Genomic DNA, 72089 nt, shown 5'->3' with positions numbered 1-72089 from the left:
ACAGCTCAAGAAGACAGGCTTATGGACAAGTAGAAGATGTATTAGTAAAGGTTGAGGGCCTTTACATACCTACTGATTTCATAGTCCTGGATACTGGAAAGGAAGAGGATGAATCCATCATCCTAGGAAGACCTTTCCTGGCCACAGCAAGAGCTGTGATTGATGTTGACAGAGGTGAAATAGTCCTTCAATGGAATGAGAACTCCCTTGTATTCAAAACTCAAGGATCTCCCTCTGCAACCATGGAGAGGAAGCAGGAAAAGCTTCTCTCCAAGCAGAGTCAACCAGAGCCCCCACAGTCAAACTCTAAGTTTAGTGTTGGGAGGCCACAACCAAACTCTAAGTTTGGTGTTGAACTCCCATATCCAAACTCTAAGTTTGGTGTTGGAGAGTCTCAACAAAGCTCTGCACATCTGTGAGGCTCCATGAGAGCCCACTGTCAAGCTATTGACATTAAAGAAGCGCTTGTTGGGAGGCAACCCAATGTTTATCTAATTCTTATTTTTATTGTTTTTCATGTTTTCTTAGGTTCATGATCATGTGGAGTCACAAAATAAATATAAAAATTGAAAACGGAATCAAAAACAGCAGAAGAAAAATCACACCCTGGAGGAGCATCTGTCTGGCGTTCAAACGCCAGAACAGAGCATAGTTCTGGCGCTGAACGCCCAGAATAGGAGCATCCTGGCGCTGAACGCCCAGAACAAGCATGGTTCTGGCGTTCAACGCCAGAAATGGCAGCAAATGGGCGTTGAACGCCCAAAATAGGCACCAACCTGGCGCTGAACGCCCAGAGTTGTGTGCAAGAGCATTTTGCATGCCTAAATTGGTGTAGGGATGTAAATGCCTTGACACCTCAGGATCTGTGGACACCACAGGATCATCTCAGGATCTGTGGATCTCACAGGATCCCCACTTTACCTCCTCATAATCCTAGTTTTTATTTCCACATCTTCTTCTTCATCTATTCCTTCTTCTTTTGCTCGAGGGTGAGCAACATTCTAAGTTTGGTGTGGTAAAACAATTATGTAAAGGATTTATAGCTCAGTGGTAGAACATTTGACTGCAAATCAAGAGATCCCTGAGATACCTCAGGGGATACATTTTCTTCCACACAATTATTGGAAGCAACTAAGGGTGGAACATCAAGAGCACTCCATCATCCTTCATGAAATCAGAGAAGATCTAAAAGCAATGAAGGAGGAGCAGCAAAGACAAGGAAAAGACATAGAAGAGCTCAAGGACATCACTAAGGTGGATTCATTCCTTGTTCTTATTTCCTCTGTTTTTCGTTTTATATGTTATGTGCTTATCTGTGTTTGTGTCTTCATTACATGATCATTAGTAGTTAGTAACTATGTCTTAAAGTTATAAATGTCCTATGAATCCATCACCTCTCTTAAATGAAAAATGTTTTAAATCAAAAGAACAAGAAGTACATGAGTTTCGAATTTATCCTTGAACTTAGTTTAATTATATTGATGTGGTGACAATGCTTCTTATTTTCTGAATGTATGCTTGAACAGTGCATATGTCTTTTGAAGTTGTTGTTTAAGAATGTTAAATATGTTGGCTCTTGAAAGAATGATGACTAGGAGACATGTTATTCGATAAATCTGAAAAATCATAAAAATGATTCTTGAAGCAAGAAAAAGCAGCAAAGAACAAAGCTTGCAGAAAAAAAAAAGGGGGCGAAAAAAAGAATAGAAAAAAATAGACAGAAAAAGAAAAAGCCAATAACCCTTAAAACCAAAAGGCAAGGGCAAATAAAAAGGATCCCAAGGCTTTGAGCATCAGTGGATAGGAGGGCCTAAAGGAATAAAATCCTAGTCTAAGCGGCTAAACCAAGCTGTCCCTAACCATGTGCTTGTGGCGTGAAGGTGTCAAGTGAAAACTTGAGACTGAGCGGTTAAAGTCAAGGTCCAAAGCAAAAAAAAAAAGAGTGTGCTTAAGAACCCTGGACACCTCTAATTGGGGACTTTAGCAAAGCTGAGTCACAATCTGAAAAGGTTCACCCAATTATGTGTCTGTGGCATTTATGTATCCGGTGGTAATACTGGAAAACAAAGTGCTTAGGGCCACGACCAAGACTCATAAAATAGCTGTGTTCAAGAATCATCATACTGAACTAGGAGAATCAATAACACTATCTGAACTCTGAGTTCCTATAGATGCCAATCATTCTGAACCTCAATGGATAAAGTGAGATGCCAAAACTATTCAAAAGGCAAAAAGCTATAAGTCCCGCTCATATGATTGAAACTATGTTTCATTGATAGTTTGGAATTTATAGTATATTCTCTTCTTTTTATCCTATTTGATTTTCAGTTGCTTGGGGACAAGCAACAATTTAAGTTTGGTGTTGTGATGAGCGGATAATTTATACGCTTTTTGGCATTGTTTTTAGTATGTTTTTAGTAGGATCTAGTTACTTTTAGGGATGTTTTCATTAGTTTTTATGTTAAATTCACATTTCTGGACTTTACTATGAGTTTGTGTGTTTTTCTGTGATTTCAGGTATTTTCTGGCTGAAATTGAGGGACTTGAGCAGAAATCAGATTCAGAGGTTAAAAAAGGACTGCTGATGCTGTTGGATTCTGACCTCCCTGCACAAAAAGTGGATTTTCTGGAGCTATAGAACTCGAAATGGCGCGATTCCAATTGCGTTGGAAAGTAGACATCTAGGGCTTTCCAGAAATATATAATAGTCCATACTTTGACCAAGAATTGACGACGTAAACTGGCGTTCAACGCCAGCCTTCTGCCCAAATCTGGCGTCCAGCGCCAGAAAAGGATCCAAAACCAGAGTTGAACGCCCAAACTGGCACAGAACTTGGCGTTCAACTCCACAAATGGCCTCTGCACGTGCTACACTCAGGCTCAGCCCAAACACACACCAAGTGGGCCCAGGAAGTGGATTTATGCATCAATTACTTACTCATGTAAACCCTAGTGACTAGTTTATTATAAATAGGACCTCTTACTATTGTATTAGGCATCCTGGATTGTATTTTGATCCTGTGATCACGTTTTAGGGGGCTGGCCATCTCGGCCATGCCTGGACCTTCACTTATGTATTTTCATACGGTAGAGTTTCTACACTCCATAGATTAAGGTGTGGAGCTCTGCTGTTCCTCAAAGATTAATGCAAAGTACTACTGTTTTCTATTCAACTCTTCTTATTTCTCTTCTAAGATATCCATTCGCACCCAAGAACGTGATGAAGGTGATGATTATGTGTGACGCTCATCATCCTTCTCCCTTATGAACGCGTGCCTGACAAACACTTCTGTTCTACATGAATTAAGCTAGAATGAGTATCTCTTAGATCTCCTAATCAGAATCTTCGTGGCGTAAGCTAGAATGATGGCGGCATTCAAGAGAATCCGGAAAGTCTAAACCTTGTCCGTGGTATTCCGAGTAGGATTCAATGATTGAATGACTGTGACGAGCTCCTAACTCGCGATTGCAGGGCGTTAGTGACAGACGCAAAAGGATAGTAAATCCTATTCCAGCATGATCGAGAACAGACAGATGAATAGCCGTGCCGTGACAGGGTGCGTGAGCATATTATTCACTGAGAGGATAAGATGAAGCCATTGGCAAGGGTGATGCCTCCAGACGATTAGCCGTGCCGTGACAGGGCATTGGATCATTTTCCCGAGAGATGACTGAAAGTAGCCGTTGACAGTGGTGATGTATCACATAAAGCCAGCCATGGAAAGGAGTGAGACTGATTGGATGAAGATAGCAGGAAAGCAGAGGTTCAGAGGAACGAAAAGCATCTCCATTCGCTTATCTGAAATTCCTGCCAATGAATCTACATAAGTATCTCTATCCCTTTTATTGTTTATTTTAATCTAATAAAATATCATGTTTAAATCAGCCTGACTGAGATTTGCAAGGTGACCATAGCTTGCTTCATACCAACAATCTCCGTGGGATTCGACCCTTACTCACGTAAGGTATTACTTGGACGACCCAGTGCACTTGCTGGTTAGTTGTATCGAAGTTGTGACAATCATGAATTAAGATCAGAGCACCAAGCTTTGGAGCCATTACCAGGATTTGTTCGAGCCTGGAGATCACAATTTCGTGCACCAATGGCGCATGTGTATTGACTACAGAAGGCTCAATACAGCCACCAGAAAGGATCATTTTCCTTTACCATTCATAGACCAGATGCTAGAAAGACTGGCAGGTCATGATTATTACTGCTTTTTGGATGGCTACTCAGGTTATAACCAGATTGCAGTAGATCCCCAGGATCAAGAGAAAACAGCATTCACATGTCCATCTGGAGTGTTTGCTTATAGAAGGATGCCATTTGGGCTGTGTAATGCACCTGCAACCTTCCAGAGATGCATGCTCTCTATTTTCTCTGATATGTTGGAAAAATTTCTGGAAGTCTTCATGGATGACTTCTCAGTATATGGAGACTCATTCAGCTCCTGTCTTGATCACCTGAAACTGGTCCTGAAGAGATGCCAAGAGACCAACCTAGTCTTAAACTGGGAAAAATGTCACTTCATAGTGACTGAAGGGATTGTCCTTGGGCATAAAATCTCAAATAAGGGAATAGAGGTGGATCAAGCAAAAATAGAGGTAATTGAAAAATTACCACCACCTGCCAATGTTAAGGCAATCAAAAGTTTTCTGGGGCATGCAGGATTCTATAGGAGGTTTATAAAGGATTTTTCAAAAATCGCAAAGCCTCTAAGCAATCTGCTAGCTGCTGACACGCCATTTGTATTTGACACAGAGTGTCTGCAGGCATTTTAAACACTGAAAGCTAAGCTGGTCACAGCACCAGTTATTTCTGCACCAGACTGGACATTACCATTTGAGCTAATGTGTGATGCCAGTGATCACGCCATTGGTGCAGTATTGGGACAGAGGCATGACAAGCTTCTGCATGTCATTTATTATGCTAGTCGCATTTTAAATGATGCCCAGAAAAATTACACAACCACAGAAAAAGAATTACTTACAGTGGTTTATGCCATTGACAAGTTTAGATCATACTTAGTAGGATCAAAAGTGATTGTGTATACTGACCATGCTGCTCTTAAATATCTACTCACAAAGCAGGATTCAAAACCCAGGCTCATTAGATGGGTGTTGCTTCTGCAAGAGTTTGATATAGAAATAAGAGACAGAAAAGGGACAGAGAACCAAGTGGCTGATCATCTGTCCTGGATAGAGCCAGTAGAAGGGACGTCCCTCCCCTCTCTTGAGATCTCTGAGACTTTTCCGGATGAGCATTTATTTTCCATTCAGGAAACACCATGGTTTACCGATATTGCAAACTATAAAGCTGCAAGATTCATACCCAAAGAGTGCAACAGGCAACAAAAGAAAAAATTAATCACTGATGCAAAGTACTACTTGTGGGATGAACCCTATCTCTTTAAGAGATGTACAGATGGAATAATCCATAGGTGTGTTCCTAGAGAAGAAGCGCAGAGGATCCTATGGCATTGCCATGGATCTCAATATGGAGGCCATTTCGGGTGTGAGCGAACAGCCACCAAGGTCCTCCAATGTGGCTTCTATTGGCCCACACTCTATAGAGATTCCCGAGAGTTTGTACGTAACTGTGACAGTTGCCAAAGAGCTGGTAATCTGTCCCATGGTTACGCCATGCCTCAACAAGGAATCTTAGAGATTGAGTTGTTTGACGTATGGGGAATTGACTTCATGGGACCTTTCCCACCATCATTCTCAAACACTTATATTCTGGTGGCAGTCAACTATGTATCAAAATGGGTTGAAGCCATTGCCACACCCACCAATGATACTAAAACAGTGCTGAAGTTCCTCCAGAAACATATCTTTAGCAGGTTTGGTGTCCCTAGAGTACTGATCAGTGATGGGGGCACTCACTTCTGCAACAAACAGCTTTACTCTGCCATGGTTCGGTATGGGATTCGCCACAAGGTGGCTACTCCATATCATCCACAAACTAATGGGCAAGCTGAAGTCTCTAACAGAGAATTAAAGAGAATCCTAGAACGGACAGTAAGTACCCGTAGAAAGGATTGGGCACGGAGCTTGGATGATGCTCTGTGGGCTTACAGAACAGCATTCAAGACCCCTATAGGGACCTCTCCATACCAACTTGTGTATGGTAAGGCATGTCACCTGCCCGTGGAACTGGAACATAAAGCCTACTGGGCAACCAGATTCCTAAACTTTGATACCAAATTAGTAGGAGAAAAAAGATTGCTCCAGCTAAATGAGCTAGAGGAATTCAGATTCACTGCTTTCGAAAATGCCAAGCTTTATAAAGAGAAATAAAAAAAGTGGCATGATAGAAAGCTGTCATCTAGAATCTTTGAACCAGGACAGAAGGTTCTGCTGTTTAACTCTAGACTCAAGCTATTCCCCGGGAAGCTGAAATCCCGGTGGAGGGGACTATATGTGATTACAAGTGTATCACCATATGGTTATGTGGAGCTTCAAGATATTGATTCTGATAAGAAGTTCATTGTCAATGGACAGAGAATCAAGCACTATCTTGAAGGTAACGTTGAGCAAGAGTTCTCAAGGCTGAAGCTAGATTAAAAACTCAGCAAGGTCTAGCTAAAGACAATAAAGAAGCGCTTGCTGGGAGGCAACCCAGCCATGGGGCATCAATCCTCTAAGCATTTTGCCCTATTTTTATTTTTATTTGTTTATATAAAGTTCATTAATAACAAGGTAAAGAATCAATTGCATAAGTTCACAGGGTTACAGAAGGAATCTGCACACAAAACAGAGAAAAAGAGCTCACTGGCAAGAAAACGCTAGTAAGAGCCTGTTTTGGGCGTTCAGCGCCCAAAAGAGGCATCCAGTGGGCGCTGAACACCAGTAAGGATAGCTATCTAGCGTTCAACGCCAGAAAAGGGCAACAACTGGGCGTTGAACGCCCAGGAGAGCAGCATTTGGGCGTTCAAACGCCAGGATGATGGGGAGGAGGTAAATTCGTTTCTTCTTCATATTTTTTATTCTAATTTTAATTTCCATGTTTTAAATCATGATTTCTTGCATACACATGTTAAGAACCTTGATTTCTAAAATCCTTAATTTCTAAAAATCCTACTTTAAAAATATCAAATGTATCTTAATCCATAAGCACAAATCCTCTTTTTCAATCCAATTCAACTCTTTTCCAAAAATCTTTTCAACTCATCAATATCTTTTTCAAATCTCCACATTATCTTTTTCAAAATCTAGATTTATCTTTTTCAAAAATTTTTCATATTTTTTCAATTTTAAACTATATCCTCTCATATCATATCTTCTATCTTATCTTTTCCAAATCAATCTTTTTTATCATATCTTTTCTAAATTTTCGAACCCATCTCCCCCCCTCCATCAACAATTGCACCTAGCTCTCCCTCTATCCCTTTCCTTTCTTTTCTTTTGCTTGAGGACAAGAAAACCTCTAAGTTTGGTGTGTTTATCCGTGATCACTAAGATCATGGCTCCTAAGGGAAAACAACCCACTTCAAGAGGCAAGAAAGAGAGCGTTCCAAAACCACTTTAGAATCAAGGAAAGTTCTTATCTAAAGAACATTCAGACCATTATTACAAAATAATGGGTCTAAGATCAGTGATCCCGAAAGTTAGATTCGAGCTGAAAGAAGACGAATATCCGGAGATCCAGGAGCAAATTCGAATCAGGAGCTGGGAGGTCCTAGCTAATCCTGAGACGAAAGTGGGAAGGAATATGGTCCAGGAGTTCTATGCTAACATGTGGCAGACAGACAAGCAAAAACTATCTGGAACTGCTTTCTATAAATATCGGACCGTGGTCAGAGGAAAGATTGTTCATACCAACCCTGACAAGATCAGGGAGATCTTAAAGCTACCTCAGCTGAAAGATGATCCAGACTCTTTCAACAGGAGAATGATGAGAACAGAAGGAACAAAGTCAAATTCTTTGCTATTTGATTAAAGAACAGGAAGAGCAAGGGCGTGACTTGAGGGAATTGAAGCGCCAGAAGTTATCTCTTGAAGGACCAAGCACCCCACAGATCCGAGGAATAGCCACTTCCCAGAACAAAGGTTGTTAAATTCCAATTTCTGCTTTAACTCTGTGATAGTTGTCGTTATAGGAGTTTACCTTAGGAGTCATATAGTAGTAATTAGTGTCTATTTTGATTTTACCTCCAATTAAGTTATAGTCTATTTTTCTCATCATCAGCAAACATGAATAAAATAGTAGATCTTTTGAAAAAGAGGCAATAAAATTCGAGTTTTTAATAAGAAAAATTCTAATTAGTAACATGTGGTGGCAATGCTTTCTGTCTTCTGAATGAATGCTTGAACAGTGCATATCTCTTTTGAATTTGTTGTTTAAGACTGTTAAATATGTTGGCTCTTGAAAGAATGATGAACATGAGACATGTTATTGATAATCTGAAAAATCATAAAAATGATTCTTGAAGCAAGAAAAAGCAGCAAAGAACAAAGCTTGCAGAAAAAAAAAAGAGAGAGAGAGAAAGAAAAAACAAGCAGAAAAAGCCAAAGCTCTTAAAACCAAAAGGCAAGGGTAATAGAAAGGACCCCAAGGCTTTGAGCATCAGTGGATAGGAGGGCCTAAAGGAATAAAATTCTGGCCTAAGCGGCTAAACCAAGCTGTCCCTAGCCATGTGCTTGTGGCGTGAAGGTGTCAAGTGAAAACTTGAGACTGAGCGGTTAAAGTCAAGGTCCAAAGCAAAAAGAAGAGTGTGCTTAAGAACCCTGGACACCTCTAATTGGGGACTTTAGCAAAGCTGAGTCACAATCTAAAAGGGTTCACCCAATTATGTGTCTGTGGCATTTATGTATCCGGTGGTAATACTGGAAAACAAAGTGCTTAGGGCCACGGCCAAGACTCATAAAGTAGCTGTGTTCAAGAATCATCATACTGAAATAGGAGAATCAATAACACTATCTGAACTCTGAGTTCCTATAGATGCCAATCACTCTGAGCTTCAATGGATAAAGTGAGATGCCAAAACTGTTCGGAAGCAAAAATCTACTAGTCCCGCTCATCTAATTAGAATCTGAGCTTCACTCAAAAACTCTAAGATATTATTGCTTCTTGACTTATTAGTCTTCTATTTTATTTGTCTAGTTGCTTGAGGACAAGCAACAGTTCAAGTTTGGTGTTGTGATGAGCGGATATTTTATACGCTTTTTGGGGTTAATTTCATATAGATTTTAGTATGTTTTAGTTGGTTTTTAGTTTATTTTCATTAGTTTCTAGGCAAAATCCACATTTCTGGACTTTACTATGAGTTTGTGTGTTTTTCTGTAATTTCAGGTATTTTCTGGCTGAAATTGAGGGAGCTGAGCAAAAATCTGATTCAGGCTGAAAAAGGACTGCGATGCTAATGGATTCTGATATCCCTGCACTCAAAATGGATTTTCTGGAGCTACAGGACTTTAATTGGCGTGCTTCCAATTGCATTGGAAAGTAGACATCCAGGGCTTTCCATCAATATATAATAGTCTATACTTTGCTCAAGGATAGACAATGTAAACTGGCGTTCAACGCCAGCTCTCTGCCCAATTCTGGCGTCCAGCGCCAGAATCAAGTTGCAAGTTGGAGTTCAACACCAGAAAAGGATCCAAAGCTGGTGTTGAACGCCCAAAACAGCCCCAGGCATGTGAGAAGCTTTAGTCTCAGCCCCAGCACACACCAAGTGGGCCCCAGAAGTAGATTTCTGCACTATCTGTTATAGTTTACTCATTTTATGTAAACCTAGGTTACTAGTTTAGTATTTAAACAACTTTTAGAGATTTATTTTGTATCTCATGACATTTTAGATCTGAACTTCGTACTCTTTGACGGCATGAGTCTCTAAACTCCATTGTTGGGGGTGAGGAGCTCTGCTGTGTCTCGATGAATTAATGCAAGTATTTCTGTTTTCCATTCAAACATGCGTGTTCCTATCTAAGATATCCATTTGCGCCTAACTATGGAGAAGGTGATGATCAGTGACACTCATCACCTTCCTCAATCCATGAACGTGTGTCTGACAATCACCTCCGTTCTACATCAGATTGAATGAATATCTCTTAGATTCCTTAATCAGAATCTCGGTGGTATAAGCTAGATTGATGGCGGTATTCATGAGAATCCGGAAAGTCTAAACCTTGTCTGTGGTATTCTGACTAGGATTCTGGGATTGGATGGCTGTGACGAACTTCAAACTCGCGAGTGCTGGGCGTAGTGACAGACACAAAAAGATAGTAAATCCTATTCTGGTACGACTGAGAACCTGCAGATGATTAGCCGTGCAGTGACAGCGCACCCGGACCCTTTTCACTGGAAGGATGGATGGTAGCCATTGACAACAGTGATCCACCAACACACAGCTTGCCATAGAAGGACGTGCGTGCGTGAATCAGAAGATAGAGGAAAGCAGAGATTCAGAAGATAAAGCATCTCCAAAACTCCAACATATTCTCCATTACTGCATAACAAGTAACCTTTAACCCATGCTCTCTTGTTTATTCGAAATTCAACTGATAAATATAATTGACTTCCTGACTAAGAATTGGAAGATAACCATAGATTGCTTCAAACCAACAATCTCCGTGGGATTCGACCCTTACTCACGTAAGGTATTACTTGGACGACCCAGTGCACTTGCTGGTTAGTGGTACGAGTTGTGATAAGTGTGATTCACAATTCGTGCACAACTGGTGGATCACCATTGTCAATGGCTACCATCCGTCCTCTCAGTGAAAAGGGTCCAGGTGCGCTGTCACCGCACGGCTAATCATCTGTAGGTTCTCAATCATACCGGAATAGGATTTACTATCCTTTTGTGTTGTCACTACGCCCAACACTCGCGAGTTTGAAGCGCGTTACACTCATCCCATCCCTGAATCCTACTCGGAATACCACAGACAAGGTTTAGACTTTCCGGATTGTCAAGGATGCTGCCAATGGATTCTAGCTTATACCACGAAGATTCTGATTAAGGGATCTAAGAGATATTCATTCAATCTAATGTAGAACGGAGGTGGTTGTCAGGCACGCGTTCATAGTTTGAGAATGGTGATGAGTGTCACAGATCATCACATCCATCATATTGAAGTGCGAATGAACATCTTAGATAGAAACAAGCGTGTTTGAATAGAAAACAGAAATACTTGCATTAATTCATCGAGATACAGCAGAGCTCCTCACCCCCAACAATGGAGTTTAGAGACTCATGCCGTCAAAGAGTACAAAGTTCAGATCTAAAATGTCATGAGATGCAAAATAAATCTCTAAAAGTTGTTTAAATACTAAACTGGTAACCTAGGTTTACAGAAAATGAGTAAACTATGATAGATAGTGCAAAAATCCACTTCTAGGGCCCACTTGGTATGTGCTGGGGCTGAGACTAAAGCTTCTCACGTGCCTGGGCTGTTTTGGGCATTCAACGCCAGGCCGTAACCTGTTTCTGGCGTTGAACTCCAACTTGTAACGTGTTTCTGGCGCTGGACGCCAGACTGCAACATGGAACTTGAACGCCAGTTTACGTCGTCTATCCTTGAGCAAAGTATGGACTATTATATATTGCTGGAAAGATCTGGATGTCTACTTTCCAACGCAATTGGAAGTGCGTCAATTGGACTTCTGTAGCTCCAGAAATTCCAATCCGAGTGCAGAGAGGTCAGGATCCAACAGCATCAGCAGTCTTTTTTCAGCCTGAATCAGATTTTTGCTCAGCTCCCTCAATTTCAGCCAGAAAATACCTGAAATTACAGAAAAACACACAAACTCATAGTAAAGTCCAGAAATATGAATTTTGCCTAGAAACTAATAAAAATAAACTAAAAACTAACTAAAACATACTAAAAACTATATGAAATTAAACCCAAAAAGCGTATAAAATATCCGCTCATCACAACACCAAACTTAAACTGTTGCTTGTCCTCAAGCAACTAGACAAATAAAATAGAATACAAATAAGTTATGAAGCAATAATATTTCAAAGTTTTTGAGTGAAGCTCAGATTCTAATTAGATGAGCGGGACTAGTAGCTTTTTGCTTCTGAACAGTTTTGGCATCTCACTTTATCCATTGAAGCTCAGAATAATTGGCATCTATAGGAACTTAGAATTCAGATAGTGTTATTGATTCTCATAGTTCAGTATGTTGATTCTTGAACACAGCTACTTTATGAGTCTTGGTCGTGGCCCTAAGCACTTTGTTTTCCAGTATTACCACCGGATACATAAATGCCACAGACACATAATTGGGTGAACCTTTCCAAATTGTGACTCAGCTTTGCTAAAGTCCCCAATTAGAGGTGTCCAGGGTTCTTAAGCACACTCTTCTTTTTGCTTTGGACCTTGACTTTAACCGCTCAGTCTCAAGTTTTCACTTGACACCTTCACGCCACAAGCACATGGTTAGGAACAGCTTGGTTTAGCCGCTTAGACCAGGATTTGGTTCCCTCAGGCCCTCCTACCCACTGATGCTCAAAGCCTTGGATCCTTTTTATTACCCTTGCCTTTTGGTTTTAAGGGCTATTGGCTTTTTCTGCTTGCTTTTTTTTTGCAAGCTTTGTATTCACTGCTTTTTCTTGCTTCAAGAATCATTTTTATGATTTTTCAGATTACCAATAACATGTCTCATGTTCATCATTCTTTCAAGAGCCAACATATTTAACATTCAAGAACATCAAATTCCAAAGACATATGCACTGTTCAAGCATTCATTCAGAAGGCAGAAAGCATTGCCACCACATGTAAACAATTAGAATTTGTTTTATTAAAAACTCGAAAAATATTGCCTCCTTATTCTAAAGAAAATCTTCTATTTTATTCATGTTTAATGATGATGAGAATAATAAATTATAGCTTAATTGGAAATAAAATCAAAATATAAATACTAATTACTACTATTTATATAACTTCTAAGGTAAAACTTAAATAAGAACAATTATCACAGGGTTAAGGTTAAGATTAGAGCTCAACAACCTTGAAGTTGGGAAGTGGATGCCTTTTTAGTCTGTGGGGTGCTTGGTCCTTCGAGAGATAACTTTTGACGCTTCAGTTCCTTAAAGTCACGCCCTTGCTCTTCTTGTTCCCTGAGCAGTTTGCAGAGCATGCTGTTTTGATTTTGCTGTTCTTCTCTTATTTGGTCCATAGCTACTTACAACTTAGTAACAGATGCTTCAAGATGTTCCCAGTATTCAAATTGAGGGAGTTCTGGTAGGAATTCTTGTGCCCTCCTCTTGATGGGATCATCCTGCACTTGTTGTTTTTCCATTGTGATTTTAGTGATTGGTTGCTCCACTGAGATATACTCTGTTATTCCCATCTTTACTCCAGCATCTTTGCAGAGCATAGAGATTAAGCTTGGATAAGCCAACCTGGCATCCTTGGAGTTCTTGTTAGCAAGTATGTAAAATTCAGATGGGATCAGTTGATGAACTTCTACTTCTTTTCCCAACATAATGCAATGGATCATCACTGCTCTTTTAACAGTGACTTCAGAACGGTTGCTTGTGGGCAATATAGAACGCCCAATGAAGTCCATCCATCCTCTGGCGACTGGTTTGAGATCTTCTCTCTTGAGTTGATTTGGGAAACCCTTGCTGCTGGTGGTCCACCTGGCTCCAGGGATGCATATATCCTCTAGAATCTTATTCAGGCCCTTGTTTGTTCTCATCATTCTCCTATTGAAGGAGTCTGGGTCATCTTTCAGCTGAGGTAGCTTAAAGATCTCCCTGATTTTGTCAGGGTGGATGTGAATAATCTTTCCTCTGACCAAAGTTCGATAGTCATAGAGGGCAGTTCCAGATATTCTCTGCCTGTCTGTTTGCCACAGATTAGCGTAGAATTTTTGAACCATATTCCTTCCCACTTTCGTTTCAGGATTAGCTAGGACTTCCCAGTTCCTGTTTCGAATCTGCTCTTGGATCTCCGGATATTCATCTTCTTTCAGATCGAACTTGACATCCGGGATCACTGATCTTAGACCCATTATTTTGTAGTAATGGTCTGAATGTTCTTTGGTTAAGAACCTCCCTTGATTCCAAAGTGGTTTTGGAATACTCTATTTCTTGCCTTTTGGAGTGGGTTGTTTTCCTTTAGGAGCCATGATCTTAGTGGGTATGATTTAGTGATCACGGATAAACACACCAAACTTAGAGGTTTGCTTGTCCTCAAGCAAAAGAAAAGAAAGGAGAGGGATAGAAGGAGAGCTAGTGTTGAATGGTGGATGAGAGGAGGGAGGCCGAATGTGTTTTTAAAAGGGAAGGGGGGTGGGTTTTCGAAAATAAGGAGAAAGATAAGATAGAAGATATGATTTAAAAAGAAATAAGTATGATAAGAAAAGATATAATTTAAAATTGAAAAGATATGAAAGATATTTGAAAAAGATAAATGGAGATTTGAAAAAGATATTGATTAGTTGAAAAGATTTTAGAATGAAAAGAGATAGATTTGTTTTGAAAATTTGAAAAAGAGTTGAATTGGATTGATAAAAAGGATTTGTGCTTATGGATTAAGATACATTTGATATTTTTAAAGTAGGGTTTTTAGAAATCAGGGTTTGTAACATGTTTATGCAAGAAATCATGAATTGAAACATGAAAATTAAAATTAAAATGAAAAATATGAAGTAAAAACGAAATTACCTCCTCCCCACCATCCTGGCGTTAAACGCCCAAACGCTGCATGTTTTGGGTGTTTAACGCCCAATTGCTGCTTCTCCTAGGCGTTCAACGCCAGCTGTTGCTTCTTTCTGGCGTTGAACGCCAGGAACTCCTTTGTCACTGGGCATTTTTCTGAACGCCCAGGACGCTGTAAATCTAGCGTTAAACGCCCAGAAGGAGCTTCTTTCTGGCGTTCAATGCCCAGAAGATGCTTCTTTCTGGCGTTTAACGCCCAGATAGCTATCCTTACTAGCGTTCAACGCCCAGTGGATGCTTCTTTTGGGCGTTGAACGCCCAAAACAGACTTTTACTGGTGTTTTCTTGCCAGTGAGCTCTCTTTCTCTGTTTTGTGTGCTGAATCCTTCTGTAACCCTGTAAACTTATGCAATTGACTCTTTACCTTAGTATCAATGAACTTTATATAAACAAATAAAATCAAGAATAGGGCAAAATGCTAGAGGAAGTGATGCCAATGGCTGGGTTGCCTCCCAGCAAGCGCTTCTTTATTGTCTTTAGCTGGACCTTGCTGAGCTTTTTAATCTAGCCTCAGCCTTGAGCATTTTTGCTCAACATTACCTTCAAGATAGTGCTTGATTCTCTGTCCTTAACAATGAACTTCCTATCAGAGTCAATGTCTTGAAGCTCCACATAACCATATGGTGATACACTTGTAATCACATATGGTCCCCTCCATCGGGACTTCAGTTTCCCGGGGAATAGCCTGAGCCTAGAGTTAAACAACAGAACCTTTTGTCCTGGTTCAAAGATTCTAGATGATAGTTTTCTGTCATGCCACTTTTTTTATTTCTCTTTATAAAGCTTGGCATTTTCGAAAGCAGTGAATCTGAATTCCTCTAGCTCATTCAGCTGGAGCAATCTTTTTTCTCCAGCTAATTTGGCATCAAAGTTTAGGAATCTGGTTGCCCAGTAGGCCTTGTGCTCCAGTTCCACGGGCAGGTGACAAGTCTTACCATACACTAGTTGGTACGGAGAGGTCCCTATAGGAGTCTTGAATGTTGTTCTGTAAGCCCACAGAGCATCATCCAAGCTCCGTGCCCAATCCTTTCTACGGGTACTTACAGTCCGTTCCAAGATCCTTTTTAGTTCTCTGTTAGAAACTTCAGCTTGCCCATTTGTCTGTGGATGATATGGAGTCGCCACCTTGTGGCGAATCCCATACCGAACCATGGCAGAGTAAAGCTGTTTGTTGCAGAAGTGAGTGCCCCCATCACTGATTAGTACCCTAGGGACACCAAACCTGCTGAAGATATGTTTCTGGAGGAACTTCAGCACTATTTTAGTATCATTGGTGGGTGTGGCAATGGCCTCTACCCATTTTGATACATAGTCAACTGCCACCAGAATATAAGTGTTTGAGTATGATGGTGGGAAAGGCCCCATGAAATCAATATCCCATACATCAAACAACTCAATCTCCAAGATTCCTTGTTGAGGTATGGCGTAACTATGAGGCAAATTACCAGCTCTCTGGCAGCTGTCACAGTTACGTACAAACTCTCGGGAATCTCTGTATAGTGTAGGCCAATAGAAACCACATTGGAAGACCTTGGTGGCTATTCGCTCACCTCCAAAATGACCTCCATATTGTGACCTATGGCAATGCCATAAGATACTTTGTGCTTCTTCTTTAGGCACACATCTACGGATTATTCCATCTGCACATCTTTTAAAGAGATAGGGTTCATCCCACAAGTAGTACTTTGCATCAGAAATTAATTTTTTCTTTTGTTGCCTGCTGTACGCCTTGGGTATGAACCTTGCAGATTTATAGTTTGCAATGTCTGCAAACCATAGTGTTTCCTGAATGGCGAACAAATGCTCATCCGGAAAGGTTTCAGAGATCTCAATAGAGGGAGAGGGTGCCCCTTCTACTGGCTCTATTTGGGACAGATGATCAGCCACTTGGTTTTCTGTCCCTTTTCTGTCTCTTATTTCTATATCAAACTCTTGCAGAAGCAATACCCATCTTATAAGCCTGGATTTTGAATCCTGCTTTGTAAGTAGATATTTAAGAGCAACATGGTCAGTGTACGCAATCACTTTTGATCCTACTAAGTATGATCTAAACTTGTCAATGGCATAGACCACTGCAAGCAATTCCTTTTCTGTGGTTGTGTTATTTTTCTGGGCATCATTTAAAACACGGCTAGCATAATAAATGACATGCAGAAGTTTGTCATGCCTCTGCCCCAGTACTGCACCAATGGCGTGATCACTGGTATCACACATTAATTCAAATGGCAATGTCCAGTCTGGTGCAGAAATAACTGGTGCTGTGACTAGCTTAGCTTTCAGAGTTTCAAACGCCTGTAGGCACTCTGTGTCAAACAGAAATGGCGTGTCAGCAGCTAGCAGATTGCTTAGAGGTTTTGCAATTTTTGAAAAATCCTTTATAAACCAACTATAGAATCCTGCATGTCCCAGAAAGCTTCTAATTGCCTTAACATTGGCAGGTGGTGGTAATTTTTCAATTACCTCTATTTTAGCTTGATCCACTAGTATGCGGAATCGTGATTACACTTTAATTATGTAAAGTTCATTGCTCTTTCTTTCCCTGGAAATGGCGCCAAAAACACGATGCCAAAACCACGGTTCACAACCCCGTGTAACTGACCAGCAAGTGCACTGGGTCGTCCAAGTAATACCTTACGTGAGTAAGGGTCGAATCCCACAGAGATTCTTGGTATGAAGCAAGCTATGGTCACCTTGCAAATCTCAGTTAGGCAGATATAAATTGATAATGGTGTTTTCGAATAATAATTAATAGAATAGGGATAGAAATACTTATGTAATTCGTTGGTGAGAATTTCAGATAAGCGAATGGAGATGCTTTCGTTCCTCTGAACCTCTGCTTTCCTGCTATCTTCATCCAATCAGTCTTACTCTTTTCCATGGCTGGCTTTATGTGATACATCACCACTGTCAATGGCTACTTTCGGTCATCTCTCGGGAAAATGATCCAATGCCCTGTCACGGCACGGCTAATCGTCTGGAGGCATCACCCTTGTCAATGGCTTCATCTTATCCTCTCAGTGAAAATGGTCAACGCACCCTGTCACGGCACGGCTATTCATCTGTCGGTTCTCGATCATGCTGGAATAGGATTTACTATCCTTTTGTGTCTGTCACTAACGCCCTGCAATTTGCGAGTTTGGAGCTCATCACAGTCATTCATTCATTGAATCCTACTCGGAATACCACAGACAAGGTTTAGACTTTCCGGATTCTCTTGAATGCCGCCATCATTCTAGCTTACGCCACGAAGATTCTGATTAAGAGATCTAAGAGATACTCATTCAGTCGAAGGTAGAACGGAAGTGGTTGTCAGGCACGCGTTCATAGGGAATGATGATGATTGTCACGTTCATCACATTCAGATTGAAGTACGAATGAATATCTTAGAAGCGAACAAGATGAATTGAATAGAAAACAGTAGTACTTTGCATTAATCTTTGAGGAACAGCAGAGCTCCACACCTTAATCTATGGAGTGTAGAAACTCTACCGTGAAAATACATAAGTGAAAGGTCCAGGCATGGCCGAGATGGCCATCCCCCAAAACGTGATCAATAGATCAAAAGATAATCCAAAGATGTCTAATACAATAGTAAAAGGTCCTATTTATAATAAACTAGCTACTAGGGTTTACAGAAGTAAGTAATTGATGCATAAATCCACTTCCGGGGCCCACTTGGTGTGTGCTTGGGCTGAGCTTTGAGTGTTGCACGTGTAGAGGTCCTTCTTGGAGTTGAACGCCAGCTTTTGTTCCAGTTTGGGCGTTCAACTCTGGTTTTGGATCCTTTTCTGGCGCTGGACGCCAGAATTGGGCAGAAAGCTGGCGTTGAACGCCAGTTTGCATCATCTAAACTTGGCCAAAGTATGGAATATTATATATTTCTGGAAAGCCCTGAATGTCTACTTTCCAATGCAATTGGAAGCGCGCCATTTCGAGTTCTGTAGCTCCAGAAAATCCACTTTGAGTGCAGGGAGGTCAGAATCCAACAGCATCAGCAGTCTTTCTTCAACCTCTGAATCTGATTTCTGCTCAAGTCCCTCAATTTCAGCCAGAAAATACCTGAAATCATAGAAAAACACACAAACTCATAGTAAAGTCCAGAAATGTGAATTTAACATAAAAACTAATGAAAACATCCCTAAAAGTAACTAGATCCTACTAAAAACATACTAAAAACAATGCCAAAAAGCGTATAAATTATCCGCTCATCACAACACCAAACTTAAATTGTTGCTTGTCCCCAAGCAACTGAAAATCAAATAGGATAAAAAGAAGAGAATATACTACAAATTCCAAACTATCAATGAAACATAGCTTCAATCATATGAGCGGGACTTATAGCTTTTTGCCTCTTGAATAGTTTTGGCATCTCACTTTATCCATTGAAGTTTAGAATGATTGGCATCTATAGGAACTCAGAGTTCAGATAGTGTTATTGACTCTCCTAGTTCAGTATGATGATTCTTGAACACAGCTATTTTATGAGTCTTGGCCGTGGCCCTAAGCACTTTGTTTTCCAGTATTACCACCAGATACATAAATGCCACGGACATATAATTGGGTGAACCTTTTCAGATTATGACTCAGCTTTGCTAAAGTCCCCAATTAGAGGTGTCCAGGGTTCTTAAGCACACTCTTTTTTTTTTTGCTTTGGACCTTGACTTTAACCGCTCAGTCTCAAGTTTTCACTTGACACCTACACGCCACAAGCACATGGTTAGGGATAGCTTGGTTTAGCCGCTTAGACCAGGATTTTATTCCTTTAGGCCCTCCTATCCACTGATGCTCAAAGCCTTGGGATCCTTTTTATTTGCCCTTGCCTTTTGGTTTTAAGAGCTTTTGGATTTTTCTGCTTGCTTTTTCTTTTTCTTTCTATTTTTTTTTGCCCTTTTTTTTTCTGCAAGCTTTGTTCTTTGCTGCTTTTTCTTGCTTCAAGAATCATTTTTATGATTTTTCAGATTATCAAATAACATGTCTCCTTGTCATCATTCTTTCAAGAGCCAACATATTTAACATTCTTAAACAACAACTTCAAAAGACATATGCACTGTTCAAGCATACATTCAGAAAACAAGAAGCATTGTCACCACATCAATATAATTAGGCTAAGTTCAAGGATAAATTCGAAACTCATGTACTTCTTGTTCTTTTGAATTAAAACATTTTTTTTATTTAAGAGAGGTGATGGATTCATAGGACATTTATAACTTTAAGACAAAGTTATTAACTACTAATGATCATGTAGTGAAGACACAAACATAGATAAGCACATAACATAGAAAATGAAAAACAGAAGAAACAAGAACAAGGAATGAATCCACCTTAGTGATGGTGGCGTTTCCTTCTTGAGGAACCAATGATGTCCTTGAGCTCTTCTATGTCTTTTCCTTGTCTTTGTTGCTCCTCCCTCATTGCTTTTTGATCTTCTCTTATTTCATGAAGCATGATGGAGTGCTCTTGATGTTCCACCCTTAGTTGTCCCATATTGGAACTCAATTCTCCTAGGGAGGTGTTGATTTGCTCCCAATAGTTTTGTGGAGGAAAGTGCATTTGAGGCATCTCCGGGATCTCATGGTGATGAGCTTCATACGCCTCTTGAGCTCCATGAATGGGCTCTCTTGCTTGCTCCATCTTCTTCTTAGTGATGGGCTTGTCCTCTTTAATGAGGATATCTCCCTCTATGTCAATCCCAGCCGAATTGCATAGGTGGCAGATGAGGTGAGGAAAGGCTAACCTTGCCATAGTGGAGGACTTGTCAGCCACCTTGTAGAGTTCTTGAGGTATAATCTCATGAACTTCCACCTCTTCTCCAATCATGATGCTATGGATCATGATGGCCCGGTCTATAGTAACTTCAGACCAGTTGCTAGTGGGAATGATTGAGCATTGAATGAACTCCAACCATCCTCTAGCTACAGGCTTGAGGTCCACTCTTCTTAGTTGAACCGGCTTGCCTTTGGAGTCAATCTTCCATTGAGCTCCTTCTACACATATGTCCATAAGGACTTGGTCCAACCTTTAATTAAAGTTGACCCTTCTAGTGTAGGGGGCATTCATCTCCTTGCATCATGGGCAAGTTAAATGCCAACCTCACTTTTTCCGGACTAACATCCAAGTATTTCCCCCGAACCATTGTAACATAGTTCTTTGGATCCGGGTTCTTACTTTGATCATGGTTCTTGGTGATCCATGCATTGGCATAGAACTCTTGAACCATTAGGATGCCGACTTGTTGGATGGGATGTGTTAGAACTTCCCAACCTCTTCTTTGAATTTCATGTCGGATCTCCGGATACTCATTTCTTTTGAGTTTGAAAGGGACCTCGGGGATCACCTTCTTCTTGGCCACAACATCATAGAAGTGGTCTTGATGGGCTTTGGAGATGAACCTTTCCATCTCCCATGACTCGGAGGTGGAAGCTTTTGTCTTCCCCTTCCCCTTTCTAGAGGATTCTCCGGTCTTAGGTGCCATCAATGGTAATGGAAAAACAAAAAGCTTATGCTTTTACCACACCAAACTTAGAAGATTGCTCGTCCTAGAGCAAGAAAAGAAGAATAGAAGAAGAAGAAAAAGAAATGGAGGAGAGGGAGAGTGGGAAGTGTTTCGGCCAAGAGGGGTGTAGAGGGGTGTGTTATGTGAATTTGATGAAGAATGGAGGGCTTTATATAGGGAAGGGAGGGGGGTTAAGGTTCGGCCATATGGGTGGGTTTGGGTGGGAAATTGGTTTTGAATTTTGAAGGTAGGTGGAGTTTATGAGGTAGGTTTATGGGGAAGAGTGGATGGATGTGAGTGGTGAAGAGGTGATGGAGAAGAGAGTTTGAGGTGATTGGTGAAGGGTTTTTTTTTTTTTTTGGGGAAGAGTGTTTATGGGGTTGTGTGAAAGAGAGTGGTGAGAAGAAGTGAGTGGAGGTAGGTGGGGATCCTGTGGGGTCCACAGATCCTGAGTGGATCCTGTGGGGTCCACAGATCCTGAGGTGTTCAAGGATTTACATCCCTGCACCCATTAGGCATGTAAAAATGCCTTTGCACACAACTCTGGGCGTTCAGCGCCAGGTTGGTGGCCATTTTGGGCGTTCAACACCCATTTGTGTGCCAATTCTGGCGTTGAATGCCAGAACCATGCCTGTTCTGGCGTTCAGCGCCCAGAAGCTGCCCATTTTGGGCGTTTAGCGCCAGAACCATGCTCTGTTTTGGCACTGAACGCCAGACAGATGCTTCTCCAGGGTGTGATTTTTCTTCTGCTGTTTTTGATTCTGTTTTCAATTTTTCTATTTATTTTGTGACTCCACATGATCATGAACCTATAAAGACATGAAAAATAATGAAAATAAAAATTAGATAAATAAACATTGGGTTGCCTCCCAACAAGCGCTTCTTTAATGTCAATAGCTTGACAGTGGGCTCTCATGGAGCCTTACAGATGTTCAGAGCATTGTTGAAACTCTCCAACACCAAATTTAGAGTTTGGATATGGGAGTTCAACACCAAACTTAGAGTTTGGTTGTGGCCTCCCAACACCAAACTTAGAGTTTGACTGTGGGGGCTTGGGTTGACTGTGCTTTGAGAAAAGCTTTTCATGCTTCCTCTCCATGGTTGCAGAGGGAGATCCTTGAGTTTTAAACACAAGAGAGTCCTCATTCCATTGAAGGACTATTTCACCTCTGTCAACATCAATCACAGCTCTTGCTGTGGCCAGGAAAGGTCTTCCTAGGATGATGGATTCATCCTCTTCCTTTCCAGTATCCAGGACTATGAAATCAGCAGGGATGTAAAGGCCTTCAACCTTTACTAACACGTCCTCTACTTGTCCATATGCCTGTTTTCTTGAATTGTCTGCCATCTCTAATGAGATTTTAGCAGCTTACACCCCATAGATTCCCAGTTTCTCTATTACAGAGAGGGGCATGAGATTTATTCCTGAACCAAGGTCACACAGAGCCTTAAAGATCATGGTGCCTATGGTACAAGGTATTATGAACTTCCCAGGATCCTGTCTCTTCTGAGGCAATGTCAGTTGATCCAGATCACTTAGTTCATTGATGAACAAGGGAGGTTCAACTTCCCAAGTATCAATGCCAAATAATTTGGCATTTAGCTTCATGATTGCACCAAGAAACTTGGCAGTTTGCTCTTCAGTAACATCCTCATTCTCTTCAGAAGAGGAATACTCATCAGAGCTCATGAAGGGCATAAGGAGGTTCAATGGAATCTCTATGGTCTCTAGATGAGTCTCAGATTCCTTTGGTTCCTCAGAGGGAAGCTCCTTATTGATCACTGGACGTCCCAGGAGGTCTTCCTCCTTGGGATTTGCGTCTTCCTCTCCCTCTTTGGGTTCGGCCATGGTGCTTATGTCAATGGCCTTGCACTCTCCTTTTGGATTCTCTTCTGTATTGCTTGGGAGAGTACTTGGAGGGATTTCAGTGATCCTTTTACTCAGCTGGCCCACTTGTGCTTCCAAATTTCTAATGGAAGACCTGGTTTCATTCATGAAACTCACAGTGGCCTTAGATAGATCAGAGACTAGATTTGCTAAATTAGAAGCATTTTGTTCAGAGTTCTCTGTCTGTTGTTGAGTGGATGATGGAAAAGTTTTATTATTGTTAAACCTGTTTCTTCCACCATTATTAAAGCCTTGTTGAGACTTTTGATCCTTCCATGAGAAATTGGGGTAATTTCTCCATGATGAGTTATAGGTGTTTCCATAAGGTTCACCTAAGTAATTTACCTCTGCTATTGCAGGGTTCCCAGGATCATAAGCTTCTTTTGCATAAGAAGCCTCTTGAGTACTGTTGGATGCAGCTTGCATTCCATGCAGACTCTGAGAGATCATATTGACATGCTGAGTCAATATTTTATTCTGAGCCAATATGGCATTCAGAGTATCAACTTCAAGAACTCCCTTCTTCATAGGCGTCCCATTACTCACAGGATTCCTTTCAAAAGTGTACATGAACTGGTTATGAGCAACCATGTCAATGAGTTCTTGAGCTTCTGCAGGCATTTTCTTTAGGTGAATGGATCCACCTGCAGAAGTGTCCAGTGACATTTTTGATAGCTCAGATAAACCATCATAGAATATATCCAGGATGGTCCATTCTGAAAGCATGTTAGAAGGATACTTTTTGGTCAACTGTTTGTATCTTTCCCAAGCTTCATAGAGGGATTCACCTTCTTTCTGTCTGAAGGTTTGAACATCAGCTCTAAGCTTGCTCAGCTTTTGAGGAGGAAAGTACTTGGCTAAGAAAGCCGTGACCAGCTTATCCCAAGAGTTCAGGCTGTCTTTGGGTTGAGAATCCAACCATAATCTAGCTCTGTCTCTTACAGCAAAAGGGAAAAGCATGAGCCTGTAGACTTCAGGATCTACTCCATTAGTCTTAACAGTATCACATATCTGCAAGAATTCAGTTAAGAACTGAAAAGGATCTTCAGATGGAAGTCCATGAAACTTGCAGTTCTGCTGCATCAGAGAAACTAATTGAGGTTTCAGCTCAAAGTTGTTTGCTCCAATGGCAGGAATGGAGATGCTTCTTCCATGTAAATTGGAATTAGGTGCAGTAAAGTCACCAAGTATCTTCCTTACATTATTATTATTTTTGGCTGCCATCTCCTCTTCCTGTTCGAAAATTTCTGAAAGGTTATCTCTGGATTGTTGTATTTTAGCTTCTCTTAGTTTCCTTTTCAGAGTCCTTTCAGGTTCTGGATCTGCTTCCACAAGAATGTTCTTATCCTTGCTCCTGCTCATATGACAGAGAAGAGGGAACAGAAAAATAATAATAATAATAATAGAGATCCTTTATACCACAGTATAGGGATCCCTGTGTGAGTGGAAGAAAAGAGGGAGATAAAGAATGTAATGTAATGGAAGAAACACAACTGTGAGGAGGGTAAAGATGTGAGATGAGATGTTAGTAGATGAATAAATAAATAGAATAAGATGGGAGAGGGAGAATTTTCGAAAATAATTTTTGAAAAAGGGTTAGTGATTTTCGAAAATGGTTTTTTGAAAAATGTTAGTATTTTTCGAAAATTTTTAAAATCAAAAATAAAAATAAGAATAATTAGTTAATTAAAAAGAAATTTTTGAAAAAGAGGGAAGATATTTTCGAAAATTAGAGAGAGAGAGTTAGTTAGGTAGTTTTGAAAAAGTTAAGAAACAAACAAAAAGTTAGTTAGTTAGTTGAAACAAATTTTGAAAAGATAAGAAGTTAGGAGGTTAGAAAAGATATTTTGAAACCAACTTTTTGAAAAAGGTAAGATAAGAAGATATTTTAGAAATTAGTTTTGAAAAAGATTTGATTTTTAAAATCTCAATTAATGACTTGATTCATAAGAAATCACAAGATATGATTCTAGAACTTAAAGTTTGAATCTTTCTTAACAAGCAAGTAACAAACTTCAAATTTTTGAATCAAAACATTAATTGATTATGTTATTTTCGAAAATTTGATATAAAAATAAGAAAAAGATTTTTGAAAAATATTTTTGGAATTTTCAAAAATAACTAAGAATTTTGAAAAAGATTTGATTTTTGAAAAAGATTTTGAAAAAGATAAGATTTTCAAATTAAAAATTTGATTTGACTCATAAGAAACAACTTGATTTTAAAAATTTTGAAAAAGTCAACTCAAATTTTCGAATTTGATGAGAGAAAAAGGGAAAGATATTTTTTTGTTTTTTTGAATTTTTATGATGAGAGAGGAAAACAGGAAAAATGATGCAATGCATGAAAGTTATGGATCAAAATAATGAATGCATGCAAGAATGCTATGAATGTCAAGATGAACACCAAGAACACTTTGAATGTCAAGATGAACATCATAGACACAATTTTGAAAAATTTTTAATGCAAAGAAAACATGCAAGACACCAAACTTAGAATTCTTTAATGCTTACGCACTAAGAATTCAAGAATGCATATGAAAAACACCATACAACACAAAACAAAAAATCATCAAGATCAAACAAGAAGACTTACCAAGAACAACTTGAAGATCATGAAGAACACTATGAATGTATGAAATTTTCGAAAAATGCAAGATGCACATGCAAATGACACCAAACTTATGACATGACTCATGACTCAAACAAGAAACACAAAAAATGTTTTTGATTTTTATGATTTTCTAATTTTTTTGGATTTTTTCGAAAATTATATGAAAAAGAAAAAATAAGGATTCCAAAATTTTTAACATGAATTCTAGGAATCTTGCATTCTTAGTCTAAAGCTTCAGTCCAGGAATTAGACATGGCTCACTAGCCAGCTAAGCTTTCAATGAAAGCTCCGGTCCAAAACACTAGACATGGCCAATGGCCAGCCAAGCTTCAGCAGGTGAATCAGGAACAGCAGCAGGTGGATTAGCAACAACTAGCTTGCTCTTGATAACAAATTGCTGCCTCAGTCCAAATAAATTTAGACATGGCTTTACAGCCAGCCAGGCTTCACATGCTTCATGAAACACTAGAATTCATTCTTAAAAATTTTGAATAAAATTTTTGAAAACATTTTTATATTATTTTTTTTTCAAAAACAAAGGAGAAAATTTTGAAATATTTTTGAAAAATTTTTTTGAAAAGAAAACAAAAAGAAAATTACCTAATCTGAGCAACAAGATGAATCGTCAGTTGTCCAAACTCGAACAATCCCCGGCAACGACGCCAAAAACTTGGTACGCGGAATCGTGATTACACTTTAATTATGTAAAGTTCATTGCTCTTTCTTTCCCTGGAAATGGCGCCAAAAACATGATGCCAAAACCACGGTTCACAACCCCGTGTAACTGACCAGCAAGTGCACTGGGTCGTCCAAGTAATACCTTACGTGAGTAAGGGTCGAATCCCACGGAGATTGTTGGTATGAAGCAAGCTATGGTCACCTTGCAAATCTTAGTTAGGCAGATATAAATTGATAATGGTGTTTTCGAATAATAATTAATAGAATAGGGATAGAAATACTTATGTAATTCGTTTGTGAGAATTTTAGATAAGCGAATGGAGATGCTTTCGTTCCTCTGAACCTCTGCTTTCCTGCTATCTTCATCCAATCAGTCTTACTCCTTTCCATGGCTGGCTTTATGTTATACATCACCACTGTCAATGGCTACTTTCGGTCATCTCTCGAGAAAATGATCCAATGCCCTGTCACGGCACGACTAATCGTCTGGAGGCATCACCCTTGTCAATGGCTTCATCTTATCCTCTCAGTGAAAATGGTCAACGCACCCTGTCACGGCACGACTATTCATCTGTCAGTTCTCGATCATGCTGGAATAGGATTTACTATCCTTTTGCGTCTGTCACTAACGCCCCGCAATCGCGAGTTTAGAGCTCGTCACAGTCATTCATTCATTGAATCCTACTCGGAATACCACAGACAAGGTTTAGACTTTCCGGATTCTCTTGAATGCCGCCATCATTCTAGCTTACGCCACGAAGATTCTGATTAAGAGATCTAAGAGATACTCATTCAGTCGAAGATAGAACGGAAGTGGTTGTCAGGCACGCGTTCATAGGGAATGATGATGATTGTCACGTTCATCACATTCAGATTTAAGTACGAATGAATATCTTAGAAGCGAACAAGATGAATTGAATAGAAAACAGTAGTACTTTGCATTAATCTTTGAGGAACAGCAGAGCTCCACACCTTAATCTATGGAGTGTAGAAACTCTACCGTGAAAATATATAAGTGAAAGGTCCAGGCATGGCCGAGATGGCCAGCCCCCAAAACGTGATCAATAGATCAAAAGATAATCCAAAGATGTCTAATACAATAGTAAAAGGTCCTATTTATAATAAACTAGCTACTAGGGTTTACAGAAGTAAGTAATTGATGCATAAATCCACTTCCGGGGCCCACTTGGTGTGTGCTTGGGCTGAGCTTTGAGTGTTGCACGTGTAGAGGTCCTTCTTGGAGTTGAACGCCAGCTTTTGTGCCAGTTTGGGCGTTCAACTCTGGTTTTGGATCCTTTTCTGGCGCTGGACGCCAGAATTGGGCAGAAAGCTGGCATTGAACGCCAGTTTGTATCGTCTAAACTTGGCCAAAGTATGGACTATTATATATTGCTGGAAATCCCCGGTTGTCTACTTTCCAATGCAATTGGAAGCTCGCCATTTCGAGTTATGTAGCTCCAGAAAATCCACTTTGAGTGCAGGGAGGTCAGAATCCAACAGCATCAGCAGTCTTTCTTCAACCTCTGAATCTGATTTCTGCTCAAGTCCTTCAATTTCAGCCAGAAAATACCTGAAATCACAGAAAAACACACAAACTCATAGTAAAGTCTAGAAATGTGAATTTAACATAAAAACTAATGAAAACATCCCTAAAAGTAACTAGATCCTACTAAAAACATACTAAAAATAATGCCAAAAAGCGTATAAATTATCCGCTCATCATCCACCTCTATTCCCTTATTTGAAATTTTATGCCCAAGGACAATCCCTTCAGTCACCATAAAGTGACATTTTTCCCAGTTTAAAACCAAGTTGGTCTCTTGGCATCTTTTCAGAACCAGTGTCAGGTGATCAAGACAGGAGCTGAATGAGTCTCCATATACTGAGAAGTCATCCATGAAGACTTCCAGAAATTTTTCCACCATATCAGAGAAAATAGAGAGCATGCATCTCTGAAAGGTTGCAGGCGCATTACACAGCCCAAATGGCATCCTTCTGTAAGCAAACACTCCAGATGGGCATGTGAATGCTGTTTTCTCTTGATCCTGGGGATCTACTGCAATTTGGTTGTAGCCTGAGTAGCCATCCAAAAAGCAGTAATAATTATGACCTGCTAGTCTTTCTAGCATCTGGTCTATGAATAGTAAAGGAAAATGATCATTTCTGGTGGCTGTATTGAGCCTTCTGTAATCAATACACATGCGCCACCCTGTAACTGTTCTTGTAGGAACCAGTTCATTTTTTTCATTATGAACCACTGTCATGCCTCCCTTTTTAGGGACAACTTGAACAGGACTCACCCAGGGGCTATCAGAAATAGGATAAATAATCCCAGCCTCCAGTAATTTAGTGACCTCTTTCTGCACCACTTCCTTCATGGCTGGATTTAGCCGCCTCTGTGGTTGAACCACTGGCTTAGCATCATCCTCCAATAGGATTTTGTGCATGCATCTCGCTGGGCTTATGTCCTTAAGGTCACTTATGGACCACCCAAAAGCTGTCTTGTGTGTCCTTAGCACTTAAATTAGTGCTTCCTCTTCCTGTGGATTTCAAGCAGAGCTTATGATCACTGGAAAAGTATCACCTTCTCCTAGAAATACATATTTCAGGGATGGTGGTAATGGTTTGAGCTCGGGTTTAGGAGGTTTTTCCTCTCCCTGAGGAAATTTCAGAGGCTCTTTTAATTCCTCTGAATCCTCCAGATCAGGCGGAACATCTTTAAAAATGTTTTCCAGCTCTGATTCGAGACTCTCAGCCATGTTGATCTCCTCCACCAGAGAGTCAATGATATCAACTTTCATGCAGTCTTTTGGTGTGTCTGGATGCTGCATGGCATTGACAGCATTCAACTTAAACTCATCCTCATTGACTCTCAGGGTTATTTTCCCCTGTTGGACGTCAATGAGAGTTCGTCCAATTGCTAGGAAAGGTCTTCCTAGAATGAGAGTAGCACTCTTGTGCTCCTCCATTTCCAGCACAACAAATTCAGTGGGAAAGGCGAATGGCCCAACCCTGACAATCATGTCCTCAATCACGCCTAATGGATATTTAATTGAGCCATCAGCAAGTTGGAGACATATCCGGGTTGGTTTAACTTCTTCAGTTAAACCAAGCTTTCTGATGGTGGATGTAGGTATTAAGTTGATGCTTGCCCCAAGATCACATAGGGCTGTCTTGGTGCAGTTACCGTCTAATATGCATGGTATCAAAAAGCTTCCGGGATCTTTAAGCTTTTTAGGAAAGCTTTTCAGAATGACTGCACTGCATTCTTCAGTGAGGAGAACTCTTTCAGTTTCTCTCCAATCCTTCTTATGACTTAAGATCTCTTTCATGAACTTGGCATAAGAAGGTATTTGCTCAAGTGCCTCTGCAAACGGAATCTTTATTTCAAGAGTCCTGAGATAATCTGCAAAGCGAGCAAATTGCTTATCCTGCTCCTCTTGGAAGAGTTTTTGAGGATAAGGTATCTTGGCTTTATATTCCTCAACCTTGGTTGCTGCAGGTTTATTTCCTACAGAAGTGGTTGAATAAGCCTTTTCAGAGGGGTTGTCATCAGCACTTGTGTGTGTCTGATCCCTCACTGGCATTTGAGTGCCAGGGTTGGAAGCTGGAGTGACGTTAGACGCCAACTCCTCATCTGCTCCTGGCGTCTGAATGCCAGAACTGTGCTTCCTTCGGGCGTTCAACGCCAGTTCCTTGCTTGTTTCTGGCGTTGAACGCCAGTCCTGAGCATGGTTTGGGCGTTCAACGCCAGCCTTCCACCCAATCTCTGGCGTTTTAGCGCCAGAATTATTTCTCTCCAGGCTCTTACTGTCCTCAGATGGATTTTGGGTAGTTTGCTCATTTCTTGGCTTCCTGCTACCTTGAGGTGGGGTATTTAATCTCTTCTCACTTTTTAATTGAACTGCTTGGCATTCTTCTGTTATTTGTTTTGACAGCTACTGCTTTGTTTGCTTTAATTGTACTTCCATATTTATATTAGCCATCTTTGTCTCTTGTAGTCTATCCTTGAATTCAGCTAACTGCTTTGTTAGAAAATCCAATTGCTGATTGAATTCAGCAGCTTGTTCTACAAGGCTGAGTTCAGCAGTTACTGTTTTAGCCTCTTCTTTCATAGAAGGGTCACTGCTTAGGTACAGATGCTGATTTCTGGCAACTGTATCAATGAGCTCTTGAGCTTCTTCAATTGTCTTTCTCATGTGGATAGATCCACCAGCTGAGTAATCTAGAGAAGCTGAGCGCTTTCTGTAAGCCCATAATAGAAGATATCTAGCTGAACCCACTCTGAAAACATTTCAGAGGGGCATTTTCTTAGCATCTCTCTGTATCTCTCCCAGGCATCATAAAGAGATTCATTATCTCCTTGTTTAAAACCTTGGATGTCCAGCCTTAGCTGTGTCATCCGTTTTGGAGGAAAGTATGGATTCAGGAATTTTTCTGTCAGCTGTTTCCATGTCTTTATGCTAGCCTTAGGTTGGTTATTTAACCACCTCTTAGCTTGGTCTTTTATAGCAAATGGGAACAGCAATAATCTGTAGACATCCTGATCTACTTCCTTATCATGTACTGTGTCAGCAATTTGTAAAAACTGTGCCAGAAACTCTGTAGGTTCTTCTTGTGGAAGACCGGAATACTGGCAACTTTGCTGCACCATGATAATGAGCTGAGGATTCAACTCAAAGCTACTGACTCCAATGGAGGGTATACTGATACTACTCCCATATGAAGCAGTAGTGGGGTTAGCATATGACCCCAGAGTCCTTCTGGACTATTCATTTCCACTTAGATCCATGATGGAGAAAGGGAGATGATAAAAAATATTTTTATTTATTTATTTATTTATTTTGAAAATAAAATAAATTAAAATAAAATAAATAAAAAATGGATGAAGATTTTCGAAAAAATGAAAAGAGTGGTTTAGGAAGTTTTGAAAAAGATATGATTTTTGAAAAAGGTTTTAAATTTTGAAATAAAAATCTGAATTTTAAGAGCAATTTTCGAAAATTTGCTTTAAAATGGAGAGAAAATATATTTTTTTGAATTTGATAAGGAGAGAGAAAAATAATAAAATAGCACAAGATTTAAAATTTTTAGATCTAATGCTCCTTGTTTTCGAAAATTTTGGAGGGAAAACACCAAGGAACACCAAACTTAAAAATTTTAAGATCAAGACACAAGGAAAAGTCAAGAACACCTTTAAGACTCACAAGAACAACAAGAACATGAAGATAGAACACCAAACTTAAAATTTTTAGAAAACCAAACTAAAATTTTCGAAAACCAAAGAGAAATCAACAAGAAAACACTAAACTTAAAGTTTGGCACAAGATTTAATAGAGAAATTATTTTTGAAAAAGAAGATTTTGAAAAGAATATACCCAATTATCAAGAACATAGACCAACGCTCTAGCCAATTGGGCAGTAAATATAACACTTGTTTTGAAGAAGTATTTTTAATAACTAAGAAAAAAAAATTTTTTTGAAAACTAATGTTTTGAAAAGGCACACGAAAAACAAGAAAAGAAATAGAACAAGAAAAACTAAAAACTAATAAAGAAAAATAATATTTTTGAAAAATTTTTGAAAAGAATATAAAAGACTCTGACCCAAAAGACAAAATTTTCCTAATCTAAGCAACAGGATTCACCGTCAGTTGTTCAAACTCAAACAATCCCCGGCAACGGCGCCAAAAACTTGGTGCACGAATTTGTTACATGTCAATGTCAATATTACTCTTACAAATTCGCACAACTAACCAGCAAGTGCACTGGGTCGTCCAAGTAATACCTTACGTGAGTAAGGGTCGAATCCCACGGAGATTGTTGGTTTGAAGCAATCTATGGTTATCTTGTAAATCTTAGTTAGGAAGGCAATTATTTTTATCAGTTTAAATTGTGAAAAATAAAAGAGCATGAATTAAATACTTGTTATGCAGTAATGGAGAATGTGTTGGAGTTTTGGAGATACTTTGTCTTCTGAATCTCTGCTTTCCTCTGTCTTCTTGTTCACACACGCACGTTCCTCCTATGGCAAGCTTTATGCTGGTGGATCACCGTTGTCAATGGCTACCATCCGTCCTCTCAGTGAAAAGGGTCCAGATGCGCTGTCACCGCACGACTAATCATCTGTAGGTTCTCAATCATACCGGAATAGGATTTACTATCCTTTTGCGTTGTCACTACGCCCAGCACTCGTGAGTTTGAAGTGCGTTACAGTTATCCCATCCCTGAATCCTACTCGGAATACCACAGACAAGGTTTAGACTTTCTGGATTCTCAAGGATGTTGCCAATGGATTCTAGCTTATACCACGAAGATTCTGATTAAGGGATCCAAGAGATATTCATTCAATCTAATGTAGAACGGAGGTGGTTGTCAGGCACGCGTTCATAGTTTGAGAATGGTGATGAGTGTCACGGATCATCACATCCATCATATTGAAGTGCGAATGAACATCTTAGATAGAAACAAGCGTGTTTGAATAGAAAACAGAAATACTTGCATTAATTCATCGAGATACAGCAGAGCTCCTCACCCCCAACAATGGAGTTTAGAGACTCATGCCGTCAAAGAGTAAAAAGTTCAGATCTAAAATGTCATGAGATACAAAATAAATCTCTAAAAGTTGTTTAAATACTAAACTAGTAACCTAGGTTTACAGAAAATGAGTAAACTATGATAGATAGTGCAGAAATCCACTTCTGGGGCCCACTTAGTGTGTGCTGGGGCTGAGACTAAAGCTTCTCACGTGCCTGGGCTGTTTTGGGCATTCAACGTCAGGCTGTAACCTGTTTCTGGCGTTGAACTCCAACTTGTAACGTGTTTCTGGCGCTGGACGCCAGACTGCAACATGAAACTGGCGTTGAATGCCAGTTTACGTCATCTATCCTTGAGCAAAGTATGGACTATTATATATTTCTGGAAAGCTCTGGATGTCTACTTTCCAATGCAATTAGAAGCGCGTCAATTGGACTCCTTTAGCTCCAGAAATTTCATTCCGAGTGCAGAGAGGTCAGGATCCAACAGCATCAGCAGTCCTTTTTCAGCCTGAATCAGATTTTTGCTCAGCTCCCTCAATTTCAGCCAGAAAATACCTGAAATTACAGAAAAACACACAAACTCATAGTAAAGTCCAGAAATATGAATTTTGCCTAGAAACTAATGAAAATAAACTAAAAACTAACTAAAACATACTAAAAACTATATGAAATTAAACCCAAAAAGCGTATAAAATATCCGCTCATCAAATAACAATAGAAAATAAATAGATATAATTAAATAACATTGGGTTGCCTCCCAACAAGCGCTTCTTTAATGTCAATAGCTTGACAGTGAGCTCTCATGGAGCCTCACAGATAATCAGAGCAAGGTTGGGGCCTCCCAACACCAAACTTAGAGTTTGAATGTGGGGGTTCTGTTTGACTCTGTATTGAAAGAAGCTTTTCATGCTTCCTCTTCATGGTTACAGAAGGAGAACCTTGAGTCTTAAATACAAGGTAGTCTTCATTCAACTGAAGGACCAACTCTGCTCTGTCAACATCAATCACTACTTTTGCTGTGGCTAGGAAGGGTCTGCCAAGGATGATGGATTCATCCTCATCCTTCCCAGTATCTAGAATTATGAAATTAGCAGGGATGTAAAGGCCTTCAACCTTCACTAGCACGTCCTCTACTAGTCCATAAGCCTGTTTCATTGATTTGTCTACCATCTCTAGTGAGATTCTTGCAGCTTGTACCTCAAGGATTCTCAATTTCTCCATTACAAAGAGTGGCATGAGGTTTATCCCTGACCCCAGGTCACACAGAGCCTTCTCAAATGTCATGGTGCCTATGGTACAAGGTATGAAGAATTTTCCGGGATCCGGTTTCTTCTGAGGTAGTGTCTTCCTCATTAATGCATTCAGTTCATTGGTGAACAACGGGGGTTCATCCTCCCAAGTTTCATTACCAAACAACTTGGCATTCAGCTTCATGATTACTCCTAGATACTTAGCAACTTGCTCTTCAGTGATGTCTTCATCCTCTTCAGAGGAAGAATATTCATCAGAGCTCATGAATGGCAGAAGGAAGTTCAGTGGAATCTCTATGGTCTTAGTAAGAGCCTCAGATTCTTTTGGTTTCTCAAAGGGAAATTCCTTTCTGTCCAGAGGACATCCCATGAGGCTTTTCTCATTGGGATTCACGTCCTCCTCACTCTCTCCAGGTTCGACCATGTTAGTCATGGTTATGGCCTTACACTCTCTCTTGGGATTTTCTTCTGTATTGCTTGGAAGAGTACTGGGAGGTGTTTCACTAATCTTCTTACTCAGCTGACCCACCTGTGCCTCCAAATTTTTAATGGAGGACCTTGTTTCATTCATAAAATTTAGTGTGGTCTTGGATAGATCAGAGACTATGGTTGCCATGCCAGAATAGCTCTGTTTAGAATTCTTTGTCTGTTGCTAAGAAGATGATGGAAAAGGCTTGCTATTGCTAAACCTGTTTCTTCCACCATTATTATTGAAGCTTTGTTGAGGCTTCTGTTGGTCTTTCCATGAGAAATTTGGATGATTTCTCCATGAAGGATTATAGGTGTTTCTTTAGGGTTCTCCCATGTAATTCACCTCTGTTATTGCAGCGTTCTCAGGATCATAAGCTTCTTCTTCAGAAGATGCTTCTTTAGTACTGTTGGATGCAGCTTGCAATCCATTCAGACTTTGAGAAATTATATTGACTTGCTGAGTCAATATTTTGTTCTGAGCCAATATGGCATTCAGAGTATCAATTTCAAGGACTCCTTTCTTATGAGGCATCCCATTGTTCACAGGATTCCTCTCAGAGGTGTACATGAACTGGTTATTTGCAACCATTTCAATGAGTTCCTGAGCTTCTGCAGGGGTTTTCAGATGAAGAGATTGATAACCCACTATTTTATGGTTTATATTGTGTTTAATTGTGTGATTTTGTCATGATCCTTGCCCACTTATTCATCAATTTAGCATGCAATTAGATTTCTTTCCTAAATTCAGTACATGTTTAAAAATTACTTCCTAGAGACTTTAATTATTTATTTTTAATTCTCCTTTATTCCATTCGATGCCGTGATCTGTGTGTCAAGTGTTTCAGGCTTTATAGGGCATGAACGAGATGTAGATTGGAGAGGAAGCTAGAAAAAATGGAAGGAACACAAGAATTTGAGGAGATAACCAGCGAGAAGTGACGCGGTCGCATAGCTCACGCGACCGCGTGAAGGAGCACAAATCACAGTGACGCGGCCGCATGGCTTGCGCGGCCGCGCGGGTTGGAAAGCGCAAGCGACGCGGTGGCGTGGACGACGCAAACGCGTGGAGAGGAAAAAGCGCAAGCGACGCGTCCGCATGGACGACGTGATCACGTGACATGTGCGATCTGCATAATCTGCAGAATCCACTGGGGGCGATTTTGGACCTTATTTCGGCCCAGTTTTCGGCCCGAAACAGCAGACTAGAGTCAGAGAATATGCAGAAACAACACACACATTCATTCAGTAGTTTTAGATCTAGTTTTTCACTCTCTTAGATTTTTTTCTCTCTAGTTTTTAGAATTTTAATTTTCAATTGGTATTAGCATTGGAACAGTGAGAAGAGTTATTTCCTCATCAAGACTTCATCATTCTAGTTTGTTCTCTTAACTTGGTTCTATTCTTCCATGTTCTTTGTTATGTTCAATTTTGTCATTCAGATACTTTTATGATTATTTAATGCAAGGATTATTTCTTTTTAATTCAATTTCAATTCCAACAATCATGTCTTCTTTTAATTCCCTTTCATGCGCTATGGATTCTTTATTTACAATGTGTGAGTAGTTTCCTTACTTGATGGGGAGTTGATTAAAAGGAACTCTTGAGTTGGAAGGATTGAAAGAAAATTTGTAATTGGGTTAAATGTTGGATTGCTATCCTGTCACCGACGCCAATCCCTTTGAACCAAGTGGGTTGCAACTTGTGAACAGATCTAGCATTCCCACTTGTTTGACTTTCCCTTACCTAGTAAAGGATAACCAAACAGAACAACCATTAATTATAAATTAATCTTACAATCACACCATCAATGATAGAGATTCTAACCAATCAATTCCCAGTCAAGGCTTTTATTTATATTATTTAAAAATCCTCAATTTAAATTCCAATTTACTTAGCTCAACTTCTTGGAACATCTGATTAATAAAACAGCACACCTTTCTGGAACTCGTTGGGAGACGACCTGGGACTTAAAACTCCCAGTAATTTTAATTTAAACTCTCTGTAACATATTTCTAAATTGATAAGCAGATTCTCGGTGAGTTAAGAACTATACTTGCAATGTAACCATTTTAATAAATTTTTAATTCACCAGCTTCTGCTTCCCATCAGAGATCCTCCTGCAGAATGGTCCAATGACATTTTTGACAACTCAGACAGACCATCATAGAATATACTTATGATGCTCCATTCTGGAAGCATGTCAGTAGGACACCTTTTGATCAGTTGCTTGTATCTTTCCCAAGCTTCATAGAGGGATTCTCCTTCCTTCTGTCTGAAGGTTTGGATTTCCACTCTAAGCTTGTTCATCTTTTGAGGTGGAAAGAATTTGGCCAGAAAAGCACTGACCAGCTTATCCCAAGAGTTCAGGCTATCCTTTGGTTGTGAATCCAACCATGTTCTAGCTCTGTCTCTTACAAAAAAGGGAAAAGCATAAGCCTGTAGACCTCAGGATCAACTCCATTGGTCTTAACAATGTCACAGATTTGCAAGAATTCAGCTAAAAACTGATGAGGATCTTCCATTGGGAGTCCAAGAAACTTGCAGTTCTGCTGCATTAGAGAAACCAATTGAGGCTTAAGCTCAAAATTGTTTACTCCAATTGCAAGAAGTGAGATGCTTCTTCCACAGAAGTTAGAAGAGGGTGCAATAAAGTCACCAAGCATCTTCTTTGCATCTCCACCATTGTTATTGGGTTCGGCCATGTCTCCTCTTTTTCGAAAATCTCTGTTAGGTTCTCTCCAGAGAGTTGTGCTTTAGCTTCCCTTAGCTTCCTCTTCAGAGTCCTTTCAGGTTCAGGATCAGCTTCAATAAGAATATTCTTATCCTTGTTCCTGCTCATATGAAAAAGAAGAGAACAGAAAAGAAAATATGGAATCTTCTATGTCACAGTATAGAGATTCCTTATGTGAGTATAAGAAGAGAAGAATAGAAGAAGGATAAGAGAAAAACTCGAACACAGAGAAGAAGATGGGGTTCGAATTATGAGAGAAGTGTTAGTAGATAAATAAATAAATAGAAGGAGATGAGAGAGGGGGAGAGAATTCGAATTTAATTTAAAACAAAAGGAAAATTATTTTTGTTTTTATTTTAATTTTAAAATGTAGTTAGTATTCGAAAATTAAGAAGGAAAATAAAATTAAATTGAAATTTAAAACAATTAGTTAATGAAAAGAAATTTTTGAAAAAGATGTTAGTAATTTTTGAAAATAAGAGAGAGAAAATTAGTTAGGTGGTTTTGAAAAAGATAAGGATTTTAAAAATCAAACAAAAAGTTAAGTGGTTAATTGAAAAAGATTTTGAAAATCAATTTTGAAAAGATGAGAAGTTAGAAAAGATTTTAAAATTAAGTTTTGAAAAAGATATGATTGAAATTTATGATTGAAAATCATTTTGAAAAAGATTTGAAAAAGAAATTTAAGAAGATTTGATTTTGAAAATTGAAGTTGATTACTTGACTAACAAGAAACTAAAAGATATGATTCTAAATTTAAAGATTGATCCTTTCTTAATAGGCAAGTAACAAACTTTAAAATTTTTAAATCAATCACATTAATTGTTAGTAAAGTTTGAAATTATGAAACAAAATAAGAAAAATATTTTTGAAAATAAATTTGAAATTTTCGAAAATATGAAAGAAAAAAATGAAAAAGATTTAATTTTTGAAAAAGATTTGAAAAAGATAGAATTTTTAAATTAAAAATTTGATTTGACTCATAAGAAACAACTAAGTTTTGAAATTTTTTTGAAAAAGTCAACTCAAATATTCGAAATTTATGAGAAGAAAAAGGAAAAGATATTTTTTTTTATTTTTGAATTTTTAATGAAGAAAGAGAAAAACAATAAAAGGACTCAAAACATGAAAATTATGAATCAAAACACACAATGCATGCAAGAACACTTTGAATGTCAAGATGAACACCAAGAACACTTTGAAGATCAGAATGAACACAAGACTTATTTTTGAAAATTTTTTTAAGAAAAGAAAAACATGCAAGACACCAAACTTAGAAATTGTGAAACTTTAGACACTAACAAATTGAAAATGCATATGAAAAACAAGAAAAGATACAAAACATAAAAAGCAAAGACCAAACAAAGAAAATCATCAAGAACAACTTAAAGATTATGAAGGACACATGCATGAGTTTTCGAAAATTAAAGGAAAATTAAAAAGCATGCAGTTGACACCAAACTTAAAAGTTGACACAAGACTCAAACAAGAAACACAAAATATTTTTGGTTATTATGATTTTATTAAATTTTTTGGATTTTTCAAAAATTAATTTGAAAAAGAAAAATATGGATTTCAAAATTTTTAATAAGAATTCCAGGAATCATGCAATGTTAGTCTAAAGCTTCGGTCCAGGAATTAGACATGGCTTACTAGCTAGGCAAGCTTTCAGTGAAGGCTTCGGTCCAAAACACTAGACATAGCCAATGGTCAGCCAAGCTTTAGCAGATCATTACATACAACGGCTAAATTGCTGAGAAAGACAAAGAAGCTCTTTTAAGGATAGTTAAAACCTCGGTCCAAAAGATTAGACATGGCTTAACAGCCAGCCAGGATTCAACATATCTCATGAAACTCTAGAATTCATTCTTAAAAATCCTGAAGAACATAGAATAATTTATTTTTTTTGAAAAATTTTTTTTTTCTCAAAAATAAAAATAAATTAAAAACAAAAAGCTTAAAATTAAAATAAAATTACCTAATCTGAGCAACAAGATGAACCGTCAGTTGTCCAAACTCGAACAATCCCCGACAACGGCGCCAAAAACTTGGTGCACAAAATTGTGATCTCTAGCAACGACGCCAAAAACCTGGTACGCACGTTCTTAATCTCAAATTCTTTTTCACAACTCCGATACAACTAACCAGCAAGTGCACTGGGTTGTCCAAGTAATAAACTTTACGTGAGTAAGGGTCGATCCCACAGAGATTGTCGGCTTGAAGCAAGCTATGGTCATCCTTGTAAATCTCAGTCAGGCAGATTCAAATGGTTATGAGATTTTGATAATTAAAATATAAAATATAAAATAGGATAGAGATACTTATGCAATTCATTGGTGAGAATTTCGGATAAGCGTATGGAGATGCTTTTGTTCCTTCTGAACCTCTGCTTTCCTACTGCTGTCATCCAATCATTCATACTCCTTTCCATGGCAAGCTGTATGTTGGGCATCACCATTGTCAATGGCTACTTCCCGTCCTCTCAGTGAAAATGGTCCAAATGCGTTGTCACCGTACGGCTAATCATCTGTCGGTTCTCGATCATGTTGGAATAGGATCCAGTGATCCTTTTGCGTCTGTCACTACGCCCAACACTCGCAAGTTTGAAGCTCGTCACAGTCATCCCTTCCCAGATCCTACTCGGAATACCACAGACAAGGTTTAGACTTTTCAGATCTCAAGAATAGCCGCCAATAATTCTAGCTTATACCACGAAGACTCCGATCTTTCGGAATGGAGGCTAAGAGATAAACGCTCAATCCAAGGTAGAACGGAAGTGGTTGTCAGGCACGCGTTCATAGGTTGAGAATAGTAATGAGTGTCACGGATCATCATATTCATCATGTTGAAGTGCAAGCGAATATCTTAGAATAGGAATAAGCTTGAATTGAATAAGAAAACAATAGTACTTTGCATTAATTCATGAGGAACAGCAGAGCTCCACACCTTAATTTATGGTGTGTAGAAACTCTACCATTGAAAATACATAAGTGATGAAGGTCCAGGCATGGCCGAATGGCCAGCCTCCATTGTCTAAGGACTAAACGTTCCAAAGATGTAAATACAATAGTAAAAAGTCCTATTTATACTAAACTAGTTACTAGGGTTTACAAAGATAAGTAAATGATGCAGAAATCCACTTCCGGGCCCACTTGGTGTGTGCTTGGGCTGAGCATTGAGCTTTCATGTGTAGAGACTCTTTTTGGAGTTAAACGCCAGATTGTAGCCTGATTCTGGCGTTTAACTCTGATTTGCAACCTATTTCTGGCGTTTAACTCCAGAATAGGGCAGGAAGTTGGCGTTTGAACGCCAGTTTGTGTCATCTAAACTCGGGCAAATTATGGACTATTATATATTTCTGGAAAGCCCTGGATGTTTACTTTCCAACGCAATTAAGAGCGTGCCAATTGGGTTTCTGTAGCTCCAGAAAATCTATTTCGAGTGCAGGGAGGTCAGAATCCAACAACATCTGCAGTCCTTCTTCTGCCTCTGAATCAGATTTTTGCTCAAGCCCCTCAATTTTAGCCAGGAATTACCTGAAATCACAGAAAAACATACAAACTCATAGTAAAGTCCAGAAATGTGATTTTTATTTAAAACTAATAAAAATATACTAAAAACTATGTAAAAATAATGCCAAAAAGCGTATAAATTATCCGCTCATCAGCTTATAACGAAGAAATTCTATTTCTATTGAGGAATTTCTAGACCAACGATCATTCTCACTATCACATTCCTTTAGTGACTTTGGCCAAATAAATTAATGGAATAAAAATAATAATAATAATAATAATAATAATAATAATAATAATAATAATAATAATAATAATAATAATAATAATAATAATAATAATAATAATAATAATATTTTTAAATATCTTATTATAATAAAAATTATTTAAAATTTTTAATAAATTTTAAATTTAAAATATCATAAAATTTAATTTTATTATTTTTAAAAAAATAAATTTCATTAAATAAGATAATAAATCATAATTAACTCATTATTTAATTTTTAAAAATCTGGGGTGTTATACTAGTCATTAATCATAACATAATAATTGCCCAGAGTTAAGCCTTTTACGTTATCCTCATATTGAGAGAAAGTCAAATAGGCCTAGTTAATCCCAATCCATAAGTAGCATCAATGAAAACAAGATTAACTAACAACTCTAGATCACCAATCTAAATAGGGTATTAATGGCTCAAGATTACCAAGCTTAGCTTCTCTCTCAAAGTTAAGAATACTCAAAATCTATTCTAAAACTAAGCCAAGCATTTTATCAAATACTTTATGTTTATAAAAAGAAAAGCATGTTAAATTGCAATAATAATAAAATCTAAAGCTACCAAATGCATGATAACAAAAATTACAACTCAATTAAATACCAATAAACATAAAACATCAAATTGCATTAAATGAAATTAAAAGTAACAAAGGTTTATGAAACTAAAAGTGACACAAATGAGAATTTAACAAGAAGAACTAAGAAAATTAGAGCAATGGAACAAGAAAAAGTAAAGAAAACTAAATCAAAACAAATATTTAAACCCAAACCTAAGAGAAAATTAAACTAAAAACCCTAAATTCTAGAGAGAAGAGGAAGCTTCTCTCTCTAAAAAATGACCTAAAGCATGGTTTCTAAGCTACCCTAATTACTCCCTCCTTGTTCCTTCTTGAATTTGGCGTCAGATACTTCAGAAATGAGTTAGATTTGGGCTTGAGTGAGCTCAGAAATTGCCAGCCACAATTTCTTAAAATGAGTCACATGCCGAGTGTCACGCGTACGCATCACTTAACTCCATGTCCACTATAGAGAATTGCATATCATTTTGAAGCCCTAGATGTTAGCTTTTCAATGCCACTAGAACCACCTCATTTGGACCTCTATAGCTCAAGTTATGATCAATTTAGTATGAAGATGTCAGGATTGACAGCTTAGCAATTCCTTCATTTCTTCATGAATTTCCCACTTTTACATGCTTTTTTTCTTCATTTCTTCAATCCAATCTTTGTCTTCTAAGCCTAAAATCACTAAGCAAACACATCAAGGCATCGAATGGAATTAAAGAAAATTAAATTTAGAAATTTATTTCACTCTAATAGATATATGATGCCAGGGCATCTTGGCCAGTTTCACTGACCTTTTCTTTACTATTTTTAGGTTAGTTTCATGCATTTCCTTAGGAAATAAGCTAGTTTTGGGTAGATATTCACTTACACCTTGATTCAAGCATACATTGTGCATTTTACATTATTTCATGAGGATTTGGCATAAGTTTAGTGACAAATTGTATGTTCCATTGCCCATGACTTGGACTAGAACTTTGATGCACTTTATTGCTTGACTTCAGGACCAAAGGAAGCAAGGAAAGGGAGGAAACTTGCAAGGTTAATGAGAAAAGTGATTGCCAATGACATTCTTACTTTCACTAAATGTTAACACCCCTAACGCCCTGAGCTGAAATCTCTGCCAACTTAGCACTTTCTCTCTGCAAGTAAAGCCAAGCCCAAATGAAGAAAAGAACTGCTTCAAACTCAAGATCCAAAGGCCCAAGACTTGAAGAGCAAACTAGAAGCTGAGAAGAGTAGTATATATAGGAGTAGCTTTGAATTGTAAAAGGAGTTCTGGAGGCTGGGAAAGGAGAACTACTCTCTATATTTTATCTTCTCTGGGTTTTCTAGTTTTAAGATGTATTCTCCATCTTTGTTTTCATTTTCAAGAGCTATGAACAACTAAACCCCTTTCATTGGGTTAGGGAGCTCTGTTGTAATTTGATGGATCAATACTAATTTTCATTATTCTTCTTCTATCTTTTCTCTTGATTTTACTTGAAAGCTTTCGATCTTCATCCAATTGAGTAGTTATCTTGGAAGAGAAGCTATTCAAACTTGGATCTCTTTTGAACCTTGAAAAAGGAATGAAGAGATCAAGCTAGAAATGCTTTCTCATGCTGGACCAAATTGGGTTTGGATGGGTATGTGACTATAACCCTCTCAATACTTGATTTGGGAAATGCATGTGGTATAATCAGTGACCATACTTCATCTCTTCTCATGAGCAATTGACCAAAGAATTGGCTATTGATCAAGATTTGAGAGATTGAATTGCAAGAAATTGTAATTCAATCACTTAAGATTGCCAAGGAGATCAATGAGTGCATTGATTGAGGAAGAGATGAAAATGAACTTGATCCGGAGAATTGCAACATCTCCTAAGCCCAATGAACTCCCCATCTGATCTTACCCATTCTCTTTAATTTCTGCCATTTACTTTTATGAGCAAATCCCCCATTCCCATTTACAATTCTGCAATTTATTTTCAGTCATTTACTTCCAATCCTTTAATTCTAGCATTTACTTTTCTGTTATTTACATTCTCGCCATTTTATTTTCTGCAATTCTCAACCCAAATTCTGGATTCGCTCAACTAGAACATTCTTCTAATTAAAGTTGCTTGATCAATCAATCCCTGTGGGATTCGACCTCACTCTATTGTGAGTTTTTACTTGACGACAAATTCGGTACACTTGCCGAAGGGAGATTTATTGCGAGACAAGTTTTCCCCACATCAAGTTTATGGCGCCGTTGCCGGGGATTGATTGTGCATCAACAATGATTAAATTGGAAGATCACTAGATTGAGCATTTTTATTTTGTGAATTTCATTTTCTGTTTGAGTGATTTACTTTTTGTTTTAGTTAAACTTCTTCCCTTCCCCGTCTACTCTTTGTTTCTTCTTTGTTATTTTCAATTCTATTTGCTAACCCACTAACTATTTGATATATTGCATCACCCACAACTAACAGTAATTCTGACACAAATACTTTCTGCACCTATCTTTTCTTGCTTGCACTTGATGGTTGTATGACAGGGAGAAGAAGCGGGGCTTTAACTTCCTTCGATTCTGAACCTGAGAGGACCTTCCTTAGATTAAGGAGGGAGGCAAGAGGAAAGAAAGTGGTTGGTGCTGAGGAAGAAGAGGAATTCTTTGAAACAAACATGGAAAACCATCCTGATGCCTATAGACTGCTCTTATTTCCATTCTCACTCAGGGACAAGGCAGCCAAATGGCTGGAATCTTTCCCAAGGGAAAGCTTGACAACTTGGGAAGACGTGGTGAACAAATTCTTAGCAAGATTTTACCCTCCTCAACGAATCAATAGGCTGAGAGCTGAGGTCCAAACTTTCAGGCAACAAGATGGTGAGACTCTATATGAAGCATGGGAGAGGTTCAAGGACTTAACAAGGAGGTGTCCACCTGACATGTTCAACGAATGGGTGCAGCTGCACATTTTCTATGAAGGGCTCTCTTATGAGTCAAAGAAGGCCATAGACCATTCATCTGGAGGATCTTTGAACAAGAAGAAGACCATTGAGAAAGCCATAGATGTTATCGAAACAGTAGCAGAGAACGACTACTTCTATGCTTCCGAAAGAGGGAACACAAGAGGAGTAATGGAGCTAAACAATGTAGATGCTCTGTTGGCCCAAAACAAGCTCATTACCCAGCAGCTGGCTGACCTCACCAAGAAGATGGAGATGAACCAAGTAGCAGTAATCTCCACTTCATCTACAATCCAAGAAGGAGTGAATGAAGAAGCAGAGGGGAGTCAAGAGCAAGCCAACTACATTGGGAATTCACCAAGGAAAAACTATGATCCATACTCCAAGACCTACAACCCTGGATGGAGAAACCACCCAAACTTTGGGTGGGGAAGTGAGCAAGATCAAAACCAAGACCAGAGACGTTACAACTCCAACAACAATGCAGCTCACCAGCAATTCACACAGAGGACGTCTCAACACCCCCACAACAACACTTCTTCATATGCTTATCAAAACTAAAATAGCACATTTACTCCGAATCACCCATCAATTGATGACAAGCTCTCTAAGATTGAAGCCTTACTTGAAGGAATATGCCAAGAGATTCAAGAAAATAAGGTGTTCAAAGAGGAAGTGCGAGCCAATATTAAGAACCAGGGAGAGACTATTAGAAATCTGGAATTCCAGGTGGGATATTTAGCTGAGAAGATTCCCAAACCTACCGATAGCTTCCCAAGTGACACGGAGAAAAACCCCAAGGGAGAAGCAAAGAAAGTAAGATGGGAAGATTGCAAAATGGTCACTACGAGTGATCAAGAGACTGAAGACAAGCAAGGCAAACTTTGCAAACAAATAAAGGAGGAGGATAGAGATCACCAAGGACCAGAAATCTCACAACAAGAGTTGCTGAAGCTCTATGCTCCCTTCCCTAAACTGCTCAATGGTGCTGTGGGAAAGAGAATATACTCAAGGTTCCTAGACTTGTTTGCATCTCTGCATGTAAACATACCATTCATCAAGGCAATTCAACAAATGCCTGCAATCATCAAGTATATGAAGGAACTTCTTCCCAAGAAAAGCTCACTCAAAGGAGGCCAGACTATAGTGATGAACAAGGAATGTAGTGCCCTTATTCAACCTGAGTTGCCTACAAAAAGAAGATACCCAGGGAGTTTTCACATCCCTTGTGCCATAGGTGAAACTATGTTCGATAGAGCACTATGTGATTTGGGAGCCAACATCAACTTACTGCCTTTATCCCTGGTGAAGAGGCTGCAGATCAATGAGATAATGCCCACAGATGTAATCATCAGACTGGCTGACAAAACTCAAAAGCAAGCAATAGGAGTGGTGGAAAATGTGTTGCTAAAGGTTGGGAAGTACTTTCTCCCAATAGACTTTGTCATCCTAGACATGGAAGAGAGTCACGCTCACCCAATCATATTGGGAAGACCATTCCTAGCTACAGCCAGAGCACTTATCGATGTAGAGAAAGGGGAGCTAATATTGAGAATCCATGATGAACGACTCAGCTTCAATGTCTTCAAACTCTCACAAGAAACAGATCAAGAGGACAAGGAACTAAGCACAAATGATAATGAGACACTGAAGGAAGGAACAAGCACTGAAGCACAGCCAGTTCATTCTGAGATCCCCTTAATAGATAAACAAGGAAAACAGCAATTGCCACAGCTCAAGGAAAAGTTGGAGGAACTTAAACCTCTAGAGGCAGGTGAAGACAGCATCACAACTCCTTGGAAAAAAGAGGTCACCAAGGGGAAGGCAACCTCAAAAGAAACAAAGAAGAAGGTACCAAGGAGATGGAGGAATAAGAAGATCCCTACGGAAGACTTCTCTCCAGGGGATAAAGTTGTCTCAGCTTACTTCCCAGATATTCCCCCTAATCTCCCTACTATACCATCTCAGTTACCTAAGGTCTTCACTATCAACAGAGTTCTTTCCCTAGAACATGTGGAGATCATTGATCCAACCAATGGATACAAGTCCACAGCAAGAGGGGAGGACTTTAAGCACTACCAACCACCTTGATGAAGGAAAAACGTCAAGCTAGTGACGCTAAAGAAGCGCTTCATGGGAGGCAACCCATGTTTTATATGTTTTTAAAATAATGAATAAATCAATGTTTATGAATTTCAACCCAAACTTGACAAACATTTGGTGAAATCTTTATCATGCAATATATAGTGAGGAACAAGTTTGGTGTTCAAAGCAAACCAAGATGCATGCTAGTCTTGGGAGCTTTGAACAAAACTTTTCATCACATTGCTTCAAACTAAGTTTGGTGTCACCCCATGGTGCCACCAAAATGCATATAAGGACCCACCAATAGTTAGTTAGTTAGTTGGAATTCATAAATAAACAATCAAACCCTTTCTTCCCGTTTATTCTAGCCGTAGAGTTTGATTTTTATGATATTAATGTCCTTATTTTAAATCTTTATAGGAAAGGAAAAGAAGCATGAAAAGGGATTGATTGGACAATTAAATGGGGGAGATTTCGCCACTTAATGAAGAGCACTACACACATGTCCCAAGAGGGAACGCATGGGGAAACGCTGCCATGCAACATTGGAGAAAGAAGACCCTTGAAGACCGAACCAATCACTCTCATTAAGTGATGATCCTTGTCTTTCCTTCATACACAACCCCAACCATCCATCAAGCAACAATCCTTGCAATCCACACCTTCCATCCACTCATGATCCCCCTATATAAGTGAGCTCTAGTGCATGCTCATTCCTCACATTCAAATTCCCACTTCCACACTTCATACTTTCGGCTTGCTCAACCCCTTCATCACACTCTATCATAGCCAACCTATTCCTCATATCTCCGTATCTTCCAACCTCCACTTCAAAACAGCAACTCAATTCATGGCATCATCAAGCTCAAAGAGGCAAAAGAGGAAGGAACCCATGGAGAGTGTTCCTTTTGAGGAGAAGAAATTCAAAACTGCCTTTCATGAACGTGAATTCGAACAGATAAGGGCGAGAAAGATACTGCCAGAGTTAATCTTCCAAATCAATGCAGACGAGTCACTACAAATTCTGGAGAAAATCAAACAGAGGGGGTGGCAATTGCTCACAAGTCCAGAGGGGAAGATCAATGGAAACCACATCAAAGAATTTTATGCGAATGTAGTAAGAGAGGATAAAACCATGGCCCCAACCTTCAAAAGTTACGTAAGAGGAAAAGAGGTGGACTTCAGCCCAAATGCCATAACAAGAGTTCTTCACCTGAAATCACCTCGTTTTGATGAGGAAAATTATCAAGCAAGGATAAGTAGAAGCCCTGATAATAATGAGCTCTCAGAGATAGTGGCAGACATCTGTGTTATAGCAGCTGACTGGGAGAGGTACACAGATGGGAGACCCAAGTTCATCAAGAGAGGGGACCTGAGCCCTGAAGCCAAGGGGTGGTTTGAACTTGTGAGGAGGTCCATTCTACCAGCTGCAAATAATTCAGAGGTAAACATCAATCGAGCTACTATGGTGCATTGCTTAATACAAGGTGGGGAAATCAACGTGAATAAGCTCATCGCCGAGGGGATTTAAGATTCGGCTGAGAAGGTTGATTCAGGTGCCAGGCTTTGGTACCCCAGCACCATTCTCCGCTTATGCAAAAAGGCCAAGGTAGTATTTGAGGACAGCAACCCAGACTGGGTGAACCCAGGGAGGCCAGTTACACTCGAACGATTGGTTTATACTACACCTGCTCAGCAACAAAGAAGGCCACAAATAGGGAAACCAAAAGCAAAAGAAAAAGTTCACCAAGAGGAACATCATCAGGAAGAATACCAACAAGAAGAGCATCATGACCCAGACAACTTGAATATGACTTACCTTCTAAGAGCCATCGAAGATTTAGGATAGAGGCATATGGAAGGACAAGAGCAAATACTGAACCTTCAAACCAACTGGCTGAGCCAACAGGAAGCATGGCAAAAACAACAAATGGAGCAGCAGCAGGAACACTACTCCAGGCTCACTCAAGCCATCAACCAAGTGAACGAGAGGCAAGAGCTCCAAGAGAAGCACTTGCAAGAACTCAACCAGCGGCAGATAGCCCAAATGAAAACTTTCAATGAGTTCAGTGTACTCAATGAAGGAAGGCAACTACATAGGGAGGAGTTCTATGTGAACACTCAAGCCAAGTTGAACTACATGACTAGTAACATGCATCAGCTACACTATGCCATCCCTACATATGATGAGGTCCAAAAAGATTTTGTAGAACAAGAAGAGAGGAAGGTAAAATAGCAAAAGGAGACACTCAAGAAGAAGATGGAAGATGGTGGTTTCTGGAAGAAGCTGCTTGGAAAAGGCAAAGGAAGTGGGAGCACAAGCACTCAAGAGAGACACAATGAGGACAAGCAAGGAGGGGAGCATGGGCATCCACATGAATGAAAGGTGGTGGAGTTCCTTTTAGTCCATCGTTTTCTATACTTTAAATAAGGAAGATCTTGTATGAAATAGAACCTGCTTCCATGTCATGTTTAAACTTTTTAAATTCTGTCTTTTAAGTTTTCTTTCTGAATAGGTCCATGATTTTTGGTTTAAATGTCACTACATCTTTCCCTTAACTTACTTGTATGCTTGTCCCTTTTTAAATCAAATGAAGAAGAGAATGTTTATGTTTTTAAAAGACCAGAGTGGAGTTCATATTGTGGAAATGCATTCATGAATCTTTGGGGTAGTCATAAGTTAGCTAAGTTGGTTCAACCACAAGGTTAGGAGGACAACTATCTATCCTGAATACTTGACTTTGGATATACCCATGACTAAGTATATGACAAGATCCTAATAAGAGAAAAGGGAAAAGAACAATGGAAGTGAAAAATAAAAGAAAGAAAGAGAGTAAGTAATAAGGCTAGGCACCAATGGTTTTGACCTTGAGACAAGTGTCTGTGGTGCTCCTGTGTGAGGGATCTGCTTGGATGAATAAGCTCTCAGGGATGCTTTATCACTTGGTAACTTGGGTTAACTAACCCAGGATTATCAGCTGAAAATCCACTATCAAGAGTAACCCTCACTACAGAGCATTTAGTAACCCAAAGAGGTGCTGGACACCAAGGTCTCAAGAAAAGAAAATAAATAAACTATATGCCTGTGGTGTGTATGTATGGGGGAGAGACTTGAGGGAGTAAGTCCTTAGGGGTGCTTCAACACCTAGCACCTTGAACCAACTGGTTCGGGAGTGTTGGCTGAAAGCTTATCTTAAAGAGTTGCCCCCTTACAGAGCACTTCGCCTAAATAACACAAATAACCCTTGAAATAACAATAAAAGGATCAAGGAATAAAAGTCTCATGGGATATAGACAAAGTAAGTGTTTAGGGACATGATAAAGGTCTGAAAGCCAGTAATGGAATGAACCTAAGTTGCTATGCATGAAACCACCATAAAATCAGTAACATGACTTCCACAAGAATGATTCATTCCTCTGGATATTCCATTCATCATTTTCTTGTTCCAGTACTTGCTTAGGGACAAGCAAGCTTTAAGTTTGGTGTTGTGATGCTAGGGCATCTTGGCCAGTTTTACTGACCTTTTCTTTACTGTTTTTAGGTTAGTTTCATGCATTTCCTTAGGAAATAAGCTAGTTTTGGGTAGATATTCACTTACACCTTGATTCAAGCATACATTGTGCATTTTACATTATTTCATGAGGATTTTGCATAAGTTTAGTGACAAATTGTATGTTGCATTGCCCATGACTTGGACTAGAACTTTGATGCACTTTATTGCTTGACTTCAGGACCAAAGGAAGCAAGGAAAGGGAGGAAACTTGCAAGGTTAATGAGAAAAGTGATTGCCAATGACACTCTTACTTTCACTAAATGTTAACACCCCTAACGCCCTGAGCTGAAATCTCTGCCCACTTAGCACTTTCTCTCTGCAAGTAAAGCCAAGCCCAAATGAAGAAAAGAACTGCTTCAAACTCAAGATCCAAAGGCCCAAGACTTGAAGAGCAAACTAGAAGCTGAGAAGAGTAGTATATATAGGAGTAGCTTTGAATTGTAAAAGGAGTTCTGGAGGCTGGGAAAGGAGAACTACTCTCTGTATTTTATCTTCTCTGCATTTTCTAGTTTTAAGATGTATTCTCCATCTTTGTTTTCATTTTCAAGAGCTATGAACAACTAAACCCCTTTCATTGGGTTAGGGAGCTCTGTTGTAATTTGATGGATCAATACTAATTTTCATTATTCTTCTTCTATCTTTTCTCTTGATTTTACTTGAAAGCTTTCGATCTTCATCCAATTGAGTAGTTATCTTGGAAGAGAAGCTATTCAAACTTGGATCTCTTTTGAACCTTGAAAGAGGAATGAAGAGATCAAGCTAGAAATGCTTTTTCATGCTGGACCAAATTGGGTTTGGATGGGTATGTGACTATAACCCTCTCAATACTTGATTTGGAAAATGCATGTGGTATAATCAGTGACCATACTTCATCTCTTTTCATGAGCAATTGACCAAGGAATTGGCTATTGATCAAGATTTGAGAGATTGAATTGCAAGAAATTGTAATTCAATCACTTAATATTGCCAAGGAGATCAATGAGTGCATTGATTGAGGAAGAGATGAAAATGAACTTGATCCGGAGAATTGCAACATCTCCTAAGCCCAATGAACTCCCCATCTCTGATCTTACCCATTCTCTTTAATTTCTGCCATTTACTTTTATGAGCAAATCCCTCATTCCCATTTACAATTCTGCAATTTATTTTCAGTCATTTACTTCCAATCCTTTAATTCTAGCATTTACTTTTCTGTTATTTACATTCTCTCCATTTTATTTTTTGCAATTCTCAACCCAAATTCTGGATTCGCTCAACTAGAACATTCTTCTAATTAAAGTTGCTTGATCAATCAATCCCTGTGGGATTTGACCTCACTCTATTGTGAGTTTTTACTTGACGACAAATTCGGTACACTTGCCGAAGGGAGATTTGTTGCGAGACAAGTTTTCCCCGCATCAATATCATTTCTTTTTATTTTATTTTTTATTTGGTCAATACATAGTATGGTATTATTCTCAAGGTAAGCTCTCCAGTAGACAAATGATTGCTATGAAGAGGTTATCGAAGGACTTTGGCTAAGGAGATAGAGAATTCAGGAATGAAGTACAGTTATTAACTGAGCTTCAAACACCAAAATTTAGTTAAGCTTCTTAATTTTTGCTTGAAAGGAAGTGAAAGGTTACTTATCTATGAATTTGTTCCCAATAAAAGCCTTGATTACTTTCTATTTGGTAGGTTCTTAATTAAACTATTACTCATTAATTTTATTTCACTACAAATATACAAATATTAAACTACAAACATAAAGTTAAGCTCATGATCCACTATGGTCTCTGGAGTTTATGTAGATCCAACCAAGCACAGAAAATTGGATTGAATAAATAGATTTTAAATCATTGAAGGAGTTGAACGAGCCCTGCTTTATCTTCATGAGGGTTGTAAGACACATATTATACACCGAGACCTAAAACCAAGCAATATTCTCTTAGACAAAGAGACGAATGCTAAGCTATTAGATTCTAGATTGGCACGATTATTTATTGTGGACCAAAATCAAGGAAAGACCAATAAAATTGTTGATACATTGTATGTATTAGAATACACTAAAGTTTATATTTTAAATACATGATAAATTTAGTATGGTTGAACAATACACTGAGTTTATGTTTTGATTTATAATTGATATATCAATACACTTTGTTGATGTATGGTTGTTACTTATTATTATAGTTGATGTACTAATACACTTTGTTTATGTTTTGAATTATATTGACTTGTTTGTTTATAATACTTTTCTTTTATTTTAATAATACGATGAACTTGTTTAAATTTACATTTATTTTGTATGAAACCAAGTTTATTTTATAATGAAAAACTCTAAAAAAAATACTGTTTTACCTTACTAACGGATTTACATACGGATTTTTCGTCTGTATTCAGAGTTGGAAATGTTTTTATAGATTCCAATTACTGACGAAAAATATGTCAAAAAATCGGACGGTTCAAGCGAAATTGAAGTGATGATTATCGAGGAAAAATCTGTCGGTAATTGAAAAAAAATCTGTCGGTAAATTACCGACAGAAAATCTGTCGAAAAATTTGACGATTTTTTGGCAAAGGGGGACCATTACCGAGAAAAATTCTGTCAGTAAATTACCGACAGAAAAAAATTCGTTGGTAAGTAATTTTTGACGAGGCTTTTACAGAGGGACAAAATCCGTTGGTAACCAAAAATCCGTCAGTAAAAGAGGCTAAATCTATCTGTAAATCTATCTGTAATAAGCAATTTTCTGGTTGTGTGTAAACGCCGTTACTACATCTGATTTTGGAGAAAAAGTCAAACATGGTGCTGAAGCAAGTTTCAAGCCTAGGAAGCTTCATTTCCCTATTAAAGGGATGAATGGCCAAGGATTGAAGTAAGGAATGAGAGCACAATGTTTGGGTTCCCATAGCTCACCGAACTGTTTATTCTTCTCCTTTATGGTTTTCATTGAGTATCTCTTTTTTTCAGTTTAGTCTTTCTGTATTTCAATGGTAAGAGGCAAAATAGTGAGGTTTGTAAGAGAAAGCTATTGAATGAAGAAAAGGCTGAGAGTTAGACTTGGAGAAAAAGTCATAGTTATTTTAGAAATTTTTTGTAAGTTTTTATGTTTTATTGTCATGATCCTAAGGGGATTTCCTTGCAAGTTGGGTTAGTACTTTACTGTTGAAAAGTTAGGGTGAGTTTCTAGTCAAGTTTAATTTAGGTTAGAAACTAGACATGTCACAGATAGGATTTGTTAGAATCCTAGGAAGAATTGGTGATTCTATTGAAAGATAGTGAAATTCTGTCATTATTGTGATGGAGACTGATGAGCGAATATTTTATATGCTTTTTGGCATTGTTTTTACATAGTTTTTAGCATGATTTAGTTAGTTTTTACTAGGTTTTTATTAAATTTTATGCAAAATTCATATTTCTGGACTTTACTATGAGTTTGTGTGTTTTTCTGTGATTTCAGGTATTTTCTGGCTGAAATTGAGGGACCTGAGAAAAATCTGATTCAGAGGCTGAAAAATGACTGCAGATGTTGTTGGATTCTGACCTCCCTACACTCAAAGTGGATTTTCTAGAGCTACAGAAGTCCAAATGGAATGCTCTCAATTGCGTTCGAAAGTAGACATCCAGGGCTTTCCAGCAATATATAATAGTCTATATTTTTCTTGAAGATAAATAACGCACACTGGCGTTCAACGCCAGCTTCCTGCCATATTCTGGAGTTAAACGCCTGAAACAGGTTGCAAAGCAGAGTTAAACGCCAGAAATAGGTTACAACCTGGTGTTTAACTCCAAAAAAAGCTTAGGCATGTGTAAAGCTCAAGTATTAGCCCCAGCACACACCAAGTGGGCCCCGGAAGTGGATTTTTGCACTATCTATCATAGTTTACTCATTTTCTGTAAACCTAGGTTACTAGTTTAGTATTTAAACAAATTTTAGAGATTTATTTTGCATCTCATGACATTTTAGATCTGAACTTTGTATTCTTGACGGCATGAGTCTCTAAACCCCATTGTTGGGGGTGAGGAGCTCTGCTGCGTCTCGATGAATTAATGCAATTACTTCTGTTTTCTATTCAAACACGCTTGTTTCTATCTAAGATATTCATTTGGACTTCAATATGATGAATGTGATGATTTGTGACACTCATCATCATTCTCAACCTATGAACGCGTGCCTGACAACCACTTCCGTTCTACCTTAGATTGAATGAATATCTCTTAGATTCCTTAACCAGAGTCTTCGTGGTATAGGCTAGAATCCATTGGCGGCATCCTTGAGAATCCAAAAAGTCTAAACATTGTCTGTGGTATTCCGAGTAGGATTCAGGGATCGGATGACTGTGACGAGCTTCAAACTCACAAGGGTTGGGCGTAGTGACAGACTCAAAAGGATCAATGGATCCTATTCCAACATGAGTGAGAACCGACAGATGATTAGCCGTGTGGTGACAGCGCACCTGGACCATTTTCACTGGGAGGACGGATGGTAGCCATTGACAACGATGATCCACCAACATACAGCTTGCCATGGAAGGAGACCTGTGTGCGTGAAGAACAAGACAGTAGGAAAGCAGAGATTCGGAAGACAGAGCATCTCCAAATCCTCAATCTGTTCTCCATTGTTGCATAATAAGTATTATTTAATTTATGCTTTTTACTCTTCATAAATATAATCACTCTTATCATTGATTTCCTAACTAAGAATTACAAAATAACCATAGCTTGCTTCAAGCCAACAATCTCCGTGGGATCGACCCTTACTCACGTAAGGTATTACTTGGACGACCCAGTGCACTTGCTGGTTAGTGGTACGAGTTGTGAAAAGTGTGATTTACAATTCGTGCACCAAGTTTTTGGCACCATTGCCGGGGATTGTTTGAGTTTGAACAACTGACGGTTCATCTTGTTGCTTAGATTAGGAAAATTTTGTCTTTTGGGTCAGAGTCTTTTATTTTCTTTTCAAAAATTTTCCAAAAAAATTTTATTATTTTTCTTTATTAATCTTTAGAGTTTTCTGTTTGAGTCTAGCTGCAAGTTTTAAGTTTGGTGTTTTCTTGTTAGTTGTTATTTTCGAAAATTTATTTTTGGTTTTATAAAAATTTTAAGTTTGGTGTTCTTTATGTTTTTATTTTCTTAAAAATTTCCAAAAGTTGTTCTTGGTGTTCATCTTGATCTTCAAAGTTTTCTTACTCGTTTTCTTTATTTTGATCTAAAAAATTCTAAGTTTGGTGTCAGTTTATTGTTTTTCTCTTTCCTTATTGAATTCAAAAATATCTTTTCCTTTATTTTAATTGAATTTTCGAAAATTACTTTTAAAAATTCAGATTTTTATTTTAAAAAATTAAATCTTTTCAAAATTCAAAAATCTTTTTCAAAAATCATATCCAGAGTTTTTCAAATCTTCCTAATTAAGCAATTATTTTCATTTTCAAATTTATTTTTCTCTTGGTTTTCGAAATTTACATCTTGATTTCTAATTATTTTATTTTAATCTATTATTTTTTTTATCTTAATAATTTAGTTTATTCGACTTCAATAAAATAAAAATAAAAATATATTTTCTTTGCAATTCATATCAATTCATTTTATCCATCATGGATCTAAGTGAAAATGAACAGTCCAGAAGGACTCTGGGATCATATGCTAATCCCACTACTGCTGTATATGGGAGTAGTATCTGTATACCTCCCATCAAAGCATTCAGTTTTGAGTTAAATCCTCAGCTCATTGTCATGGTGTAGCAAAACTGCCAGTATTTCGGTCTTTCACAGGAAGAACCTACTGAGTTTTTGGCACAATTCTTGCAAATTGCTGACACAGTGCGTGACAAGGAGGTAGATCAGGATGTATACAGGCTGTTACTGTTTTCGTTTGCTGTAAAAGATCAAGCTAAAAGGTGGTTAAATAACCAGCCCACAGCAAGCATAAGAACATGGAAACAGTTATCAGACAAATTCCTGAATCAATATTTCCCTCCAAAAAGGATGACACAGCTAAGGCTGGACATCCAAGGCTTTAAACAAGAGGATGATGAATCCCTTTATAATGCCTGGGAGAGGTACAGAGGGATGCTAAGGAAATGCCCCTCTGAAATGTTTTTAGAGTGAGTGTAATTAGGCATCTTCTACTATGGGCTTACAGAAAGAGCTCAGATGTCTCTAGACCACTCAGCTGGTGGATCTATACACATGAGAAAAACTATTGAAGAGGCTCAATAGCTTATTGATATAGTTGCTAGAAATCAGCATCTGTACATAAGTAGTGGGTCCTCCATAAAGGAAGAGGCAAAAGCAGTCTCTACTGAACCTGGTCCTCCAGAACAAGTTGTTGAACTCAATCAACAATTGTGTTTTCTAACAAAACAGCTAGTAGAATTCAAGGAGATTCTACAAGACACTAAAAATGCTAATAAAAATATGGAAGCACAGTTGAATCAGACAAAGTAGCAGTTATCAAAGCAGATAACAGAAGAGTGCCAGGCAGTTCAATTAAAAAGTGGGAAAACATTAAATACCTCATTTCAAAGTAGTAGAAAGCCAAGAAAAGAACAACTGACAGAGGATGAGCAAAATATTATCCAAAATCCCTTTGAGGACAGTAAGAGCCCAGAGAGGAATAACTCTGGCATTCAAACGCCAGAAAAGGATGCAAAGCTGGCGTTAAATGCCCAACCCACGCACAGTTCTGGCGTTCAAACGCCAGAAACAGGCAAGGAACTGGCGTCAAACGCCCAATAGAAGCTCAGTTCTGGCGTTTAAATGCCAGGAATAGGTAAGAAGTTGGCGTCCAATGCCAATCAAGCTTCTAACCCTGGCATTCAAACGCCAGTGAGGGATCAGACACACACAAGTGCTGACAGCAACCCCTCTAAAAAGGCTTCTCCAACCACCTCTGTAGGAAATAAACCTACAGCAACTAAGGTTGAGGAATACAAAGCCAAGATACCTTATCCTCAAAAACTCCGCCAAGAGGAGCAGGATAAGCAATTTTCCCTCTTTGCAGACTATCTCAGGACCCTTGAAATAAAGATTCCGTTTGCAGAGGCACTTGAGCAAATACCCTCTTATGCCAAGTTCATGAAAGAAATCTTGAGTCATAAGAAGGATTGGAGAGAAACTGAAAGAGTTCTCCTCACTGAAGAATGCAGTGCAGTCATTCTGAAAAGCTTCCCAGAAAAGCTTAAAGATCCTGGGAGCTTTATGATACCATGCATATTAGAGGGTAATTGCACCAAGACAGCTTTATGTGATCTTGGGACAAGCATCAACCTAATACCTGCATCCACTATCAAAAAGCTTGGTTTGACTGAAGAAGTCAAACCAACCCGGATATGTCTCCAACTTGCTGATGGCTCCATTAAATACCCATCAGGCATGATTGAAGACATGAATGTCAGGGTTGGGCCATTCACCTTCCCCACTGACTATGTAGTACTGGAAATGGAGGAGCACAAGAGTGCTACTCTCATTCTAGGAAGACCTTTCCTAGCAACTGGACGAACTCTCATTGATGTCCAAAAGGGGGAAGTAACCCTGAGAGTCAATGAGGATGAGTTTAAGTTGAATGCTGTCAAAGTCATGCAGCATCCAGACACAAGTCAAAAGACTACATGAAAGTTGATCTTATTGACTCTTTGGTAGAGGAGATCAACATGGCTGAAAGTCTCGAATCAGAGCTGGAAGACATCTTTAAAGATGTTCAGCCTGATCTGGAGGAATCATAGGAATTGAAAGAGCCTCTAAAACTTTCTCAGGAAGAGGAAAAACCTCCTAAACCTGAGCTAAAACCATTACCACCATCCCTGAAATATGCATTTTTAGGAGAAGGTAACACTTTTCCTGTGATCATAAGCTCTACTTTAAATCCCCTGGAAGAGGAAGCACTACTTCAAGTGCTAAGGACACACAAGATAGCTCTTGGGTGGTCCATAAGTGATCTTAAGGGCATCAGCCCAGCAAGATGCATGCACAAGATCCTATTGGAGGATGATGCTAAGCCAGTGGTTCAACCACAGAGGCGGCTAAATCCAGCCATGAAGGAAGTGGTGCAGAAAGAGGTCACCAAGTTACTGGAGGCTGGGATTATTTATCCTATTTCTGATAGCCCCTGGGTGAGCCCTGTCCAAGTTGTCCCCAAAAAAGGAGGCATGACGGTGATTCATAATGAAAAAAATGAACTGGTTCCTACAAGAACAGTTACAGGGTGGCGCATGTGTATTGACTACAGAAGACTCAATACAGCCACCAGAAAGGATCATTTTCCTTTACCATTCATAGACCAGATGCTAGAAAGACTAGCAGGTCATGATTATTACTACTTTTTGGATGGCTATTCAGGCTACAACCAAATTGCAGTAGATCCCCAGGATCAAGAGAAAACAGCATTCACATGCCCATCTAAAGTATTTGCCTACAGAAGGATGCCATTTGGGCTGTGTAATGCACCTGCAACCTTTCAGAGATGCATGCTCTCTATTTTCTCTGGTATGGTGGAAAAATTTCTGGAAATCTTCATGGATGACTTCTCAGTATATGGAGACTCATTAAGCTCCTGCCTTGATCACCTGACACTGGTCCTGAAAAGATGCCAAGAGACTAACCTGGTTTTAAACTGGGAAAAATGTCACTTTATGGGACTGAAGGGATTGTCCTTGGGCACAAGATTTCAAACAAGGAAATAGAGGTGGATTAAGCTAAGGTAGAGGTAATTGAAAAATTACCACCACCTACCAATGTTAAGGCAATCAAAAGCTTTCTGGGGCATACAGGATTCTATAGGAGGTTTATAAAGGATTTTTCAAAAATTGCAAAACCTCTAAGCAACCTGCTAGCTGCTGACACGCCATTTGTGTTTGACACAGAGTGTCTGCAAGTGTTTGAACTTCTGAAAGCTAAGCTGGTCACAGCACCAATTATTTCTGCACCAGACTGGACATTACCATTCGAACTAATGTGTAATGCCAGTGACCATACCATTGGTACAGTATTGGGGCAGAAACATGACAAGCTTCTACATGTCATTTATTATGCTAGCCATGTTTTAAATGATGCCCAGAAAAATTACACAACCACAGAAAAAGAATTGCTTGCAGTGGTTTATGCCATTGACAAGTTTAGATCATACTTAGTAGGATCAAAAGTGATTGTGTACACTAACCATGCTGCTCTTAAATATCTACTTACAAAGCAGGATTCAAAACCCAGGCTCATAAGATGGGTGTTACTTCTGCAAGAGTTTGATATAGAAATAAGAGACAGAAAAGGGACAGAAAACCAAGTGGCTGATCATCTGTCCCGGATAGAACTAGTAGAAGGGGCGTCCTTTCCCTCTATTGAGATCTCTGAAACCTTTTCGGATGAGCATTTGTTCGCCATTCAAGAAATACCATGGTTTGCAGACATTGCAAACTATAAAGCTGCAAGGTTCATACCCAAAGAGTACAGCAGGTAACAAAAGAAAGAATTAATTACTGATGCAAAGTACTACTTGTGGGTTGAACCCTATCTCTTTAAGAGATGTGCAGACGGAATAATCCAGAGGTGTGTGCCTAGAGAAGAAGCACAGAAGATCTTATGGCATTGCCATGGATCACAATATGGAGGCCACTTCGGAGGTGAGCGAACAGCCACCAAGGTCCTCTAATGTGGCTTCTACTGGCCTATCCTCTATAGAGATTCCTGAGAGTTTGTACGTAACTGTGACAGTTACCAGAGAGCTGGTAATCTGCCTCATGGTTACGCCATGCCTCAACAAGGAATCTTGGAGATTGAGTTGTTTGATGTATAGGGTATTGACTTCATGGGGCCTTTCCCACCATCATACTCAAACACTTATATTCTGGTGGCAGTCGACTATGTATCCAAATGGGTAAGGCCATTGCCACACCCACTAATGATACTAGGACAGTGCTAAAGTTCCTCCAGAAATATATCTTCAGCAGGTTTGGTGTCCCTAGAGCACTAATTAGTAATGGGGGCACTCACTTCTGCCATAAACAGCTTTACTCTACTATAGTCCGGTACGAAATTAGCCACAAGGTGGCAACTCCATATCATCCACAAACAAATAGGCAAGCTGAAGTCTCTAATAGAGAACTAAAAAGAATCCTGGAACAGACTGTAAGTACCCGTAGACAGGATTGGGCGAGAAGCTTGGATGATGCTCTGTGGGCTTACAGAATAGCATTCAAGACTCTTATAGGGACCTCTCCATACCAGCTTGTGTATGGTAAGGCCTGTCATCTGCCCGTGGAACTGGAACATAAGGCCTACTGGGCAACCAAATTCCTAAACTATGATGCCAGATTAGCTGGAGAAAAAAGATTGTTCTAGCTAAATGAGCTAGAGGAATTCAGACTCACTGCTTCCGAAAATGCCAAGCTTTACAAAGAGAAAGAAAAAAGGTGGCATGACAGAAAGCTGTCATCTAGAGTCTTTGAACTAGGACAGAAGGTTCTACCATTTAACTCTAGGCTCTGGCTATTCCCCGGGAAACTGAAATCCCGGTGGAGGGGACCATATGTGATTACAAGTGTGTCACCATATGGCTATGTGGGGCTTCAAGACAATGATTCTAATAAGAAGTTCATTGTTAATGGACAGAGAATCAAACATTATCTTGAAGGCAATGTTGAGCAAGAGTGCTCAAGGCTGAAGCTAGATTAAAAGCTCAGCAAGGTCCAGCTAAAGACAATAAAGAAGCGCTTGCTGGGAGGCAACCCAGCCATTAGCAAAACTTTTTCTGTTATTCTATTATTCTATTCTTCATTTTATTTATTTTTAAATTATACAAGTTCAATATTAATAATCTTCAAGGTAAAGAATCAATTGCATAAGTTCACAGGGTTACAGAAGGATTCAGAGCACAAAACAGGAAAAAGGAACTCACTGGCAAGAAAACGCCAGTAAGAGGTACAATTGGGCGTTAAACGCCCAAAAGAAGCATCTACTGGGTGTTTAACGCCAGTAATGATACCTTTCTGGGCGTTTAACGCCATACTTGCAGAGTCCTGGGCGTTCAGGAAAAACGCCCAGTGACAAAGGAATTCTGGCGTTTAATGCCAGCCAGAAGCAACAGCTGGGCGTTAAACGCCCAAAAGAGGTTACAGAGGGGCGTTAAACGCCCAAAACATGCAGTAGTTGGGCGTTTAACGCCAGGATTGTGGAGGGGAGGAAGTTTTTGTTCCCAACTTGATTTTTTTTCAAAATTTCATATTTCCATCCATTTTTCTTGCATAAACATGTTCCCATACTTTCATTTTTCAAACTTTTTTTCAAAAAAATTTTTTTTTTAAAAATATCTTAATCCTAAAATTAAATCTTTCTCAATTCTTCTTCAACCTCTTCTCAAATCTTTTTCAAAACAAATCTATATTTTTCAAATTTTTTTCAAAACTCATCAATATCTTTTTCAAATCTTCACAATAATTTTAGAATAAATCTATCTTTTTCAAATATCTTTCATATCTTTTCAATTTTAAATTACATCTTTTCCTATCTTACTTATCTTTTCCAAATCACATTTTCTATCATATCTTTTTTTAAAAGATTTTCGAAAACCCACCCCCCTTTCCTTTAAATCCTCGTTCGGTCTCCCCCCTCTCATCCACAAATTCGAACTTGGCTCTCCCTCTATCCCTCTCCTTTCTTTACTTTTGCTTGAGGACAAGCAAATCTCTAAGTTTGGTGTGTTTATCCGTGATCACTAAGCCAATACCCACCAAGATCATGGCTCCTAAGGGAAAACAAACCAACTCAAGAGGCAAGAAAGAGAATATTCCAAAACCATTTTGGAATCAAGGGAAGTTCTTAACCAAAGAACATTCAGACTATTACTACAAAATAATGGGTCTAAGGTCAGTGATCCCGGAAGTTAAATTCGATCTGAAAGAAGATGAATATCTGGAGATCCAAGAGCAAATTCGAAACAAGAGCTGAGAAGTCCTAGCTAATCCTGAAACAAAGGTGGGAAGAAACATGGTTCAGGAATTCTACTCTAATCTGTGGCAAACAGATAGGCAGAGAATAGCTGGAACCGCATTTTATGACTATCGAACTCTGGTCAGAGAGAAGATTGTTCACACCCACCCTAACAAAATAAGGGAGATCTTTAAGTTGTCTCAACTGCAAGATGACCCAGATTCCCTTAATAGGAGAATGATGAGACCAAATCAGAGCTTGGATAAAATCCTAGAGGACATATGCATCCCTGGAGTCAAATGGACAACCAACACAAAGGGTGTCCCAAATCAACTCAAAAAAGGAGATCTCAAACCAGTCGCCAGAGGCTGGCTGGACTTCATTGGGCGCTCTATACTGCCCACTAGCAACCGCTCTAAAGTCACCATCAAAAGAGCAGTGATGATTCATTGCATTATGCTGGAAAAAGAAGTGGAAGTTCATTAGCTGATTTCTTGTGAGCTTTACAAAATTGCAAACAAGAACTCCAAGGATGCCAAATTGGCTTATTCAAGCTTGATCTCCCTGTTATGTAAAGATGCTGGAGTAAAACTAGAAGTAGATGAGTATATTTCAGTTGAGCAACCAATCACCAAAAAGTCAATGGAAGGACAAGTGCAGGACGACCCCATCAAGAGGAGAGCACAGGAGTTCGTCCCAGAAATTCCTCAATTTGAATATTGGGGGCGCCTAAAAGCATCTATCACCAAGTTGCAAGAAGCTATGGATCAACTGAAGGAAGAACAGCAAAATCAAAATAGCATGCTCTGCAAACTGCTTAGGGAACAAGAAGAGCAAGGGCGTGAATTGAAAGAACTGAAGTGCCAGAAGCTATCTCTTGAAGGGCCAAGCACCCCACAGACTAAAGAGGCATCTACCTCCCAAAGCAAAGGTTGTTGAGTCCTAACTCTGTGATAAACTTTTATTTATTTTAAGAGTATATGAATATTAAAATTAGAGTCATTTGTCCTTATGTCTTTAGTTTCTTTTCTTTTATTACTAAGTGTCTGCTTTTATGCCTAATTTATATTATTTCCATTAAATAATAAATAAAGATTAGAGTTTATGCCTTAAAGTTATGAACACCCTATGAATCCATTACCTTTCTTAAATGAAAAATGTTTTAATTACAAAAGAACAAAAAGTACATGATTTCAAATTCATCCTTGAAACTAGTTTAATTATTTTGATGTGGTGACAATACTTTTTATTTTCTGAATGAATGCTTGAACAGTGCATATGTCTTTTGAATTTGTTGTTTATGAATGTTAAAATTGTTGGCTCTTGAAAGAATGATGAAAAAGGAGAAATGTTATTGATAATCTGAAAAATAAAAAAAAAATGATTCTTGAAGCAAGAAAAAGCAGTGAATACAAAAGCTTGCGAAAAAAAAGAGAAAAAGAAAAAGAAAAAGCAAGCAAAAAAAGCCAAAAGCTCTTTAAACCAAAAGGCAAGAGCAAAAAGCCAATAGCCCTTAAAACCAAAAGGCAAGGGTAATAAAAAGGATCCAAGGCTTTGAGCATCAGTAGATAAGAGGGCCTAAGGGAATAAAATTCTGGCCTAAGCGGCTAAACCAAGCTGTCCCTAACCATGTGCTTGTGGCGTGAAGGTGTCAAGTGAAAACTTGAGACTGAGCGGTTAAAGTCAAGGTCCAAAGCAAAAAAAAGAGTGTGCTTAAGAACCATGGACACCTCTAATTGGGGACTTTAGCAAATCTAAGTCACAATCTGAAAAGGTTTACCCAGTTATGTGTCTGTGGCATGTATGTATCCGGTGGTAATACTGGAAAACAGAGTGCTTAGGGCCACGGCCAAGACTCATAAAGTAGCTGTGTTCAAGAATCAAAATATTGAACTAGGAGAATCAATAACACTATCTAAAATCTAAGTTCCTATAAATGCCAATCATTCTGAACTTCAATGGATAAAGTGAGATGCCAAAACTATTCAAGAGGCAAAAAGCTACTAGTCCTGCTCATCTGGTTAGAGCTAAGTTTCATTGATATTTTGGGATTTATAGTATATTCTCTTCTTTTTATCCTATTTGATTTTCAGTTGCTTGGGGACAAGCAATAATTTAAGTTTGGTGTTGTGATGAGCGGATATTTTATACGCTTTTTGGCATTATTTTTACATAGTCTTTAGTATAATTTAGTTAGTTTTTTTACTAGGTTTTTATTAGTTTTATGAAAAATTCACATTTCTGGACTTTACTATGTGTTTGTGTGTTTTTCTGTGATTTCAGGTATTTTCTGGCTGAAATTGAGGGACCTGAGAAAATTCTGATTCAGAGGCTGAAAAAGGACTGCAGATGCTGTTGGATTCTGACCTCCCTGCACTCAAAGTAGATTTTCTGGAGCTACAGAAGTCCAAATGGCACGCTCTAAATTGCGTTGGAAAGTAGATATCCAAGGCTTTCCATCAATATATAATAGTTTATACTTTGCTTGAAGATAAATGACGCAAACTTGCGTTCAACGCCAGCTTCCTGCCCTATTCTGGAGTTAAACGCCAGAAACAGGTTGCGAAGCAGAGTTAAATGCCAGAAACAGGTTACAACTTGGAGTTTAACTCCAAAAATAGCCTAGGCACGTGTAAAGCTCAAGTCTCAGCCCCAGCACACACCAAGTGGGCCCCAGAAGTGGATTTTTGCACTATCTATCATAGTTTACTCATTTTCTGTAAACCTAGGTTACTATTTTAGTATTTAAACAACTTAGAGATTTATTTTGCATCTCATGACATTTTAGATCTGAACTTTGTATTCTTGACGGCATGAGTCTCTAAACCCCATTGTTGGGGGTGAGGAGCTCTGCTGTGTCTCGATGAATTAATGCAATTACTTCTATTTTCTATTCAAACAAGCTTGTTTCTATCTAAGATATTCATTTGCACTTCAATATGATGAATGTGATGATTTGTGACACTCATCATCATTCTCAACCTATGAACGCGTGCCTGACAACCACTTCCGTTCTACCTTAGATTGAATGAGTATCTCTTAGATTCCTTAATCAGAGTCTTCGTGGTATAGGCTAGAATCCATTGGCGGCATCCTTGAGAATCCAGAAATTCTAAACCTTGTCTGTGGTATTCCGAGTAGGATTCAGGGATTGGATGACTGTGACGAGCTTCAAACTCACAAGGGTTGGGCGTAGTGACAGACGCAAAAGGATCAATGGATCCTATTCCAACATGAGTGAGAACCGACAGATGATTAGCCGTGTGGTGACAGCGCACCTGGACCATTTTCACTGGGAAGATGGATGGTAGCCATTGACAAAGGTGATCCACCAACATACAACTTGCCATGGAAGGAGACCTGCGTGCGTGAAGAACAAGACAGTAGGAAAGCAGAGATTCGGAAGACAGAGCATCTCCAAATCCTCAATCTGTTCTCCTTTGTTGTATAACAAGTATTATTTAATTTATGCTTTTTACTCTTCATAAATATAATCACTCTTATCATTGATTTCCTAACTAAGAATTACAAAATAACCATAGCTTGCTTCAAGCCAACAATCTCCATGGGATCGACCCTTACTTACGTAAGGTATTATTTGGACGACCCAGTGCACTTGCTGGTTAGTGGTACGAGTTGTGAAAAGTGTGATTTAAAATTCGTGCACCAGAGACTGTAACACCCTACCACATAGAGTCTTATGCTTAAGTCATAAAACTGGCGTGGCAAGGTATTACAACCTCTAAAAGTAAAAAAATATATATAATAGTAGTTGAAAGGAATTTATACTGAGGAGCCTTTGAAGGAAAGATTTAACAAAAACATTTAAACAAAAAAGCACATCACTCTCCAAAATGATAAACGTAAACCCGACGAGGTAAGAGCCGAGCGACACATATAAATATATATACATAGGGAGAGAATTCCAAAAATACTGAAAACAAAGCTTTTGAACCGGCTCGCGAAGTTAAACCAGCCAGAGCATATATACATACATACATAAATACATAAGGAATCCCAAAATACTGTTTACAAAACCTATTTCTCCAAGTCAACCTCTAACAGGGACTGATAAACCCATATTTCATGAGTTCTTTTGTGCTTAATTTGAATGATTTATTCAATCCTCCACCTACTTATTCATATTAACTGCATGGTTTTACTTTCCCTTCCTTATTATGTCATATTGTGAAAAACATGTTTCCTAAGCTTTAAAATTAATTATTTTAATTACCTTTATTTCCATTCGATGCCGTGATTAGTGTGTTGAGTAGTTTCAGATTTTCTAAGGCAGAATGACTTAAAGGATGGAAAAGGAAACCTACAAAATAGGAAGGAGAAGGCAAAACGAAGCTTTAAGGAAACTGGTATCCACGCGATCGCATGGATGACGCGATCGCGTGCCAAGCACAAATCAGCAGCGACGCGGCCGCATGACTGACGCGACCGCGCGCCTTAAGCAGAATGCACATGACACAGTCGCATGACTGACGCGACCGCGTGGCAAGGAAAAGCTCCAAATGACGCGACCGCGTGACAGAGGCCACGCACCAGAAATTACAGAAAACGCTCATAGCGATTTCTGAAGCCCTTTTTGTCCCAGATCCAAGTACAGAAGGCATAGACCAGAGGTTATAAAGTGTGGGAATGCACCCATTCAAAGAGAGCTCGCAATTTTTGTTACTTTCAATGATTTAGATTTAGTTGAGAGGGAGATCTTCTCTCTCTCTCTCTCTCTCTTAGGATTTAGGATTTCTTCTTGTTTTAAGAGTGACTCTCAATCCAGGTTTTACGTTCTTTGTTTTAGCTTCCTTTTACTTTTATTTATTCCAGCACTTGAATTGATCATTGGATTTATGAATTCTTCCATGTTACAGACTGTTATTTGAATTAATGATAATTGAGGTATTTTCAGTTTATGATTGTTCTCTTTGATTTAAGTTACCATTGCTTCCCATCTAAGGACATTTTTATTATTCCAGCAATTTTACTTTTTCCCCTTTTGGTCCTGGTTAAGAATTCAGTAACTCAACAGTTATTAAACTCAACATAATTGATATTCGTTATCTTGCTGATTGAGCTGAACTTAAGTAATACCAACCTTTTCTTAGGAAATAAATAGGATTCAAAGGTCAATTTAATTAGTCCCCTGACTTTCCTTTGCCCTAGTAAAGGTTGACCAAGTGGAGTTTAGATTCAACTTTCATTATAGTTGAGAGAGATAACTACGTTGGACCTCCAACTTCTCTTACCTTGCCAAAGGTCTGCTTTACAGTATTTATTTATTTTAAATGCCATTTACTTTACTTGTCATTTAAATTACTTGCTTCTCATCTTCTAAACCCCGATTACAACCTTTATAGCCAATAATAAGAACATACTTCCTCGCAGTTCCTTGAGAAGACGACCCGAGGTTTGAATACTCGGTTAACAATTTCTAAAAGGGGTTTGTTACTTGTGACATCCAAAACGTTTGTACGAAGGGATTTTTGTCGGTTTAGAGACTATATCTACAACGCGACTATTTTTATGACATTCTTTACTGGCAAAAATCCCGACGTCAGGGACAACATAAAACATATATACAATCGAGATACAAATATTAACAACTCTACCAAAATAAAACTCCCAAAAGAATAATTCATTGCTTCAGAAAGCTCCTAGCATGCCTCGGTGAGGTGTCTCACGTCCTGCATCTAAAAACCACAAAATATGTATGGGGTGAGAACCAGAGGTTCTCAGTATGGTAACAGTGCCCACATAACTAACATATAATGTCCCGGGAAAGCCAAAGGCGATCCTAGAACTTCCGACATTAGATTCAAACTTAAAACTGACATTGAAAACCATAAACAGGGTGAGGTATCTAAGGATTCTTGCTTCTATCTCAATTTCTAACTTAACCCCTAAGCTCATCACTTTTTTTTTCAGTCTTCCGAACACAGTTGCACAGACAAATAAAGCATACAAGGCAAACACAAGTAGATATTCAAATATAGAAAATAAACATAGATATTCAAATAAGCAAACCCAAGTAATGCAAAACCAAACAAGTCACATAAATGCATATGATGCATGTCTTTCCTACTGGCCGTGAGCTCATGTGTCGGTTACTTTGCCAAAACTCGACATATCCGGTAGCTAACCCGGATATCGTCCTCTTAAAAATCGGTGGACGGTACACTACCACGAATCCCACCGTTGCGAGCGGTACACCACCACGAACCTCGCAAGATCTTCAACTGGAAAAATAATACACACACGTGGGCGGTAAATCACCACGAACCCCATGTGACATTCTCTTTTAAAAACATGTGGGCGATACACCACCAAGAACCCCACATAACATTCTCTTTTAAAAACACATGCGGGCGGTACACCACCACGAACCTCACATGACATCTCGACACTAGGCAAGCAGTAAACCACCACGAACCTTGCCAGGTCAAAGCTCAAAACAATATCATTTTCAAATTCATTATAAATCATTCTTTCATACCTATTCATAATAATTCAAATTCAAAACAACATATCAATAAACATAATCATTATCATTTACCAACCTTCACATGCAATATTACACATCACAACATCATAACCTCAACTACAAATCTCAACATTAACAACCAACATACATATTAACCAATCTCAATCACCAACCACATCAATAATTCAATTCTCATCTTACGGTCAACTAACCTACGTTCTCGCGACACATTATATTTAGTTACGAAAAACCGAAACCATACCTTGGCCGATTCCCTGTCAATCCCGGAACATCATAATTGACTATCGTTCCACAAAACCCAAGGCTCCAAGCCTCTCCAATGAAAACTCAACTTCCAAGGTTCACTCCCAAGCATCCAATTTCACTAATTCAATCTCCAATTCAACAAAATTTCAATCTAATACATACAATTCCATTCATAATCACAAATTAATACCTTAACTTCACAAAATCAAAGTATTCACAAGAGATATGAGTTTCTCACCTTACCCACGGATGACATCAGCAAGACCCAATGATTATCTACCGCTAGAGTACCCCTAAACCATCAAAATCACAAAATCTCTCAAATTTTAAAACACAAATCACGAAACTGAAAAGGAGAGAACTGGGCACAAATTCATAATTTTCTTACCAAATTGTTGTGTGATTTTTGTAGAGAAACCGTTAGATTAGAACCTTCGTGGTAGTGGCTAGAACCAATTGGCAGCATTCCTGAGATCCGAAAAGTCTAAACCTTATCTGTGGTATTCCGAGTAGGATCTGGGACGGGATGACTGTGACGAGCTTCAAACTCACGAATGTTGGGCGCAGTAACAGTGTGCAAAAGGATAGAGAGATCCTATTCTGACACAAGTGAGAACCGACAGATGATTAGCCGTGCGGTAGCTGTGCCTGGTATTTTTCATCCGAGACGGGAGATCCGACAGTTGATTAGCTGTACAGAAACCGTTCCTGGACCATTTCCACTGAGAGGACGGATGGTAGCCATTGACAATGGTGATCCACCAACATACAGCTTGCCATGGAAGGGAGCACGCATGATTGGATGAAGACAATAGGAAAGCAGAGGTTCAGAAGCAACCAAGCATCTCCAAATGCTTACCTGAAATTTCCACCAATGAATTACATAAGTATCTTTATTTTAAATTTACGTTTTATTTATCTTTCAATTATCAAAACTCATAACCAATTGAATCCGCCTGACTAAGATTTACAGGATGACCATAGCTTGCTTCAAGCCGGCAATCTCCGTGAGATCGACCCTTACTCGTGTAAGGTTTTATTACTTGGACGACCCAGTGCACTTGCTGGTTAGTTATACCGGAGTTATGAAAAGTGTGACCACAATTCCATGCAACAAGTTTTTGGCGCCGTTGCCAGGGATTGTTCCAGTTTGAACAACTGAAGGTTCATCTTGTTGCTTAGATTGGGTAATTTTATTTTATGTTTAAGTTTTTATTATTTTTATTTTCAAAAAAAAAATAAAATACAAAAAAATTAATAAAATCATAAAAACCAGAAAAAAAAATTTGTTTCTTATTTGAGTCTAGTGTCAAATTTTAAGTTTAGTGTCAACTTCATTTTTTTAATTTTTCTTAGATTTTTGAAAATTCATGCACTGTGTTCTTCTTTGATCTTCAAGTTGTTCTTGATGATTTTCCTTGTTTGATCTTTAATTTTTCTTGTTTTGTGTCTTTTCTTATTTTTCATATGCATTTTCAAATTGTTAGTGTCCCTATTACAAAGTTCTTAAGTTTGGTGTCTTACATGTCTTTCTTTTCTTAAAAATTTTCAAAAATATGTTCTTGATGTTCATCATGATCTTCAAAGTGTTCTTGGTATTCATCTTGACATTCAAAGTGTTCTTGCATGCATTATTTGTTTTGATCTTAAATTTTTATGTTTTGTTTCATTTTGTTGTTTTTCTCTTTCCTCATTAAAAATTCAAAAGTAAAAAAAAATATCTTTTCCTTATTCTTCTCATAATTTTCGAAATTTTGAGTTGAATTGGTCAAAAAATTTTAAAATTTAGTTGTTTTTTGTTAGTCAAGGCAAAATTTCAATTTAAAAACTTTATCTTTTCAAATCTTTTTCAAAATCAATTCCTTTTTATTTTTTTTATGATTTTCGAATTTCATTCTTAAAATTTTTCAAAATCTTTTTCATTTTTCTTTTAATGTTTTCGAAAATCTTTAAAACTAATTTTTCAAAATCTTTTTCTTAATTTTATTTCATATTTTCAAAAATCCTTACTAACAATTAATGTTTTGATTCAAAAATTTCAAGTTTGTTACTTTCTTGTTAAGAAAGGTTCAATCTTTAAATTCTAGAATCATATCTTTTAGTTTCTTGTTAGTCAAGTCATCAACTTTAATTTTAAAAATCAAATCTTTTTAATTTTTTTTTCAATTCTTTTTCAAATAAAATTTCAATCATATCTTTTTAAGATCTTAGTTCCAAAACCTTTTTCTAATTTCTTATCTTTTCAAAATTTACTTTCAAACTTTTTCAACTAATTACTTGGTTTCTTTGTTTTAATTTTAAAAATTCACTATTTCTTATCTTTTTCAAAACCACCTAACTACTTTTTCACTTCTCATTTTTGAAAATAACTAACCACTTTTTCTCTTCTAATTTTATTTTATTTCTTTTAATATTTTCGAACACTAACTAAATAATTAAAATAAAAACAAAAATATTTTTTTCTTTTATTCTACTTAAAAAAATTTTTTTTCGAATACTCTCTCTCTCATCTCTTTCTATTTATTTATTTATTTACTAACACTTCTCTTCTACTCATAATTCAAACCCCTCTCTCTTCTCTCTGTTCGAATTACTCATCTCCTCTCTCTTCTCATTCTTCTATTCTTCTATTCTTATACTCACATAAAGGAATCTCTATACTGTGACATAGAGGATTCCCATTCTCTTTGTTCTCTTATTTTTCATATGAGCAGGAACAAGGATAAGGACATTCTTGTTGAAGCTGATCCTGAACTTGAAAGGACTCTGAAGAGGAAGCTAAGAGAAACTAAAGCACAACACTCCGGAGAGAACCTTACAGAAAATTTCGAAAAAGAAGTAGACATGGCAACCGAACCCAACAACAATGGCGAAGATGCAAGGAAGATACTTGGTGACTTTACTGCACTAACTTCCAACTTCTATGGAAGAAGCATCTCAATTCCTGCAATTGGAGCAAACAACTTTGAGCTTAAGCATCAATTAGTTTCTCTAATACAGCAGAATTGCAAGTTTCATGGACTTCCATTGGAAGATCCTCATCAGTTCTTAGCTGAATTCTTACAAATCTGTGACACTGTTAAGACCAATAGGGTTAATCCCGAGGTCTACAGACTTCTGCTTTTCTCCTTTGCTGTAAGAGACAGAGCTAGGATATGGTTGGACTCACAA

General features: G+C 38.4%; 3 non-coding genes across 3 annotated transcripts; 2 read left to right on the top strand and 1 right to left on the bottom strand.

The window, feature by feature from the left end:
• Positions 1–23776: 23776 nt before the first annotated feature.
• LOC148551136 (small nucleolar RNA R71) lies at positions 23777–23884 on the top strand. Its single transcript, XR_015893580.1, has one exon. It is a non-coding gene; the product is annotated as a small nucleolar RNA R71 (small nucleolar RNA).
• Positions 23885–36799: 12915 nt separating this feature from the next.
• Positions 36800–36907, top strand: LOC148551135 (small nucleolar RNA R71). Its single transcript, XR_015893624.1, has one exon. It is a non-coding gene; the product is annotated as a small nucleolar RNA R71 (small nucleolar RNA).
• A 7594-nt stretch (positions 36908–44501) lies between these two features.
• Positions 44502–44605, bottom strand: LOC148551134 (small nucleolar RNA R71). Its single transcript, XR_015892635.1, has one exon. It is a non-coding gene; the product is annotated as a small nucleolar RNA R71 (small nucleolar RNA).
• Positions 44606–72089: the final 27484 nt, after the last annotated feature.

This window comes from Arachis ipaensis, chromosome B7 (genome assembly GCF_059453495.1).
Source record: "Arachis ipaensis isolate K30076 ecotype BB chromosome B7, ASM5945349v1, whole genome shotgun sequence".
NCBI lineage: Eukaryota > Viridiplantae > Streptophyta > Magnoliopsida > Fabales > Fabaceae > Arachis > Arachis ipaensis.
The sequence above is the reverse complement of the archived record's forward strand: the minus strand, read 5'-3'. Positions and strand labels throughout refer to the sequence as shown.